Genomic DNA, 61,270 nt, shown 5'->3' with positions numbered 1-61,270 from the left:
CCTTTCAACACTGGTGGTGCGACCGGGATTTGGTCCATGCGGGCGTTTACTTCCCTCATAAATCGTAAGAGTTTGTTTTTTAAAGGATCACTCTCGTTATTGTGACCGAAACCGTTTGCCCCGGCCTTATCGAAGCTGACCTCGCCCCTCGAGGTATTGTTATCGACCCTTTGCGTTGTTTGATTTGTGGGAGCACCGGGAGGAACTGGACCCCGTATATTCGCGTTATTGGAAGCACCCGATAACCCCTGCTTTATTTCTGTCATAACCTTATCTTGTCGTGTAAGATGACCTAAAATGGCTTCCTGTTGCTCCTACAATACCCTTACCGCTTCGACGACGTGCTCTTCTTCAGCATCATCACGAGTCGCTTCCCGAACATGTCATGGGTGCCGCCTATCGTGGACTGGAGTGGCCTCGTTCCCCTCACTGCGGGTATCACTGATTGAATCCTCGTGCCACGGCTGATATCTTTGGGCCTCGAGGTTGTGTGTTATTAACACCATTATCTGCCATTTTCTATGATATTTTGCTAAGAATAAATAATCAAACACGTCAGTAAAAGAGGCAAGGGCTAACTTAATTACACAACCGTCTAAGCCTCACTGAGGGTGCCAAACTGTTTACACGTAAAACGGTACAGTTAAATTTATACATGATTTATAGACGAATGAATTAATTTGATCCTAAAATAATAGATGAATTAGATAAAATATGATACTTATCCTTGAGATGGAGATAAAATAGCAGAAATAATAATTCAGGGAGCAGGGCTTCTGGGTACAATAGCAACGATATCAATAAACAAGAAGATAAAAATTATATTGAGCTTTGAATAAAATATAGCGTGTATTTGACAGAAAAGTCGTGTTTACAATCAATAGAGCTCGCTATTTATAGCTGTACCCAGGTAACACGGTCCTAGGATCAAGATTCTCTTCAATGTCAATTTTGAGGGCCATTGAAGAATATGTAACGGCATGCAGTGAATGCCATATTCCTTGTAACGTGTCGTGTACTTAATGCTATAGAATATTTCTCATTAAATGCATCCATTTCATCTATGTGAGTATCATTCTCCCCGGTAACAGACGGGATCGTCGTTTTTGAATTCAAATATCTTCTGTCATCGGCTCCACGTGTCATTTCCTCATGCGATCATTTAATATAAACATATTTTACCCTATACAAATATATGTGATATGCTTTTAAAATATAGTAATATTTTACCTACATATACAATATAATTTTTCGACGAAAGATGACCAATTGATCACCCTTACTAGAGTATACCTTCGCTCCGGGGTACTATTACCTCTAAAATGTAACATTTCCTATCTAAAATCTCCATGTAGTGCCAACGTGGCATGGAGAGTGGCTTCATTATTTTTTATAGTGTGTTAAAGCGAGAAATTAGGCAAAATATCCATAGACATTTTTTTCATTCATTTTTAAATTGTTATTTTTATTTCTTGTCTTGTGTATTTTTCTTTTTCTTTCTTATTCGATTTTTTTCTTATTAAATTATTTTTTTTCAAATCTTTTGCCTAATCCAACATTGAACTTTCAGCATCGAAAATCTATATATATATAATAAAATTGGGAAAATGAAAGATGATGTGGCATATTTCTTTGGCCAAGAATCACATTTATCTTTTTTCTTAGATTTTACACCCTTTTCCTTATTTTTGCATTTAAAATTTGCTAACAATTAAGTATTCCTTACTTATTTATTTCATAATTTATATACTATTCATCTCTTTTCCTAAAACGTTTCTATACTTTTTTACCGTTACATGTTTTCCTTCACTTAAACCTCATCATTATTGCTATTTATTTCTTTCCTTTAAATCTTTTTATTTTCTTTCTATGCATTGGTTTTTTTCCCATAACTCAAAAATATTTTCAATGCTCAAGGACTGCTCCAATAGAAGTATTTTGCTCTCGAGACATCTAATTCTAATCCTATATTATTTTGTAACTTTATTTGTTTTACTTGATATCATCCGAAATTATAGTTTGTGTAACATTTTTATTCATGTTTGATTTCCTCAATTGTATTTGAATTTGGAAATGGTAGCTTCAGTCTTTCTTTGTTTTCCTGCCTCCCAATAAAAATAGAGATCAAAGGACTATGGTTAGCCAGAAATTGGTAGAAAAATAAAAGATATATCACTATTTTTTTTATAAATAAAAGAATATTACCCTATTAAAATGGAGTCATGATTATGCACCAATAAATTGACTTCTTTACCATTCTCCTATTCTGATTTTTGATTCTCACTTCTCCCAAATTCTTTTCACATAATTCTTGAAGTTTATTGGAAGGATTAAAAGTTTTTATAACACTTTATTTTTATATATTTTTTCTTTTGATTTACTTTTAATTGTTATACTGTAAGAAAATTATTACATTAATATGGTCTACAAATTTCCTGAATAAATTTAATGAAATGTAGTAAACTAAAGAATTCACATTTTTAAAAAATCAGCTGATTATTATTTATAGATGTAAATGTTATGGGAATGTTGTATTTGCTAATACTTTTGGTTTCCTGGTCATACCTTCGAGCCATGTTTACGAGCATCCCGACGAACTATTTACTTTTTGGTCCGTTCAAAAAAAAATGACGTGAGAAGTTTCTATAACCACACAAATACTTTGAGCGCGTCTTTTGATTTATTTAGGATTTTTTCTTAAACTCCGTGTCCAGTCAAACATTCAAACACGCAGAGTATAAGATTAGAATCTAGTATGTAAATGCCTTAATGGAAGCCAAAAAAAAACATTAAAATTGGTGTTTGGATTAGGAAAAGCTTTATTTTGAGTCTTGTACGGTGTTGTAAGAATTACTCCAATACGACGACAACAATAATAACAAACCAGTATAATCCCACTTAGTAAATGGTCTGGAGAGGTTAGTGTGTACGACTTAGGTTAGAGAGACTGTTTCCAAATAGACCCCGGCATCCTTCCCTCCTCCAATAACTTTGGTAGACTCGAACTCGCAACCTGTCGTTTGTGTCACACCAACCTCCAACGTGAAAACAACAGAATTGGTTTTAATTGATTTATTTTTTCCTGAAAAACGAGAAAGGTGTTCGACCCATCCGTCAATTCAATCTCCTTCGGCTGCGAACTCATCGGCATTCTCTTTCTCCGAACGCAATCGACTTGTAAGTTTGGTTGTAATACTTTTAAATGTATAAAAAAGACTTCAATCCTACTTTCTGTAGTTCAAATTTGCACTTCCATTTATGGGTTGAATCAAACTTCTATTACAGCAAGGGATGATGCTGAACCTAGGTGAGCTTTCACGTTTGCTACCGAGGATCAGTGCTTGAATGTGTTATATTTGATGAAAGCTCTCACGGGTTACTTAGAAAATATCATCAGGAAAATGCTGAGTTATAGTCTTAACTGTTTATTGAAGTGCTTGTTGTTGGATTTTGACCAAATGCCATTCAATTTATGATTATTTTTTTTGATTTTGCACCGGGTGTCCGAGTCTCTTCGAGACCCGACTATTCCCGGGGGTGCACAGGCCCTCGGAAAGGAGTTTCCCGCAAGTGCACCACGGTTAATTCAGGTTTTACCCAGTCCGATGGCCCTCAAAAATTGTTTGCACCCAGTGAGTTTCGAACTTGAGACCTTGAAAGGGAGCAAACCCCAAGGCTCAAGTCAATTGCCACCAGGCCAACCCCTGAGGGTTCATTCAATTTATGATTATGCCACCTACAGTTTGAGCTATCTAGAATTTAATGTTATATACATTTAGACCTAGAACATGCTTAAACATTGAGCTGTGGCTAACACTAAACACCCTTAGAAAATACCTTCTAGCCATAAACCTAGTATATGAGTAACAAAAAAGGCTATGTGACTTCTTTCCATTTGGTTAAGCCTTGGTAGATAGAATTAATCGATGTATGTATTGGTAAGAGGTAGCAGGCTATGTTGCTCGGACTCTTCGAAAATGTTGCAGAGTGCGTGCCGGATCCTCCAAAAATAGTGCATTTTTGGAGGATCTGACATTGGTACGACACCATTTTGAAGAGTCCGTGCAACATAGGTAGCAGGTACCTGGTGAATTGGTTGATGGGACATCCAAGTCTAAGTATAGAGCATATCAATTGAGGAACTTTCTTGAAAAGTAGGTTTAGAAATGTAGTTCCATGACGTAGATAAGTATAAAGAGCTCTGTTATAGGTAGAAGTTAAAGTGCCTATGGTTGGGGAGTGATGGAGGAACCACAGAGAGAGTACCATTATGCTTATGGTTCAAACGGGGGTAAGAATACAAAGTTCTTCAAACATGCTTCGGAGGTTTAATTACATTGACAAGTTGATTGGACAACAATGTTTTAAAATGTGGAGGGGTAATAATACAAAGTTTTTCAAACATCCAAGTCTAGAGCGATGGGACTGTTGTATTTGCTAATACTTTGGTTTCCTGGTCATTTACTAGTGCAGATGCATTCTTCCGATGTCAAACCTTATTTTTACACCTTCCAGCCATGTTTATGAACTTCCTGACCGTTGGCATGGGACGATTGCATAAGTTGTGAAGTGGCAAGTTGGTTTTCTAGAATCTGTCACCTTGAGGACTAATCCTGGCCAGTAAAAGATGGTTGAAGATGATGGTGCCATAAAAATAGGCATAAGCATGGGAGAATGAATCTGTCAGTAGTGGCTGTTTAGGTGTTATAAATTGCTTATCAAAGGTTCCACACTAGGGTATCACTGCACCTGTGCACCATAAGGATGGGATTTTTTTTTGTTTTGACAGAGAGAAGCCAAAAAATAATAAAAATTAATAATAATCTTTTTGAGAGAAAGGATGAGAAGCTTGTTTGTTCGCCTTTTTAATTGTTGGTAAAACTTCCGATCTAGTTGGATTTTACCCTTTCATTCCTTATTCTTATTTATGAATATTCCACAATGTATCCCTCTGATAAGCTTCATGTTCCTTTCTGCTGGGCTGGTTCTTACACATGCAGTCAGGAACTGCTGTGGTGTCAGTTTCACTCAGTTTCACTTGCTTTCTGTAGTACTTTGGATTGTTTCTAACAGGATCTCTGTGCTTGATTTGTGCATGGATTTTTATTTTCTGTTAATCGGGCATGAAGCTATTGTTGGACTTGCTGTTCTGCTGATAAACTTTCTCCTGCATTATTCCTAATTTGGTCGGATACACGTGCGGGTATCCGATACGGGTGCAAATCTAGAGGCCGGATCCTTCATGGTCTAAATTTTACGATTCGGAGATACGAATTCAGGTATGAATACCGGTGTGGGAATTCGTCTATATCTAAAAATAGATCTATAATAATATGCCTAAATTATGAGATATCTTGTGGAAAACTTACATGTAGCTTGTAGAGTGTAGTAACTCAATCTTTTATTAGGTTGCTATCTAGAAATCTATAGTAGCTTTTGTCTTGAGAAATCGATGCCAAATCTTATTTGAATGATGAAGAATCCATTTTAGACGTTATAGAATCCTTGTAAGAAGAACAAGGATACGTTTTTGCTTCTTTTGGAATCTGTAAATGGTTACTAGTACAACCTTGTGCTGGGCTTTTTAACACATTAATGTTACCTTTGTCAAAAAGAAAAATCAATGCCAAATCTTATTTTTAATTTCCCTGTAATTTGTGGTCAAAATACCCAATGTTAATTGACCAAATCCGGTACGTATTGCACACCCATACTAGTGTTGAAGTGGTGTCGACACGGATGCAGCACAACAAATGAAGAGTCCACGGAACTTAGTTATTTTCCCTCTTACAACAACAACAACATAAACAACATACCCAGTATTATCCCACACCGTGGGGTCTGGGAAGGGTAGTGTGTACGCAGACCTTACCGCTACCTTGTGAGGATAGAGAGGTTGTTTCCAATAGAGCCTCGGCTCCGGATAGTTTCCCTCTCTTATTGTGCTTAAATATTTACTCATCAGTGCGCAGACTCTGTTCTCTTTTAAATTCTGATGTAGATACTGAAGCATTATGCAATCAAGAATGGCTGAACTCGAAGAGAAATAGGTAGACATAAAAACAGTCTCAGGACTAGTGCAACAGCAGTCTCTAAGGTGTAGTGCTCATGGCTACTCATCGCTAAGGCTGTTTTTTGGTACTAAAACTTTGGCGGATACCTGTTAACTTAGTTAGAGGTAGTAAATGCTCATTTTTTGTTCGTATTGCACAAGATTATTTTCTTAAGGTTTGCCCAAAACTGGAATGCAGGCCATTTATTTGTATGTTATTTTGTACAGGTTATTAGAGTGTTTCAAACTGCTCCTGCATTCATGTCCTGCTATTCTCTTTAGTGGTGATGGATCGACAAGCTCATGATTATGCTGCTATGGCTTTTTCTCAGCAGCAGCACCAAGCAGCTAGCATGCAACAGCAACAACAGTTTGGTTTTCATCCCCAGCATCAACAATTTCCTCGTTCAGTTCATGGTCCTCCATTTCTGCCTCCACATTCTTCTCTTCAACAGTTCCCTTACCCTCGCCCCATTCAGCAACCACAACTCCATCCACATACACTGCCTCCTCAACTTCAGCATCAACAGCAGCCACCTCCTGCGTTTCCTCTACATATGCCTCCTCATCATGCACCATCACCTTTCCACAATCCCTATGATTCTCCACCGCCTCCAGCTCCTCCACCATCTGATCCTGAACTCCAAAAGCGTATTGATAAATTAATAGAGTATGCTGTCAAAAATGGTCCCGAGTTTGAAGCAATGATCCGCGAAAAACAGCAAGATAATCCAGCTTACAGTTTCCTCTTTGGTGGTGAAGGCCATTACTACTACCGCTATAAGCTTTGGATGTCTACTCGCCCACCTGGTGGACCTTTTAATGCTCCTTTTCCATCCTCTTCTTTGCCCATGATGCATCCACCAAATCCTATGATCAGTCCATCACCTTTAAGTCCCACATATAGTGGCTCCAATACCGCTGCTGGGGCTTCTGCTGCAGTGTTGGGTCCACCTCATTTACATCAACCTCCTTTCCCACCATTCTTTGCACAGCAGTCCTCTCAGGCTTTCGGCTGCCCAGATTATGATAATTCATATAGGTCTTTCAAAGGTTTATCAAGGCCTCTTCCATCAGATGTTGAAATGGAATTGAATAATGTACTAAACACTCTTAGTGGTACCAAAGAGTCAATTAAAGGTGCAAAGAGTTGGTTCATGCAGAGGTCTCCATTTATACCTGCTTTGGCTGAGGCAATCAGAGATAGGGTATTTTCTGTAGATGACCCTGAGAGACAGCTGCATATAGTCTATCTTGCCAATGACATCCTATTCGAGAGGTAATATATCATTTAGTTACCTGATAATTTACTGCACAAGTAGATACCTCTGCCTGAATGAATTCTCTATCTTGCCCGAAATATGAACTAGACTTCCTTTATTTCCTTTTCACACACACAAAAAAAGAGAAGCTTTTTTCAGTTTAGCCTTTTTCTAGAAGGAAAAAAATGTCATCTTTTCCTAAAAAGTTGTGTCACTTTGGTGCATCTTATTGATTTCTTGTTACAGCTAAGCAGTATTAAACATGCCCTTATAATCATAAAGAATTAAAGAAACTGAGTACCTGAAACACTCTTAGGCATCTGAAGGCAGCTTTATATCACAGATCTTTCTCTGTCTTTCGATTCCCCCGTCCTCCCAAAGTCCGGCAGTTTGATAAGGTTATACTTGATGAATGTGAATTTGAGTTATATGAACTTTAATATCAGCCCCACCATCACAAGCTGATGCCAGCTTTGAATTAAGCAAGGAAAATGGGTGTACTCCTAAAAATGGTAGGAGGTATAGAACTTGGAAGAAAACTATTTTATCAAAGTGGAAGGTAATCCTAGCTATGATGCTCATCTTATGATTTTATGGTCTTTTCTTTAATTTGGGGGAAGAGCAATGCCGAAATGTGGAGATGGTACACCCTTAGATAGTGGCCAGATAGACACCTCTACTTGACGAAGATGTGTCTCGTAAACTTCCATATCTTGCCTGGCATATAGTGTGTCTCACACTCAATATTAAGCGAGTAAAGTTTTGATTGTACTGACAAAGTTTAAAGATATTAATTAAAAAAAAATCCCCCCCCCAACCACCAAAAAAAAACTCTATTCATTGCAGATTACCCATTGCCGCCATCAACAACATAAAGAATCATTGGAACATCGATCTCTTGAAGAAACTTAGGGTTGCAGGAATACAACCAAAAGCAAAATGAACTAATAAAGCAGTAAAAAAGTAATACGGAAAGACAAATAAGAGAAACCAAGAGAGGCCGCAAATGAGAAGAAGAAAAAACATATGGGTGAGCAGTAAGGATTACAGATGGACATTATCCAAGCAAAATTTGTAGTATCTAGTTGAGTTTTGAGGAAGAAAAAAAAAAGGATCCAGCGGTTATTCCAAGTTCATCATTGTTTGTGCTTGAATTAGAAGACAATATTGTTATTTGAGAGAAGCTTCAGTTTGATGAATTGCTGATAGGAGGGGGCTGATGGAGGAGAACAGAGTACTCCATTTGTTCCATTTTATGTAGCAACATTTCTTTTTTAGTTCGTCCGGAAAAGAATGACAACTTTCTAAATTTGAAAATAATTTCATTTAAACTTACCTTTTTATCCTTAATGAGAAGCTTTTATAGATGCACAAATGTTATGGAACATTTTTAAGACCACAAGTTTCGAAAGTCTTATTACCACACAAATGTTATGGCATGTTTATGACCACAAGTTTCAAAGTCTTCTTTTATTTCAAACTTTGCCATATAAATTGGAATAGAGAGAGTATTTGATAGCTTACATGTGAATTTGCAGAAGAAAAATGGAGGGTAAAGTTTGCCTATTTTTTTCTTCTGGGAAGAAGGAGATGGGGTTGGGTGTGGAGAGGGGTTTTTATTTTTCATTTTTGCATTTTTTCTTCTAATGACACGTTTCTATTTTTTGATGTGTCTCTTTATCTCATTCGTCCATTGACACATCATCGGCATTTAATTTTTACGCGCTTGATTTTGCTGGCCAGTGTATTTAAGAAAGACACTTCTGTCAAATATAGGTGTCTATCTGGTTACTAGCTAAGTTAGAGTGTCTAATTGAGAAAATCGTGCCAAGTTTGAGGGGCTATCTGTGTATATTTTTTTGGCAATTAATTTCCTTTTGTATTAATCACCGAAGATCAAGCTTTACTATTCCATAGTCCAGCATAATACTCCGCTGACTATCTCAAGTTGTGAAACGTACTGCTAAGTTACAGAGAAATTAACTAAATTACTCTTCTAACAAAAACTGCTGCATTTGATTCCTAGCTCTAGGAACTACTCTTAACATTACAAATGTAAGCTATTTCTCTTGCTAACACATCACTGTTACAATATCTTTGGTCAAAAATACGTGTGTTCCTTTCAATCCATAATGCATATGAAGTTTCAGCATATACCATTCTGAAGATACTGGCCTTGTTTACTTCCCTTTGCCTTTCTTGATAACCCATTGGAGATGCTGATCCCAGTTGTGATTGGTCATTTGATCCTCTTGAATCCATCTCGGTACTTTCTTCCACAAAGCTGCTAACGAACATAGTATAAACAAGTGATCTCTTGTTTCCATATGTCCTTGGCACAGAATACATTGCTGATTGATATTCGATCCCCAGCTAGCTAACCTGTCCTTGGTAGGCAATCTTCCTTGAAGCATTAACCATAAGTTGAAAACAGCCTTTGGTCGAGCAGAATTCTGAAACAGTATACACTTCCAACTTATTTTTGGTAAGTCACCTAATAACTGTAAGTATAGTTGTCTTATACTGCCAATGTGACCATTTGATTTCTGAGCATGCTGTAAAAAACTTCTTGAACCAATTATTTTCCTTACCATCCAACTAGCCTGTTGTGGGATTGGCATGTGCTGTAATTGCTGCTGCTTGATGTAATAAGCATTAATCCACCGGATCCACAATTTATCTTCTTTATGGGCTATATCCCAGTATACCTTAGCAATTGCTGCCTTGTTCCACAGAGATAAGTTAATGAGGTTCAAGCCACCAACAGATTTAGGAGTACACATCTTCTCCCAAGCCACAAATGCCTTCTTAGTAATAGTGTTACTGCCAGACCACACGTAACTTCTGCAAAGAGCCTCAGTCATCTTTAGAACTATAACAGGTAGGATGAACAACTGAGCCCAATAGGCTTGGATGCCAAATATAACTGATTATACTAGTTGCACACTACCAGCATAGGATAGCTTCCTGGCAGTCCATGAGGAGATCTTGGTTGTGATTCTTTCAATCAAAGGCTGCCATTGGATCAGTGCTATTTTCTTAGTGGACAATGGGATGCCTAAATATTTGAAGGGTAAGGTTCCTTGCTTAAATCCTAGATGATCCAGGATCTGCTTCCTGAGTTCTAGCTTCACTCCACCAAAGTAAACTGAGCTTTTACCTAAGTTAGCTTGTAATCCTGAAGCCTCAGAAAATTGGGAGAAATATTTGTACATTGTGACTATAGAAGGCAGATCACCTCTGGCAAACAAGAGTAGGTCATCAGCAAAACTCATATGAGTTATGTCTAGTTTCTTGCATCTGGGGTGGTATTGAAAATTGGTTTCCTTTTTCAATTCATTGAGAGATCTACTCAGGTATTCCATCACAATAGCAAATAGGAAAGGAGATATAGGGTCTCCTTGTCTAAGCCCCTTAGCAGCATTAAAATGTTCAGTTGTTTTTCCATTCACAAGGACAGTATAGCTAACTGTTTTGATACACTCCACGATCCATTTGATGAATCTATCAGGGAAGCCAATCTCCTCCATCACCTACTGTAAGAAGATCCACTCAACTGAATCATAAGCTTTTTGGAGGTCAATCTTCACCATGCACCTAGGGGATATTTGGGCTCTAATATAAGACTTGACTAGTTCATGAGCCAAAATTATATTGTCTGCTATCTTTCTGCCAGGGATAAAACCAGCTTGGGCTTCACAGATTATACTTGGCCTTTCTGTAGTCTGGCAGCTAAGATTTTGGAAATTATTTTGTATAAAACTGTACAACAGGCTATTGGTCTGTACTCCTTGACTGTGGTGGGCTTATGTACTTTAGGTACTAGAGTAATGGTAGAACAATTCACTGGTTTATACATCTTACCAGTGGAGAAGAATTCTTTGACAGCTCTTTTAATTTGATTGCTGATGATGCCCCAAGCCTTCTTGAAGAATACTGCATTAAAACCATCAATCCCTGGTGCTTTGTCATCCCCAATAGTTTTAAGACTCTCCATAATTTCTTGATCTGTTACTTCTGCACATAACTCCATTCTTTGCTGATGAGACAGAACAGGACCATTTTTCATGTACAGTCTATTTATGGCAGTAAGTGAATTGGCTGCTGAACCCATTAGTATCTTGTAAAACTCCATAATCTCCTTTCCAATAGCTGTAGGATCAGTCACCTTATCCCCTAAACGTTCTTGTAAAACTCCATAATTTCCTTTTCAATAGCTGTAGGATCAGTCACCTTATCCCCTAAACCTGCTGTAATATCTGTAATCTGCTTTCTTTGAGCTCTATCTTTCATAACTGCAGTAAAATACTTAGTGTTAGAGTCACCCACTTGAATCCACTTTGCTCTTGCCTTCTGCTGCAATGCACTCTCCTCTATTAGAGACCACTTCTCAAGGTTGAGTAGTGTTTCTTTTTCCCTATGCAGCAAGCCATCAGTATAGGAGTTTGTAAGCTGCTCCTGGATATCCTTCAATTCTAGCCTAGCCCTTTCAATTCTCTGAGTAATGCCCTTGAATTCCTTAGCATTCAAAGCCTTTAAAGGAGCTTTCAATGCTTTTAATTTTATCCAAACTGATTTCAACGATCCATAAGTACTTGAAGAGTTCCAGATGTTTTCCACAATCTGATAGAAATCTGCATGAGTAGTCCATATGTTGAAAAATCTGAAAGGCACTCTTCCTGTCCAAGATGAAGCTGCTAATGTTAGTAACATAGGAGTATGATCTGAGATTTGGGGTAGATCATAGATAGTCTCCACATGTCTCCAAGACATCATCCACTCATAGTTGCCAAATACTCTGTCTAATCTGCTACTCACCCTATCTACACCCTACACCAGGTTGTTTATTAGTCCATGTATAATATTCTCCCTTCCAAGATAATTCTGTTAATCCTGCTTGTTGAAGACAGTGACCAAACTCTTGAATCTCTGAATAGCTAACAGGGTTACGAGAAAGTCTGTCATTAGGATATAATACTGCATTGAAATCCCCTGCAATTAACCATGGGCTTATAATGCTTGTTGATAGTTGCTGCAGATTATCCCATAAAGTTCCTTCTTTGCTCTATCCCATTAAAACCATAGACAACAGTAAGATAACAGTCTATATCCTCCCTTCTACTTCTTACTTGACAATGAATCATTTGGGGATCATCTTTAAGTCCAGTCACAATGAGATGGTTAGCATCCCACAGCAGCCATTACCTACCATTCCTAGCATCTTTGTAATTAGCCAGCATACTCCATCCAGGAACAAGTGCTTTTGAAATTCTTTGAGCATTTCCTTCTTTGACCTTGGTTTCTACAAGTCCTACTAACTTTATTTTATTGCTTCTAATATACTCCCTAACCTCCTTCTGTTTATATCTTTTATTTACACCTCTAATACTCCAGAATAACCAATTCATTATTGATTACTGGTTCCACCTCTATCCCCAAGTGGTATGTGAATCTCATACTTACTATTAGACACTGCTTCAAATCTGTTTCTCACTGGAATGGGAGAAAGAGGAGGAAAGTGTCTAATAGTAAGTATGAGATTCACATACCACTTGGGGATAGAGGTGGAACCAGTAATCAATAATGAATTGGTTATTCTGGAGTATTAGAGGTGTAAATAAAAGATATAAACAGAAGGAGGTTAGGGAGTATATTAGAAGCAATAAAATAAAGTTAGTAGGACTTGTAGAAACCAAGGTCAAAGAAGGAAATGCTCAAAGAATTTCAAAAGCACTTGTTCCTGGATGGAGTATGCTGGCTAATTACAAAGATGCTAGGAATGGTAGGTAACTGGACTTAAAGATGATCCCCAAATGATTCATTGTCAAGTAAGAAGTAGAAGGGAGGATATAGACTGTTATCTTACTGTTGTCTATGGTTTTAATGGGATAGAGCAAAGAAGGAACTTTATGGGATAATCTGCAGCAACTTCCCACAGCAGCCATTACCTACCATTCCTAGCATCTTTGTAATTAGCCAGCATACTCCATCCAGGAACAAGTGCTTTTGAAATTCTTTGAGCATTTCCTTCTTTGACCTTGGTTTCTACAAGTCCTACTAACTTTATTTTATTGCTTCTAATATACTCCCTAACCTCCTTCTGTTTATATCTTTTATTTACACCTCTAATACTCCAGAATAACCAATTCATTATTGATTACTGGTTCCACCTCTATCCCCAAGTGGTATGTGAATCTCATACTTACTATTAGACACTGCTTCAAATCTGTTTCTCACTGGAATGGGAGAAAGAGGAGGAAAGTTGATGAGATTCAGTTCTAGACTTTGCACTGCTTTGCCTTTATCCTCTTGTCTTTCAGCTATAGTCACCACACTAGGCTGAACATTGCTTTCCTTAGGACCCTGGATATCATTTACTATGTTGATAGTAGCTTGTTGTGGCTCAGCTGGGGCTATTTCACTCTGCACAGGGCACTGTAGGCATTGGAGCCTTGGTCTCCATTCCTGTGTGATGATCTTATTGGCTTTTGGTTTCTTAGTTTGAACAGGCTGTTGTGTCCCAGGTTTCATTTGGTTTGAGCATTTGTGTCCCACCACTAAACACTTCTCACAATAAGTAGGTCTCCAATCATATGTGACATTCTGTAAGAACTTCTTCCCAGTTGGATCCATCACCCAAATTTCACTTGGCAAATCTGTGGAAACATTAACCTCAATGAGCATCCAAGCAAATGATACTCTAGTCTTCTTAGTGGTGCGCTCATCAGCAAATATAGGTCTCCTAATCACACTAGCAATCCTGCTCAATGAACCTACTCCCCAACAAGACATAGGTAACTTGGGAAATTTAACCCATAATGGAATAACAGTAGGAAATTCCTTAGTGAAATCAAAATCAGGTGTCCATGGTATTAGGATTATAGGCTTATTAGCTATTGAATAGGGACCAACACACAGAATTTCATGGGCATCTTCAATGGTTTTGAATCTGATTATGTAGTAACCTTCATCATGATAGAATAAATCTGGCTCAGGTACAACCAATGCAAATTGATGTATCTCTTCATCGCATTGTACCCTGAGCCATCTCCTAAAATATAAGCAATCAAAGCACATTTCCATTTGTTTTCTTCCGCTTCCACTTCTAATTTGTCTAATTGAACCATAGGTTGCCCATCTACAATTGCCCATAGATTACCATTTGTAGCAAATCTGTTCTTCTGAAATAGTGTTGCCCATGAAGCTTTGGATTCTTCTACCTTTTCACTGACTTTCGCTGCTGAGCTTACTTGATTCTGAGCTGGTTTGTGCAAGTTCACTATTCCATTGGTTGGAACTATCATCGCAGCTGATATGGACCCAATCCAGCTTCTTAGAGACATTAGAATGGCTATCTGTGTATTTGCTCAAACCTAAACCAATTGTTTGAACAACTAGCAACAAGATTACACAATGTACGTTAATAGAGTAGTGAAGATAGGAGAAGCAAGATATAAGTTTGAGAAACAATCATAAGCAGAGGCGTATGTAGTGTTATAATACCGGGTTGATCTGAACCCAGTACTTTTGACGCGAAACATAAATTTAGTTAAAAAATTCACTAAAATTGCAACTTATAGTGTGTCTGAACCCATAACTTTATAAATACAATAGGTTCAATATTCAGAACTTTAAAGTTGAACTCATAGTATTTAAATCCTGGATCCACATCTGATCATAAGAAACAACAAAAAACAAAAACCTCCAAAGATAGATGGCCTTGTGTTGAAAAAACATATAAATTAGGTTATATAGTGTTTGTTAAGGCTCACCTAAGGTGTGAATAAGCCTCTCGGTCTAGCATGGGTTGGAAACTAGCCTCACTCAAGCGCACTTACTGCAAGCACTAAGATGCTAAGACATGCATATGATCACCATTGGGTTCCGTCTTGATGATGGCAATAATGAAAAATAAACTTAGTTGACAAAGTAATTTGTTAATTGGAAAGAGAACGTCAAGAATATGTGTGATAAAATAGGAATTGGAAATTAGAAATTTGGTATGAGTAAACAATTGTTGTATCAAAATTAGAAATTTAAAAGCATGTGAATCAACACTTTAACATGGTTTTTCTATTTGATTTACATCAAATTTATTTTACATGTCTCACTTAATTGCAATTTCTTCATTCGTTTTTCCATATAGCCATTGTTGGAGTTAACCGTATTCTTTTCTTTCTATTACCCACACGTATATACATTATATTGTATTCTAAAACGAGATCAGTATTTCAATTTTTTAAATTAAATGCAAAAACAATCTACACTAAATTAAACCGGTACTTTGGGTGCAATATGATTTGGATTGGTTAGTAAGCGGTTTTTAGAATTTTTGCTCAGCCCTACTTGCCTCTACTTGCTGTTGCTTTGGTGGTATTCACATGACAGCTGTGCTCAACTTCTGTTTGTGTATCACCTACATGAGGGTTTTAGGCTTTGTGGTCTTAGGCGCTTATTGACATGCACCAGTTGCATGTGCCCTTGACTTTCTCAAAAATAGCGAATCAAGTGAATGGATTAACAGCAATTTGGTTGGCTTAAAAAAATGTATATATTATTTCTCCTTAGTTTTAATGCATTTCCGCTTCCACAAAACTCCGACATATAAGTACTGTGTATGTGTGTGACTGCGTGTAAAAGTGTGTGTGTGTGAGAGGGAGAGACACATAGTTACTCATGTTGTTTTTGATATTTGCAGCTTGCAACGGCGAATCAATCCGCATGAGCTTGACAATGAGGCACTTGTTTTTAAGCCTGTTTTGGGTCCCATGCTTGCGAGGATATATCACAATCCTCAAAACAAGGAAGAAAATCAGTCTCGGCTACAGAAAATTTTACAGTTTTGGGGCTCCAAGGAAGTCTATGATCAGGATACAATTCGTGCACTTGAAAATGAGATGATGAGTAGGCTGCCTGCAAATTTTACTGGTCCTCAAAGGGAACTACTGGCGACAGATCCTCCTTCTGCTGCAGGTAGTTGTGCTGCTAATCTAGCTGTAATAACTGAAAGACTGTTTTTCGATTGTTATCTATTTCTTTCGGCCAATCTGAACATTTACTCATGGTTGATTTTCTTATTATTCTTTTCTGTACGGGTTTTTAGGATTGTCACACCAGGTAGCTAACCAGAGTGCTTTACAGTGGAAGCCTGACGAGCAGGTGCCTCCTATTCCTAATTTAGCCAATCAAGATAAAGCAGTTCCTCCAATGCCATCTGTGGCACCACATCAATTTCATCCTGGTGTAGTTCCACCCACTAGGTTTCCTGGGTTGATGCCTGTGCCGTCCTCTGTTCCACAAGGAAATCTACAAGCTGCAGCTCATCCCATGCCAGCATCAACTGCAAATGTAGGCGGAAAGTTGCCTCCGTACCCATTGTTTCCTCCTGGTCTTATTCCTAGTATGGTCAGGAAGATGCAGATTGGTAGTGGGGTGCCTTACTCTCCCATGAGCCCTTTGGATATCCCCACCATTATACCACCCTCCACCGTGTCAGAGTCTGAGATTCTGGAAAGAGTGTCCAAATTTTTTAGGGAGATTGGAGAAGTTAATCCATCAGAAGGTCCTGTTAAACCATCTGATTCAGCCAATAATTATGACGACTATGAGAGAGAGCCTCCTGTTCGTAAGGGAGGAGCGTGCATCCCTCCACCTCAGAATCTCCAAGTTGACCCTGAAACTGGGACTTACCCTGATGGAAGTGTGGAGCAAAAACCTGGATTGAATAATTCCGTCCGGTTAGGACTTGGAGCCACTATTAATCCAAATGAGTCAAGTCAATACGGTGATGTTTACTATTCCTACAGAAATGAAAGAAGCACCAACTACCATTCGTCGATGAGTGCAAGAGCTACGAGGTAAATTCCTCATCATTTTGACTAGTCTATAGACAGCAGATAGCATTCGTGACCAATATCTTTGCCCTTTTTTGTTGCTGTTGACAGGACTCAACAGTTCTTGTCTCTGTAATTTTTAAGTTGAGGCAGATTTTGAAAGACAGATTTGCTAACGTGCAATAGAATGAATTAGATCTTGCCATGTTCTTCCAATGAATAAATAACTAATTAGCTGTAATGGTTGGAGAAAACCAACGTAAAAGTTGAACAGATGATCTTTGAGACATCAAGTTCTCAACATCTTATGCTCACTTAAATGGGAAGTGGAGAAAAACTATCCTTATGCGTCGTAGGGAATGATGGCTATACTTTTGGCCAAAGCCAAATGGATACAGAGATCATTCCCAGGAAAACAATGTCCTGGATAAATTTTTTTAAATGGGCACAACTTCAAGTAATTATTGTTGTTGCATGTGCATTACCTATTTACTCTTTTGAAGTTTGTGGTTTTGGATGTCAAAAGCAATATAGCCTATTTGAAGCATCTTAGTAGGTGTTTGGACATAAAAATTTGTAATTTCTGAAGAAAAAAAAGTAGTAATTGGAGTTAAGTTGAAAAATGATATTTGGAATTTGAAATTATGTTTGGACATGCATTACACTTGAAAAAATATTGTAGTTTTATGAGTGGGGAAGTAAAATTTCTGAAAAAGTGATTTTGGAAAACTCATTTTGGATTTTTTTTTTCAAAAACTTGCAAAATTTCATGGACAAATACGTTTTTGAAAAAAAAAAATCTATGGACAAACTGGTCCGTAGTTCCTAGCATTTTTTCAGAGGATGGAGATGTCGTTCATGTCGGGTTCTAGACTCTCTTCCTTATACATATTCAGTTTTATTTTGAGAAGTATCACTAAAGTATGGACCTAGAATAAACGTTGGGTTTATTCGTTTAGAAGTATAGGCTTAGGTTTAGAGGCATAATGCATTGTGATACATGGAAGATACTACTCGCTCTTGGAGGAACTATTGCCATTAGCGGTGTTCATAAAAACCTGAAAAACCGAACCAAACCGAAAGCCAAATCAAATCGACCAAAAAGCCGATACTTTTTGGTTAAGTTTGGTTTTGGTTTTGAATTTTAAAAACCGATCAAATTTGATAAAAATTGAACCAAATTGACTACAGGAGTAGCTATTTCACATTTATTATTACACCTATATATATGTATATTTTTATACAAAATTTTAAAAATTTTTATAGTAAATATTAATCGTTTGCACTTTTAGTACATTTCTTTACCTTTACATTCTAATTTGATGGTAGTTTTCTTTTGTTAAGTGTAAGAATTCATTTTATGTTAAAAATAATATATATTTTTAATTGAGTCCTTAAATTATTCATCACTATTTGATTCAATTATCATCAATATATCTTGGAAGATAATATATTTCTCAAGGGCAATCGATTTGACGGTGCATGTTACGTTGAAAATGTGATCGCCGGAATATTTAGTTAGTAGTGTATGTCTTATATTTAAGAAAAAACCGATAAATAATCAAAAAATCGAAAAATTGACAAAACCCGACATAAACCGAATCGAGAAAAAACCGACTTAATTGGTTCAGCTTGGTTCTAATATTTGAAAAATCGACTTACTTGGTTTGGTTTCTTTTTATGGGAAAACTGATCCAAACCGAACCATGAACACCCCTAATTGCCATGATTCATGTATTATGATTCTCTTTAAAGCATTATTAGTACTATGACTTCAGAATTTCCTTTTTGTAGAATTTCTCTTTTCTCATTTCCTTTTAGGGATTCCCTTCTTCATCTCTCTTCTCAGCGACACGAGTCATTACAACAAGTTAACAACTATGTCACTAAATTATATAACAAGTTATACCCACAGTATTTATTATCCATTTTAAATTATTTTCTCAAATCTAATAAAATATGTACTATCAATTAATATGAATATCATGATAAATTATATAATTCATTTATTATTTCTTTAAGGAGCATGAAAAGTAAAAACGTATCAAGTAAAAGTGAACGGAGGGAGTACAACGGTGTAATTGAGTCAAAAGTGAGTGAACAACAGAATTTTCAGTAAAGTTACACCTTTGCCTAAGCGTTTCAAAGACCGATGTTTAACTCACACATTTGTGTAAATTTCAATTGAGATGTCATTAAATTGAATGCCTAGTTAGATTCCAAAACACAAAGATTTGCCCATTTAAGATTAGATTGTGTACTTGAGGTCTATCTTGTAGCCTGCACTAACAACAACAACAACATCCCAGTATAATTTCACAAGTGGGACTGGGGAGAGTAATATGTACGCAGACTTTACCTCTACCCTGAGGGGCAGAGAGGCTGTTTCCAGGAGATCCTCAGCTCAAGAGAGGAACAAGAGACAGTATATTAGTACTATCAATAGACTCATAGTAAATAACATAAAATACATAACATAAAATAACAAAATAACAACAATACAAGAAATATAGGAAATACGAAAATGATGTAAGGTGAATATCCAAAAGATATAGCCTTGCATCAGTAGCCGATCAGTAGCATCCTAAGTCTAACTCCTAAATGGCTAGTCTCTCTCTAATGCGCTGTAGCCTGCAACAAGCAGTAACAAATTCATCAATCAATTTATTTAAATAAATGAAAAAGGAAGATATCTAGACATAAATATTGGGGGAAATCAATTTGTTATTTTTAGCCCATTTTTGTCCCTGCGCAATCACACTTACCAAACGGGGTCAGCCATCAACAAAAGAATATCAAACTCTACTCGTGTGAGGCTTCGTAGCCAAGAAGAATCATAGAATCTAAATTGAATTTATTTTTCACTCGAACAACAACAACCCAGTATAATCCCACTAATGGGGTCTGAGGAGGGTAGTGTGTACGCAGACCTTACCCCTACCTTGGGGTAGACAGACTGTTTCCAAATAGACCCTCGGCATCCTTCCCTCCCAGAACTCCCCCATCTTGCTCTTGGGATGACTCGAACTCACAACCTCTTGATTGGAAGTGGAGGGTGCTTACCATCAAACCAACCCCTCTTGTCTGAACAATATATACATATAGAACAAAAGAAAAAAGAAAACGTAGGACATACTCGTTTTGAACTTACTGACTCTATCTTTCTTTGAGCTTAGATCATGGGGTAAAAGTCAATCTCAAGTCCTGCTTACAGTTGTACCCAGTGCAAATTAAATGGTTCCTTTTGTGAAAAATCACAGAAATGGAAGAACAACGTAACTTGCATCTGGTGCAACTATAGGTTGGGCTTGAGAAAGGAAACTACTGACTGCTCTAGCATTTCTAACCCCTTTATAATGTGTCTCCTGAAAAAAAAAAACCCTAGCTAGGGGCATTATTGGGTTTTCAAGATTTTAAAGTATTTTGACTAAAGAGACAAATTGAGCCGTCCACTCAAATTTTAAGTACTGTATTTAATTATTAACCGAGAGGTTGTGAGTTCGAGTCTCCCCAAGAGCAAGGTGGGAAGTTCTTGGAGGGAAGGATGCCGGGGGTCTATTTGGAAACAGTCTCTCTACCCCAGGGTAGGGGTAAGGTCTGCGTACACACTACCCTCCCCAAACCCCACTAAGTAGGATTATACTGGGTTGTTATTGTATTTAATTATTAAGAATAGATTTGAATTTTGAAGAGTTCAATTTAAAGTAGAGGTTAATGATGTATTTTTAATTATATTTTTAAATATTAAATGGAGTGTTGTTAATTTGAAAACAAAGTTAATGTTAAAAGTGTAGTCTAGTGTGATGAGGTTTTCATTTCACAAAAGCATTGTAATTCCTCTGTTCCAGTTTATGTGAACCTATTTCCTTTTTGGTCCATTCCAAAAAGAATGAACCATTTCTAAATTTGGTAACAATTTAGCTTAAAGTTACAACTTTACCCTTAATGAGAAACTTTTATAACCACACAAATACTCTGGGCCCCATTTGGACTTGTTTAGAACCACAAATGCTAAAAGTCTTCATTTTTTTCTTAAACTCCGTGCCCAGTCAAACAAGTTCACATAAATTGGAACGGAGGGAGTAGTTACTATCTCAACCACTTCAAACTAATTGCTAATTCAAGAAAAAGGTTAATGTTAATTGTTAAAGCATACCAACAAGGTTCTACGTACTTATTTTATTCTTAATTAGAGGTGTCGGGTTCGAATTCTAGATATGATCGCCTCTGTTAGAGAACATTTAATGTGGCACTTCTTGGCACGAATCCGAATTTTGTCGGGCCTCCATGCGAATATCGAATACCAAGTGGGAAGCAAAAAACAAGATTGTTAAAGCATAGAGTAGTGTGATGAGATCCTGTTCGATCTCAACCATTTCAATTTTACTGTAAAGTCCGTGAAAAATTGGAGAAAAAATCGACATCAACATTATTTAAGTATTATGAATGTTATTACATAATTTTTTTTTAATAATAACTAGAATCAATGGACTACCTAAATATAACAAAAAGTCAGTAGAGAAAAAATATACGAGACATTGCGTCACAAAAAATAGTTTATTTACTTGGTGCAATAAAGTAGTAGTAATAGAGTAATAATTAGCAATTCATAAAATTATCCCTTATTTCCATATTATTCATTTGAATTTTCTAAGACTTAAAGAAAATTATTTATAATCAATAATCATGATGGTAGCCAAATTGTATTACTACTCGTTGTTTCTTTAGTTTCGACTATCTTATTTTCTTGTTGTTATATTTTTTTTTTATAGCTTTACTGCTATTGTATTTTTTTCCGAAACAACTATAATTATGCTCTCTTGAGCCGGAAGTTTATTAGAAATAATCTCTCTATTTTTACAAGATATGAGTAAAATCTACGTACATACTATTTTTCCTAAATTTAACTTGTAAAATTATACTGTGCATGCTATTATTATTATTATTATTATTATTATTATTATTATTATTATTATTATTATTATTATTATTATTATTATTATTATTATTATTATTAGTTGTGTTTAATCTGTGTTAGCTTAGTCGTTCGTAGTTACTAATTACTGATATTTAGTTATTCAATAAGTCTTTGTTTCTTGAACCTTCTTTTCCCCAACTTTAAATATTACTTTCTCCGTTGTATATTAACAATTTGTTATTAAAAATAATTGTTTTAAATTATTTGTTATTTTAGAAGTTCAAGATAAAATTAATTTTTTTTCTTTTTTACCTTTAATAATAGTTGTTCTTGAAGATGGAAATAATACATAAATAGAATAAATATTCAATCAAGAGAGATTACTTAAGACATAAATAAGGATAATTGTTCTTCCATCTTTTTCGTACTTCCTATATTTCTTATGTTGCTGGTATTTTTATTTTATGTTATGCTATGTTATTTTATGTTATTTTATTATGAGTCTATTGATAGTACTAATATACCGTCTTTTGTCGCTGTGTTAAGCCGAGGGTCTCCTGAAAACAAACTCTCTGTCCCTCGGTGTAGGGGTAAGGTCTGCGTACATATTACCCTCCCCAGACCCCACTTGTGAGATTATACTGGGCTGTTGTTCAATCCCTTTCATAATTAAAATTTATTAAGGGGCATATAAAAAAGAAACACGACAGATGATACGAGACGGGAGTAAAATCTTTATAGTCTTTTGGAACGGTTTCAAATTTCAAAAGTTTCTTTTATCTTCTTTCAATAAATAGGCCCCTACTGATTTCAAAAGACAATCCTAACCCAAATGAAAAATCAGTATGAAAAGGAGAGAGAAGTTCATCCATGGTGTCAAGAGAAGAGATTGAGCTTTCAACCATGGATTTTTGTGGAGGATAGCTAATAGATCTATCTTACAGTTATACCCAGTGCAATTTATTTCTTATATGATGTGTTCTGATCTGCAAATTATTTTAAAATTTTTACCATTCTATCAGTCAATATGTGAGAATTTTTAAATTAATCCTTCGCTTATTGAAACTTGTAGTCTTGTTTTGATAGTCATTTCTTATGAAAGGCTACAAAGAAGACAAAGAGAGCGAGGGATTTGATATCAAATGTAAATTTGATGTGCGGCTGCATTTGTCGATGAAGAAGATAATTCCTGGGGAGTTATACATTTGTGTATTGATAAGACCGTTTACTATTTCTTGAAGTTCCTTATCGGGTAAGTTCCGACCCGCACGAAAGGCGTAACGATCTGGGCAATGTCTCGGAGAGAGGCTCGGTGAAATAGACATGTCTGTGAAGATGCGGACTACCTGCACCTGGACAGAAAGACCCTATGAAGCTTAACCCTACAAATGAAATAGGGATTGAAAGAGTCAATATTCGCCCGCGAAAACTTTTTTAACATCGACATAAGAAAAAGTGGTTATTTCATCAAAAAATGTAGTAAATTGTTTGTGTATTGTATCCTACTTTAGAACCTAAGTACTCAAAATCGTATAATTGAGTTTTATAATACAGTTGTATCCAGTGCAATTTTCTATTTTGGAAGATACAGTTTATGAAGATCTTTTTTTTTTTTTCCTATTGTTATCCTTTTGTCATGATATTATCTATCCCAATGATGTCAATAGCTAGTATTATTCTCTTGACGTGATTAATAAATGTAATTTTATCTCTCAAATCTTGAGTTGGAAAAAAAATATTTGGTTCATCTTTTAAATGAGATACTAAAACCTTAATCTGAAATTAAACGGTTAAAATAGGTTATAATATACAACAATAACAACATACCCAGTAAAATAGGTTATAATATATATTCTATATAACAACACTTCACTGTAACATCCAAAAATATTCGGAACAAACGAGGTTGTTATAGAGATGTTTGACTATAGCATTATTTAGCGATGTTTAAGTTCCGAGTAGCTCTCTTAAGTATTACACTAAGCCAATAAAAATATGATCTGCTATGGTACATAGAGTTTTGCCACTCAATCCTGGAGAATGCACAATCGGGTTACAACAAACTGAACTTTGCCCATCAGGTGTTTGGTGGAAAGCCCGAAAGAAAAACTGATGTTGTAGATGTTGAAATAATGTTACCATCACCAGATGCATGAGACCAGAGGGTTGTATCGAGAATACTAATTGAAAATGACGGTGCTGAAATTTTTGCAACTCAAACGTAAGAGGAGATTTGTCACTCAGTTTTGGATGAGACTACAGAGGAGGCAGGCTTCCCCTTGCCGCAATACTTTGTTGAGCCATCTGTTTACAACAGCAACAATGAGGCGCATAAGGTGTTCGATGAAATATCGGATTGGTCTAAAGATGCTATTCTAGAACCACACAGGGAGTGTACGCTGACAACTGTGATGCTATTGAGGCATAATTCCCTACTAAACATGCGTATCCAGTCGCTCCGAGTGATGCGGTGAAGGACTATGCTATTGCTATTGCAAATGAAGACAAGAACACGGATGAGGAAATTGTTACCACTGGAAAAGAATTACTGCAATTTGTTCCTGCAATTGTAGAGAAACCTCCATTATGGATTGGTTCTACATTTTTTAGTTCCAGTGACCTTTTCATGCCTAATATTCAACATGTACTTGGGCTAGCCTAATGCTTGAAAGAGATTTCAGCTTGCAGTTACAACCAACTCATAAATAGAGGTACAAGTAATTGTATATTCTATTCTGCTTCGAGTGACAAGAAAGTGCCACCGTTACTAAAAGGTAAGTTTTATAGAGCAGTGGTTAGGTCTGCTATGTTATATGGAACTGAATGTTGGCCGGTAAAGAACTCACACATCCCAGAAGATGAAAGTAGCAGAGACGAGGATGTTGAGGTGAATGTGCGGGCATACAAGGATGGATAAGATTAGGAATGAAGATATTCGAGAGAAGGTGGACGTGGCCCCCATGGAGGACAAGATGCGGGAAGTAAGACTCAGATGGTTCGGGCACATTCAGAGAAGGAGCACTGATGCACCGGTGAGGAGGTGTGAGCGACTGACTGTAGTGGGCACGCGGAGAGGTAGATGACGACCTAAGAAGTATTGGGGAGAGGTGATCAGACAGGACATGACGCGACTTAGGATTACTGAGGACATGGCCCTTGACAGGGAATTATGGAGGTCGAGCATTAAGGTTGTAGGTTAAGGGAAAGTTGTGAATAGTTCTACAGCACAATAGAGTGAGACTAGCTAGTTAGGAGTTAGACTAAGAATATAATTGGTCGTCTATTGATGCAGGGCTTTACCTGCTAGTTTTACTATACCAGCCATTTATTTCGTATTTCGTATTCTGTATTTCATATCTCTTATATTGCTGTTATTGTATTATGCATTTTTTATGGTACTAGTATATCGGCTCCTGTTGCTTTTTTTGAGCCGAGGGTCTCCTGGAAACAGCCTCTCTACCCTTCGGGGTAGTGGTAAGGTCTGCGTACATATTACCCTCCCCAGACCCCACTTGTGGGATTATACTGGGTCGTTGTTGTAGTTGTTGTTGTTATTCTGCTTCGAGTGACTTGGATTCTGATAAGTTCATCATGCCAACATTGAGGAATTCTTGCATTAAACCCTCAGAAACTTATGTTGCGAAATACTAGTGATGGGAAGTCAGCGTCATGTGTTGCTTCAATTCTTGCAATGTGTAAGGACGCAGGACTATGGTCATGTATGTAGGAAGGGAGTTGATGTCGATGTTTTACTTTCTTTACAGAGTAATGGTATTGGATGTACCTATGATTTTGAGTTACTATCTCGATGAATTGATAAGTGCACCTGTTGTGGAATTGTTGACATACATGTTGCTCCGTGCTCGGACTCTCTGAAGATATTGATGAGTGCGTGTCGGATCCTCCAAAAATAGTGTATTTTTGGAGGGTCCGACATGGTGCGGCAACTGTTTTGGAGAGTCCGCGCAACATAGGTTGACGTCCCTGAAGATGCTAATTGTATTGATGTGCATATTGCAATTGGTTTTCTGGTTCCTTTTGCTAGCCGGGAAGATTACTTGGTGACAGACCACTGTTATTTCTTAATGAAAACGTTTAAGTTAAGAGGAACAATATAATGTTGAAGTTGGACTTAGCCTTTTAATTAAAACTAGTAGTCGTACCCGCGCGATGCGCGGTTAATATTAAAGAAATATTAATTAAATTAAATTATGATCAGGCTTGTTTGATCCTATTAGATCGTATTGCTTTAATAAAATTCAATTGTCATCTTGTTTGTCAATACGATATACCTAATAATGAAATCTCTATTAAATCAAACGTACTTATATAGTCAGTGAATAACTTTTTTGTTCTATTTTTCTTTATTATATTAAACAATATTTAGTAGCCGCTTTCTTTTTGTAATATATGAGAAGATATATAATTTATTACTATTGAATTTTTTTTTTAAATTTTATTATGTTGTTCTTAATAATATTATCTAAATTTTAGTGAATAAAATCTATGTTAAACTAACGGGACTTATACAGGCAGCACATCGAATAACGTTTTTATTATGTATTTTTCTTTATTATATCTTTCATTATTTAATACTATTACTTTGTTAATAGAAAGTTTCATTAGCATATTACGTTATTTAATATTTTTCTCTGAAGTTTTTTTTATTACTTTATTTTTGTTTTTTTTTATTTTTAAATAATTTTAAAACTCCAACTTAAAACTACTCCCCAATTTGAATTGGTAATTTATTATTTTTTTAATTTTGTTTTTTATATTAAAATTATATTAAAATTCCAACTTGAACTACTCCCCAATTTGAATGAGTAGTTTTTTTTCTCTTTTTTTCGTTTTTTATAGCTTTTTTATTTTAAAATAATTTAAAAACTCCAACTTGAAACTACTCCCACCCAATTTGAACGGGTAGTTACTTTTTTATTTTATACCTTTATTTTTTTTTTGCTTTTTGATTTTAAAATAATTTAAAAATTTCAACTTGAAACTACTCCGACCCAATTTGAATGGGTAGTTATTTTTTTATATATTTATTTTTTAATTTTTTATTATAGTTAATTATTAATATAGATATAGATAAGAAATCTATATTTATTAATTAAATTAAAGTAACCAATTAATATATATATATATATATATATATATATATATATATATATAACCAATTATATATATATACACACACATACATATATATGGTAGTTTTTTTTAATTATTTTTATTTTTAGATATATTTAAATTAAAAAGAATAACCAATAACTAATTTAATAACTAATTATGTCATGTGTCATTCTATTGTTCCGCCATTTGGCTTCATGAGCTGCTTTTGTCTTCTGCTTTTAATTATAGATAGATGCTTCAGATATTTCAGTATGTTTTATGCTTATCAAGCAGCTATTGCTATGTTTCCTTCAAAAGATTGACCAGGAAGACAAGGATGATTCATCTATAATACAGCTTTTGTCTCCTACAGGGAAGAATATTGCCAACATATCTGTAGAAGTTGCTGTAATTATATATAGACCGAGGCGGACCTAGAATTTTTATTTTTATGAGTTCTGGACCGTAATCTTTTTTACTTATTGGGTTCTATATAGACTATCTATACATATTCCGTAAAATTTTTGGCATAAATATAAGGTTTGAGCCAAAGTTACTTACTGGGTTCTGTCCTTGATTATAGATTACAGAGAAGTCCTTCAAATACTCTTCAGGGTAAATTTTACAAATGCTTATATAACTATGACTTTTTTTCACCAAAGCCATGTAACGTTATTTTCTCACACAAAAATCATATAACTATGACTTTTTTTCACTAAAATCATCGAACTTTGTTTTCTCACACAAAAATCATTACGAAACAAGGGATAAAGCGATACTAAATTTTTATTCCACGGTTATTTTTGCTTATCCATCATACCAAACGACCCCTAAAAGATGAAAAGGATTAATGTGAAGTACATTATTTTTCATTGTGATTTTTAAATATTTTTTAAAGACAAAATTAAACTAGTATTTTTTATTGTTGAATCTCTAATTCATTCAGGCACCTTTTTCATAATATTGAAAGTAACACTTGTTTTGTTTATATCTTTTCTATACATAATTTTTTTTTTTAAAAAATCGTTATGATGCTAAAGACTTGAATTCTTTATTTTATAGTTAAATAATACTAATATTTTTATAAATTAAGTTATTAATATAAAAACGGTGAAAGTAGAGTGGTGGAAGGACAAATATTCCTAGTTTCCTATAATTTCTCCAATTGGAAAAGGGACAAGAAAAATAATTAATATAGTTTCTAAAAAAAAAAACGCGTCAAACTCTTATATATAGTTATGGCAATTGTACTCTCAGAAAACATATTGCTAATTTGAAGTTTGTATTAATCCCAGTATAATCTTACAAGTGGGGTCTGAGAGGGTAATATGTACGCAGACCTTACTCCTACTCCGGAAGGTAGAGAAGCTGTTTCCAGGAGACCCTCGACTCAAAAAAGCAACAGGAGCCGATATATTAGTACCATAAAAGTACATAATAAAATAACAGCAAGAGATATGAAATACAAAATACGAAATACGACATAGATGACTGGTATAGTAAAACTAGCAAGTAAAGCCCTGCATCAATAGACGACCAATGACATTCTTAGTCTAACTCCTAACTGGCTAGTCTCACTCTATTGTGCTGTAGAAATATTCACAACTTTCCACTAACCTACAACCTTAATGCTCGACCTCCATAATTCTTTGTCAAGGGCCATGTCCTCAGTAATTCATGTTCTTGAAATTATGTAATAGTAGACGTTCTTGAAGTTTAAATATAGTTCTCAATTTGAAGTTTGTATTAATTCTCAAATTCTATTGTGTTTCTTCCCCCAATGAATTTTATGTGTTTTGGATTAATTGGAGATTATTTCTTTAAATTATAATATTAAGGAATAAAGTTCTAATTCATTGTGCTGAAAATTTAATCATTGCTGATTTTTGTGAATTCTAACATTTATAATTACCAGAAAGCAGCAACCAATCTTCACAAAAATGTAGAAAATATATGATATAAAACCCTTTGTTAATTTACTTTTTGGTGTTTTAGTTCTATTTAATTATATATGTATGTTTTCTTGAACAGGCAAATTAAAATGGGAAGATCAAAAATCAAGATGGAACTTATTCAAGATGAGAAGACAAGGAAATCCACTTTCCAAAAAAGGAAAGCTTGCTTAATCAAGAAAATCTCAGAGCTCTCAATACTTTGTGATATCAAAGCATGCATGATCATAAACGAAGGAAATAATTATGAAGTTATTTCTCCTCAAATCTGGCCAAATGATCCAAACGAAGTTCAAGAGCTAATAAATTTCTACAAAAACCAACCAAAAAGAGAAAACAGTTTGTGTAGCTTCTTGGAAAATGAAAAGAAAAAGGCTGAGATTAAAATGGAAAAGTTGAAGACAAAAATCAAGACAGAAAAATACCCAACTTGGGATTCAAGATTCAACTATTTATCTGAAAAAGAATTAAGAAATCTTGCTGGGGTTCTTGAGAAAAAGATGGAGAATGCAAAGGGAAAATCTGAATTCTTGAAAAGTAGTAGGAATATTAATCAAGATTCAAATCAAGAAATTTGGGACTATCCTGAATTAATGGACAATTTCAACCAAAGTAATATACAGCCTATTTCTTATATGGATAACCAGTTTTTTCAAGAATTGACAGCTGATAATGTGAATTCAATGGGAATTTTGGATAATATTGATCTTAATGTTGGTGATTATGAATTTGGAAATTCAGATTATATGAAAATTAGACAAGAGGGGTTGCTCTGAGGGTAAGCAACCCCCACTTCCAACCGAGAGGTTGTGAGTTCGAGTCTCCTCAAGAGCAAGGTGGAAAGTTCTTGGAAGGAAGGATGCCGGAGGTCTATTTGGAAACAGTCTCTCTACCCTAGGGTAGGGGTAAGGTTTGCGTACACACTAACCTCCCCAGACCCCACTAAGTGGGATTATAATGAGTTGTTGTTGTTGTCGTTGTCGTTGTAGATTATATGAAAATTGAGGCAGAAAATTGGTTGGTGAATAATGGTATTATTGGTTCAAGTTCAAGAATGCAGCCTATGGAGTTAAATCAGTACTATCCTTTCATATGCAATGGCTCTACTCAAATGCCTTATGGATAATTTCAGTAGATTTTGATTAGATTGTTATATGACAAACAATTGAAATGATATTTTTGTATATATTTAGTAGTTTCTCCTTTGTTTGCTTTTTTTTTTGGTCAGAAAGATAACATATATTACTAGTAAATACATACAGAGAGTCGGGCCTAACTGGCTCCCTATTACAAGCCGTAATGTTAGATTCAAGCCATAAGCTACTACAACTATTTACTTTAAAAGCAGTTGGAGCAAAGGAACTTCTTTTGTTAGATTAAATATATCATGTAATATTATAGCTTTAGTGCTCCTACTTGCAATCTCTTTTGTAATGATACGTATTAGTTATACATAATATTTCCTTTTTAATCAAAAAAAAAAAAAACTCCCCCCGTCTCAGATTATCTGGTCGTGATTTTAAAAATTAATTGTCTGAAATTATATGTTATTTTAGAAGTTCAAAACAAAATTGATTATTATTTTTTCATTTTATCCTTAATAAATATTCAATGAAGAGGAATTATATTTATAAGACATAAACAAGAGTAAAATAATATAAAATCCCTTTTAATTAATATTTTTTTAAAGACATGTAAAAGAGAAATACGACAGACAATTTGAGACGTAATGAGCAAGTAATCTTCAATGCCCGAAACTTGAGTCTCATTTTCTTTTAGTGTAATATTAGGAATTACGACAAGATTTTTGAAAGTTTCGTATTGGGAAACCCAAAAGTTTGAGATTGAATATTTTTAATTAGAATAGCAGAGATTAATTTTGATTCTAGAGATTAATTTAGATTGAATATAAGCTAAATTCTAGAGGCTTCCTTCTGTGATTTTCTTCCTCTATTCGATATTACTAGTCTTATGGTACGCGCTTTGCGCGTATATTTATATCAAGGGGTACACAAAAAGATCACATAATATAAAAATAAAATTTTAAAAAGGGTAAGTTCTTCAAAATAATGAATGTTAATTTCATTTAGCTAATTCAATGGAAAAAAGCCAGAAAAGTCCTTTTACAAATAAATTATTTTAAAATTATTTTCTTTTACCTAATACTAAAAACAAATAAATCACAAAAATAATTTTCAATAAAATAAATAAAAAAATTAAATATTTTGGTATTTTAGAGATTTGGAAATAAAGAGGTTGCCTGTAGCTCATAGAAAAAATTTACAGGTAATGATGCAAAGTTTAAATTTGACTAATGTTGCATTATATTTTATCAAAATAATTTAATATATAAAAAATATAGGGGGCTACCATATGTTGAATGAATGTGAAAAGAAACAAAAAATTAATACCAATAATTCATTTTAAAGTAATAGATATTAGATGTTTGCAAAACAAAAACAATGAAATAGGTAATTAACCTATCAATTTAGATTTCCAATAAGGATGGGATAATAAAAATTAGCGCTTCAAATAGTGGACTTTTTAACTATTTATTTAAGGTAAAATTAATTGATTTAAACTCCTAAATTTTAATTATAGAATTCAAATTAGTAAAAATTTAATAACAAAATTTCAATGAACTTTCAAGTCCTAAATATTAATAAAATAATTAAATAGTTATTTAGTCTAATGTAAAATATATTTTTGAAGGGAGAATCATAAAGGATCCCTTTAAAATATATTTTGACATTAAAGGTGAAGAAAGAGAAAGAAAAAACAACAAAAGTGATTTAACAAAACGCTTAGATTAATTTATTGATATAGCCACAAAAAGTTTTTGTGCTTCTGCTTTTTTTGGTTTTCGTTGGTCTCTTTGCTTTTTATAAAATTATATTTTTGTTCGTGAATATTATGAGAATCAAATTTTTTATTTATCTGTAACGTAACGTGAAAGAAGCTTAAAAGTGAGATGTTATTACTTGGCCTAATTTATAGAAAATTTCGAGGTAAAAATCTTACTCAATCTCAAATTCCTAAATATTAGGAGTTTTACATAGATCAAATAAGGAAAAATTTATTTGATTTCAAAATCCTAAATATTAGAAAAATAATTAATTACAATTTTGTCCAATGTGAACTCTATTTTAAAGGGTAAAAAAGACGAACGATATTTCGCTAACGACTTTCGTGCTTTTAATTAGGGGTGTGCATTCGAATCGGTTTATCGATAAATCGAATCGATTATTTGTTATCGGTTTATCGATTTCGATTTTTCGGTCTATCGATTTCGATTTCGATTTCAAAATTTTCCTTATCGATTTATCGATTTCGATTTCGATTTTGTCCTCTTCGATTATCGGTTTATCGATAAACCGATAAGCTACAGTAAATTGTTTTTAATTTTTTTTAATTTTTTTTTTAATTTTTTTTATTTTTTTTACCCTTATTCTATAATACCCTTTCCTTTACCCTAAGTCTCTAACCCTATTATTTCCTCTACCACATTTAAGGAATGATCATATTTAAAGCTCAAGGGAATGAAGTTCAAATTAATGGAAAACAGAATTAGCCGTGATAATGTATTTTGATTTTTTATTTGTTTATACCGTTGGAGTGTTGGTGACATACATTTGATCCCTTACTTTAGTTTCGTTGCATGTGCTTGTTGACACAATTTTTATGTTATAAACGGTGCTCTTCTTATTTTAGCTTCCTTTTGTCCATATTAGTTAGGTGTGTTTGCAGCAATATACTTTCCGTGGAATCCCGTAAATTTTCTTATTGGTGTAATCGATAACCGAATCGATAAGCCCCAAAAATCGATAAATCGAAATCGAAAAAATCGAAACCTTATTGAAACGATAACGATATGCATATGTACAAATCGATAATCGATAAGTAATTATCGATAAGGGTCAAAATCGAATCGATAAATCGAATGCACGCCCCTACTCCTAAACACTCATGTTACCTTGCCGAAGGGTCAAGAACCTATCAACTCTGAATAGCACCAAATCACATAAGAAATTAAAGGGGTCGGGGGAGGGGCAAATACTATCTTTTATAAAACTAACTTATATACTGCACCAACTCAACTGAATACAACCTCTGTTTTAAAAGCCAGAATTAGAACTCGCTCGGATCTCGCCCCAAGACGGTGCACTCATAAAACGTCTCTGGGCTTATGTGTGGGCCGGGCTTAGTTTCATGAAACTTACTCTTCGACCGTCGGGACACACCCGTCTTTTAGAACTTTATGCAATTGTATGTAACTAACCTTGTAAACCTCGAATTTTCTTAATAAATCGTTGACTATTCAAAGTTACTTTTTTTAATCATAAATCATTAAGTTTAGAGTATTTTATGTCATAACTAAAATAAAATTTATTGCACGTTATCCACTAAGGCTGCTATGATAGTAAATTTTAAATAAATATTTATTTATTAACTTTTGTTACGTCTTTATTATATAATAGTCCATAATTTTTTTATAATTATTTTCCTAAATATTATTTTTTTCACGTTTACGAGATACAATACTTATTAATTTAATAGCTCAGTATTAGCTAGTAACTATTTACAAACAATTAGTTATCATGGTATTGCATGGTGAATTATGTGACACTTTATTAACTTGTTGAAACTTAAAAATAAATGATGCTAGTGAATCATATTTAAATTGTTAATTATATTTTTATATAAGTTCTCTTTCAAATAGAAAGTATATTAAATAATATGAGTATTTTAAAAAAAATATCAAATATATCGAAATTCTTTCAAGATTCATTGTTCCTTAAGAGATACGTATAAGATTTCGTATTGAATACATTACTTTTGATGTTTGAGTTGTAATGACGTTGCACCTAATTTGCATATTATGATATATGTCATACTTTTCGTATTATTCATAGTTGAATTATAATTTATAAATATTTTAAATAGATTATTTGTTATAATTTTGTGATTTTAATGTAATTTTTATAATTATTTATGATTTTATACTATCTTAAAATTAATAAAATTTAAAGATCTGTGGGACTTACGCCCCATGTCTCAGGGCTTACGCCTTGCCTCACGCCCCCGTCTTTTAAAATATTGAATACGACATCCTACTTGATCAAACTGGACCAAAATAACATCTTTTTTTAAGGATGAAATACAAGAGAATAATCCACTTCATATTTCTCTGGAAAAAAAAAAAAAAAAGAGATTGGTAACAAGAAAATAAAATGACCAAAGAATCTACATAATCAGTTTTGAAAACTTTTTCTTTCCGTAAACAAGTTACCAAAAGTGAAAAAAGAATCTACATAATAAATTGAGTAAGTTAATTGAAACCATTATATAAATTTACAACAATATACCATATATTGGCATAGTGTATATTGATACTTAGTTACTTATCTTCTATATATACAATCTAGGCAGCATTTTAATTTACATTTAAAAATTTAAAACTCCTATCCTATAGATTCGATTCCTTTTTTTATTTAGATAGCTTCTTAAATTACTTTTCCTCCTTTTTAGGTAAATGCTTAAATAATATATATATTACTATTCTTTTCAGAGACTATAAATACATGCAGAAAATAAAATTTCAATACAAGAAAAATAATATACTCATACTCATATACTTTCATTGTTGAGATGACAAAGGCAACATTGACTTTGTTATGTTTTGCTTAGTTTTTTGCAAATTTAGCCATATTGGGGAATCCTTTGAATTGGAAAAACAAAATCATTTGAATGATGTTAAGATAAATAAGGCTCAATGCCATAATGATGATGATTGTGTGAAATATTGTAAAGATCATCTTGGTTTCCCAGGTTGTGGATGTGAGATCAGTGGAATGTGTCGTTGTTGCGTTCCTTCACCGCCTAATGTTCAGATATAATGTACTTTGGATAATTTTATTTTGAGTAAAATGAAGATTTATAAGCTCTGACCATTTTGAGAACTTCTACTTGTTTTTTTATCGAAGAAGAAATCTAGGTTCATTGACAGTGTCAAAGTAGAACTTCTACTTCTACTTAGGATAAATAACCTGTTGTGGTGGTGGCTCATTGTCACGCTCCAAAACCTAGGAGCCCGATCGGCGCTTAACCGAGTAAACCCAACTGAGCAAGCCTGTTAGATTTCATTCTATCCAAATCAATTTATAAATAACGAGGAGACATACTCCATTAATCAAACACTAAGTAGTTTTATTTAGCAACCTCCATTTCATTTCCGTTAGTAGATTCATTCATAATCTCCAAAATATTATAAGTTTATAGATTTAATGAAAATCATGTTTGTTAAATTCCCCACATTAAGCACTACCCACAATCTGTCTACGGAGCCTCTAAGTACGACTGAAGAGTAATAAGGAAATGCCGGCAGCAAAGCTCCGGCTATACCTCAAAACATGATAAGAAAATGAATAAAAGATACATGACATGTGTCACGACCCAAAATTCGACTAGCCGTGATGGCACTTAACCTCACCCGCTAGGTAAACCAAATAACAAAAATCCGATTCAATTAATATATAACTGTCTCTAATACACTCCCCAAGGACTGATAGTACAAATCATAAGCTTCTAAGATTAGAATTTAAAAGCCGGTGTGAAATAAAATACATCATCTGTTTGACATATACATGAACAAATTAATAATTCTAAAGCTACCAAGAACAAGAGGCAGTTGAGTCTGGATCGCAGGTACATCATCAATGCTTGTTCCCGCCATGCACAATAACATCGATATCCGAGATCTGCACGCAATGTGCAGAAGTGTAGTATGAGTACAACCAACCCCATGTACTTAATGAGTAACAAACTTAACCATAGGTTGAAAGTAGTGATGAGATGGAACATGTTCGGATCCAACACTAGTATCCAACAACAATTCATAACAACGTAGAGCATATAAATAAGGAAGTAACTCAAAGATAAAATGCTCTGCGTTTTCATAGTTTTCTGAAATAGCTTCGCTTTTCAAGAATATCAGTAAAAACCCAAATTCGTCCGAAATCATCGAAAAATATGAGATAGTTTGAAAATTATAATTTTAATAGAAACTCCTTTCCATAATAAATAAGATGTTTCATTTTCTTTCCAAATAGCAAGTGTGAAATACCTCTCTATGCCCACATATCAATGTATGTAAAAAGTCATGAATGACGTTATACCGTACATCACGAGGAAAAATGCATCTCTATGCATGTATGTCATATGTGCATGCCAATGCCATGTATCTTAGAGACAAATCATGTACTCACACTCTCAGAGTACTCAATCTCACTGGCTCACACTTTCCACTCATCATGCTTAAGCACTTAATACTGTATATGACCAATTCGGCCCAGGGAAGATCCATCTCGGAATATATACATCAAATAACTATCATACACTCAGTACCGAGGAAGGCCAATCCGGCCCATGGAGAAGATCCATCTCCTGGTATATATAAATACTCAACCACTCGGTACTGTATATGGACCATACGGCCCAAGGAAGATCGATCCCGAAATATATATACATCACTGACCATCAGTTTCCAGTACCGAGAAAGGCCAATCTAGCCCCATGAAGAAGATCCATCTCCAAGTATATAAATGCTTCGGACAAGATCCATCCCTCAATATAATCAACCGCGTTCACTGGGGGTGTGTACAGACTCCGGAGGGCTCCTTCAACCCAAGCGCTATCATAAATCAGTATATCCATTGCGGTGTGCAGCCCGATCCTATAACTATCACTCATAATCAGGATCTCGACCTCACTAAGTCATCAATCTCTCCAGTCTCACTCACAGGCTCACAATGTCATGAAGCTAGCCCGACAACAATGATATGATATATCAATAAATAACAACTTAGAATGAGATATGATATGAATGCATGAATATGACTGAGTACGAAATATCAATGAAATCAGTGAGATGACAGCAAGAAACGACCACTTTGGGTCCAAACAATATCGGCTTAAAGCATATGCATGATTGATAGCTTAATTACTTTATCACATGGTGAAAATAATGATATCAACAAAATAGGACCACTATACAATGCCATGGAAACAATAGAGTCACAATTCACAGGGCGCACGCCCATCAACTAGCATGTGCGTCACCTCAAAACCAATCACTCGGCACGTAAGCACTAAGTTTAGAAGAGTTACTTATCTCAAATCGCGTAATTCTTTTACTCCGCTATGCCCTTGCCTCGAGAATTGGCCTCCGAACGCCTCGAATCTAGCCACAATTAATTCGATTCAGTCAATACAAGTTATAGGAATTAATTCCATATGAAAATACTAATTTTCCACAAAAAATCCGAATTTAACTCAAAAATCGCCCATGGGGCCCACGTCTCAGAATCCGACGAAAGTTACGAAATATGAATACCCATTCCAATATGAGTTTAACCATACCAATTTTATCAAATTCCGACAATGAATCAACCTCCAAATCTAAAATTTTCGTTTTTGAAAAGTTTTACAAATTTCTCCAATTTCTTCCATTTGATTCATTAATAAAAGATGAAAATAATCATGGAATCAAGAAATATAATAAAACCAAGTATGGAACACTTACCCCAATCCATTTGGAGAAAATTCTCTCAAAAATCGCCCAAATCCGAGTTCCCTAGCTCCAAAAATGTTGAAATGAGCTAAAAGATGAAACTGCTCAATAAAAATACGATTTTAGTCGCTAAAAGCCCACGTCCGTCGCTAAAAGTGCTAAATTTGGTCGCTAAAGGTGTGCACCAGATCATGTTGCACTAGCAATATTTGTTTTCACTAAAAAGTCTCTAACTCCATCATACGAACTCGGAATTTGACGATTCTTATTCCTAAGAGTCACAAATAATAATACGAACCTAGTCCTTTAATCGAAACTCAATTCGAAGCTCATTTGCTCAATGCGATACCCATTTCGCTCGTTAAACAATTAACTCATATTTCGCGCTAAAAACCCAATCGCGACTTGATGAAATTAGACCAAACTTTCCAGATCATTCCTATAATTCATTATCAAACTCCCGGAAGTCTCAAAATAGAATTTAGATCTCTAGAACTAAAAATGGACCTTTGGATCATTACATGCTTATGCTTAAAATACCAAACTCTTCCAAAACTCATCCGAACCCTAGGAGACCCCAACCAAGTATACTAGCAAGTCCCATAATATGACACGAATTTAGTTGATACCTCAAATTACATTGAACAATACTAAAACACGAATCGCACCCCAATTCAAGCTTATTCAAAACTAACAAATTCCAAATTATACATTCGATGTCGAAATCTGTCAAATCAATTCCGATTGACCTCAAATTTTGCACCCAAGTTATAAATGACATAACAAAGCTGTTTCAATTTCCAGAATCAAATTTCGATCCCAATATCAAAAAATTAACTCCCCGGTCAAACTTCGAAACTTAAATTTCCTATTTTAGCCATTTCAAGCCTAATTTAGCTACGGACCTCAAAATAAATATTCGAACACACTCCTAAGTCCAAAATCGCCATACGGAGCTATTGGAACTATCAGAATTCCATTCCGGAGTCATTTACACATAATTCACTATCCGATCAATTATTTCAACTTTAGCTCCCAAAACATGAATTGTTCTTTCAATCAAATCACGAATTATTAGAAAACCAAACTTGACCACCCTCGCAAGTCATAATACACATTTCAAAGCTTCCCGAAACCTTAAGCCACCGAACAGAATGCTAATTCTCAAAACAACAAGTCGGGTCGTTACATTCTCCCCAATTTAAACATACGTTCGTCTTCGAACGTGCCAAGAGTTGTTCCTAAACCTTCCAATCATTATTCCACCTTACCACGCATATACCCGGGGGTGATACCACGTCACCCTTTGTTATAGATGCCTGACAACACAACATATCTCAAAGTCATTAATTTAGACTTAGCCCATAACCTTGGAATCCAATTTCCAACATCCAAAATTTCTTTTAAAGACCCGAATCTCACAGCTACACACTATATGGGTCTTACCAAGCTGTATTAAGCCTTAGTCATAACTCCAGATATAATCACATAACATGCTGCACAACTCACAGCATCATTCCCAATCACAATAACTACTCAAAACCAACTAAGTGCTAGTATTAAATCCCACATTCCACAAAACCTCGTTCCAAAACCTTCATGCATTGCCGATAGTGAAAGAAACATACCGGAATTCACAACCACTTATCAGATCAACAATTCATGGAGCTTTCTCTCGTTCAACAAGTACCATAGCTAATTATTTAAGTCGAATTCTAAATTGTTCTTCCAACACGCTGTAATCAAACCTGATAGTATCCATTCTAGGTCCAATGAACTTATATCACCAAACATAAATACTCTAGCTATTCCGGTGTAATCTTGCCTTTTCGGCACATAAACATTATTTAAAACCAACTCATCAAACTCCGTGAGAAGAACATATTTGTGTTCATATGCACAATTTCCTCAATTTTCCCTGTAGAGGAAGGAAACAATTAATAAGATAAACAATCGAGGAATCACAAATTCCACACGCTGCATGGAAAACTCATGTGCTAACAATAATACCCGCACCGAGTATTCACGTGCCAATAATATCAATATATGGATCTGCACGGACAACTCACGTGCTAATAATAGTACCCGCACGGATAACTCACGTGCCAATAATATCAACATATGGATCTACACAGACAACTCACGTGCTAATAACATAATCCGCCCGGTATAGTCCCAGGCCTCCAGTCCAAATATATTATACGGGGACATTTCAACAGGTATACATGTATATGTATATGATGAGTAAGATAAGATTCTCATGCTCCTAGACTGGTATAAATGACATGCTAAAGTGTAGGCATGTACAAAGTGTGCTATTGTAGCTTAAATCGAAAATCTTTCATTACTGAGGCATTTATCAAGTTCATTCAGGGATTTTAACTCCTATGTAGACTCAATCACGACTCAAATAGCTCATGCAATGTTATAGATATGAGAAACATCATAGCTTAAAGCTCAATAGTTGATTCCAGGCTTATTATAGCCCAAATGCAATCTGAGCATGGATAAATAGACCTCTAGAAAGTCCTCAATGACTTAACCATAACAATACTATTATGTAGTTAACTTGGCCACACTTTCATAGTCTACGACCCCGAAACAATTTGCTTTTGAGAACTCCCAGTCCCAAATTCATAGAACATATGAACCACCATAACTAATCACAACTCCAACACTCGAATGACTAAAACATCCCTCATGCACGATCATCCCACTAGGAATACTTCCATAATTCTTCCTTTCCATATAACAATAATTCGAATATCAGCAGTCTATCAACCAGGTGAGTACTGCAATACCAATGAACATCCGTAAGTCAAAACACAACGCGCCTTATGAGATACACATCATTCTCAGGAATTACAGGGAATTTAATAATATTCATCTAAATATCTGAAACTGGACATGATGTCCAAAATTCATGATCTTCCATTCAAGATTGAACTACCACCTTGTACATGCAATTCTTAATCCTGCCTGACATACCACCTCTATTAGACCACCATACAAAAAGTACGAGAATTTCATATCAACTCTGAGTCACCAGTAGAATGCATACCCAGTTAGTTAGAAATCTTCCATCTGCTCCCTTCTAGAAGGAAATCACAATACACAACAAATTCCTCACACCAGTAGAAAATATCTGTAACCATAGTAAAAACCATCAAGAACACTTTGAAATCTGTTTGCACATAACCAAGCTATCAAAACTGAATTCCTCTAACTCGACCAAGCCACGTAGGTTACCAAACCCAAGAATATTGCTGCCAAAATATCTGTAGATCCTCACCATATCATAACTACCCTCATAAATACAACAACTGAGACACCCACTCTAAAAAGACCTTCTGTGGACTTAAAATTGTTCTTTTACCTTTCTTATACTGGAATATAGAATTCATAATCATACAGAATTATTGCAAGTCCTGTCACCATCAAATGCAAATCTCAGATTCTATCCATACACAAGTCCGGAAAAATTCTCAATTGTCATATATAAATATTGGACCCATTAGAACCTTCTCGAGAGTCACCTACTCTGCTCAAACCTGAATTGCACTGCCCAAATGGGACAAAAGACACATGCCCCATTAGCACAACAACACTCAAAGAAGTAACCCTGCCTTAACACCACCGGTCAAATTCATATTCCATGTGAGCTACATTCTTCGCAATTAACAACTTAAGCCTTCCATGATTTTTTTCCATACTTTTATAAGTGCATTATATCCCATATTCAGGAATTTCCTTACTCGAGTCATCATCAATCTCAGCCTATGCAGTCATAATTGTTCCACAAGTTTTTTTCCGGACCAAAACCTAAATTTAACCAATAACCATGAAATCGAATTGTCAATAGTAGGCTCCCCCACTTGGCTCAAAGCCATAGATCAAAACATTCAATAATTTACAATACCCATACTCAATTACTGTCATAATACCGTAGTGCGATTTGATTAAATTCTTCACAAGCTCATGCAACACAAACCATTTAGTGCTTCAATTAATTTGCTAAGCCCGCCTTCATTCTCGTGACAGTCAAGTCAACTTTCTCAACTAATTCAAATTCAAATCTTGACACATATAACTCGCATGTTTAGCCTCAAACTAGCATCTTTCTATACCCTTTCACATCGACAATTACTACACAATCATTTAATCTCTTTGAGTTTGAACTCATTTACAATTCATGAGAATTTAATTTGTCCCACAATTTAACCACGTGATAGATCATTCAACACACTTATAACTCAAGACTATAAGTCACATCAAGACATTTCAAGCAAACTCCTTTCATCACAATCAAACCATCCGAACACATCACGCAGTCGCCACATACTCATCATATAGCCATTCTACCGCTCATCAAGCCACATATTTCAACTCATAAGGACACTACCGGATACATAAGTCCAACTCACAAGTTTTCACAACTAAAACTACTGAGCCCAAGCTATGGTCTACACCTGGCCTCAAGTCCTCCAGATAGGCCTATTACCGAAACACAGAATACACATCTCGAATATCGTTCATGGAATCACATGTCAGCGATGGACAACTGATACTGAGCGCTCACATACGCATACAAGTGAGTGAAACAAATTCAAAGAAGTACGCTTCAAGATAAATCAATGCTGCACGATAGGAAAAGAAAGATAGGAAGTTTTATCCTAAATGCCCTGTAGCCTCTCGAAAATTAGTATGGACGTCATCATACCGATCTGCAACACTCTGCTAGACACTTGTTCATGACTTGTAGAACCTATGAACCTAGAACTCTGATACCAATTTGTCATAACCCAAAATCCGACTAGTTGTGATGGCACCTAAACTCACACGCTAGGTAATCCAAATAACAAAAATCTGATTCAATTAATATGTAACTGTGTCTAATACACTCCCCAAGAACTGGTAGTACAAAACATGGGCTTCTAAGATTAGAATTTACAAAGCTGGTGTGAAATAAAATACATCATCTATTTGAAATATACATGAATAGATTAATAATTCTAAAGCTACCAAGAACAAGAGGCAGCTGAGTCTGGATCGCTGGTATTATCAATTCTCGCTCCCGCCATGCACAACAACATCGGCATTCGAGATCTGCATGCAATGTGCAGAAGTATAGTATGAGTACAACCAATCCCATATACTTAATAAGTAACAAAATAGATGATGTATTTTATTTCACACATTACCTTAGGTTGAAAGTAGTGACGAGCTGGAACATGGTTGGATCCAACACCAGTAGCCAACATAATTCATAACAACGTAGAACATATAAATAATGAAGTAACTCAGAGATAAAATGCTCAGCATTTTCATACTTTTTCAAAAATAGTTTCGATTTTCAAGAATATTAGTGAAAACCCAAATCCTTTACCGAAATCGTTGAAAAATATGAGATAATTTGAAAACTATAATTTTAATTGAAAATCCTTTCCACAATAAATAAAATATTTCATTTTCTTTCCAAATAGCAAGTGTGAAATACCTCTCTATGCCCACATATCAATGTGTGTAAAAAGTCATGAATGACATGATACCGTACATCACGAGAAAAAATGCATCTCTATGCATGATTTATCTATGCATCTCAGAGATAAATCATGTACTCATACTATTGGAGTACTCAATCTCACTGTCTCACACTTTCCACTCATCATGCTCAACCACTCAATACTGTATATGGCCCATATGGCCCAGGGAAGATCTATCCCAAAATATATACATCAACTGACCATCATACACTCAGTACCAAGGAAGGACAATCCGGCCCATGGAGAAGATCCATCTCCTGGTATATATAAATGCTCAATCACTCGGTAATATATATGGACCATACGGCCCAGGGAAGATCCATCCTGAAATATATATACATCATTGACCATCAGTTGCCAATACCAAGGAAGGCCAATCCAACCCCATGAAGAAGATCCATCTCCAAGTATATAAATGCTTCAGACAAGATCTATGTCCAGGGAAGATCCATCCCTCAATATAATCAACCACGCTCACTGGGGGTGTGTACAGACTCTGGAGGGGCTCTTTCAACCCAAGCACTATCATATATTAGTATATCCGCTGCGGCGTGCAACCCGATCCCATAACTGTCACTCATAATCAGGATCTCGGCCTTACTCACTCATCAATATCTCCAGTCTCACTCACGGGCTCACAATGTCATGAAACTAACCCGACAACAATGATATGATATATCAATAAATAACAACTGAGATTGAGATATGATATGAATGTATGAATGTGATTGAGTACGAAATATCAATGAAATCAGTGAAATGACAGCAAGAAATGACTACTTTGGGTCCAAACAATATCGGCATAAAGCTAAGTATGATTGACAGCTCAATTACTTTATCACATGGTGAAAATAATGATATCAACATAATAGGACCACTATACAATGCCATGAAAATAACAGAGTCACAATTCACAGGGCGCACGCCCGTCAGCTAGCATGTGCGTCACCTTAAAACCAATCATATGGCACATAATTCGGGGTTTCATACCCTCAGCACTAAGTTTAGAAGAGTTACTTATCTCAAATCGCGTAATTCTTTTACTCCGCTATGCCCTTGCCTCGCGAATCGGCCTCTAAACACCTCGAATCTAGCCATAATTAATTCGATTCAGTCAATACAAGTTATAGGAATTAATTCCATATGAAAATACTAATTTTCCACAAAAAATCCGAATTTAACTCAAAAATTGCCAGTGGGGACCACGTCTCAAAATCTGACGAAAGTTACAAAATATGAACACCCATTCCAATACGAGTTCAACCATACCAATTTTATCAAATTCCGATAATGAATCGACCTTCAAATCTAAAATTTTCATTGTTGAAAAGTTTTACAAATTTCTCCAATTTCTTCTATTTGATTCACTAATAAAAGATTAAAATAATCATGGAATCATGAAATATAATGAAAACAGAGTAGGAAACACTTACCCCAATCCATTTGGAGAAAATCCTCTCAAAAATCGCACAAATCCGAGTTCCTTAGCTTCAAATATAATGAAAACCGAGTAGGAAACACTTACCCCAATCCATTTGGAGAAAATCCTCTCAAAAATCGCGCAAATCCGAGTTCCTTAGCTTCAAAAATGTGGAAATGACCTAAAAGACAAAACTGCTCAATAAAAATACAATTTTGGTCGCTAAAAGCCCACTTTCGTCGCTAAAAGTACCAAATTTGATCGCTAAAGGTGTGCACCAGATCATGTTGCACCAACAATATTTATTTTCACTAAAATGGCTCTAACTCCATCATACGAACTCAAAATTCGACGAATCTTGTTCCAACGAGTCACAAATAATAATACGAACCTAGTCCTTTAATCGAAACTCAATTCAGAGCTCATTTGCTCAATACGACACTCATTTTGCTGGTTAAACAATTAACTCATGTTTCGCGCTAAAAACCCAATCGCGACTTGATAAAATTAGACCAAACTTTCCAGATCATTCCTATATTTCATTATCAAACTCCCGGAAGTATCGAAATAGAATTTCGATCTCTAGAACTAAAAATGAACCTTTTGATCAGTACATGTTTATGCTCAAAACACCAAACTCTTCCAAAACGTATCCGAGCCCTAGGAGACCCCAACCAAGTATACTAACAAGTCCCATAATATGACACAAATTTTGTTGATGCCTCAAATTACATTGAACAACACTAAAACACGATCGTACCCCAATTCAAGCTTATTCAAAACTGACAAATTCCAGATTCTACATTCGATGTCGAAACCTGTCAAATCAATTCCGGTTGACCTCAAATTTTGCACACAAGTTGTAAATGACATAATGGAGCTGTTCCAATTTCCAGAATTGGGTTTTGATCCCGATATTAAAAAGTCATCTCCCCGGTCAAACTTCCAAACTTAAATTCCCTATTTTCACCATTTCAAGCCTAATTTAGCTACGGACCTCAAAATATATATATCCCGACACACTCCTAAGTTCAAAATTTCCATATGGAGCTATTGGAACTATTTGAATTCCATTTTGGGGTCATTTACACATAATTCATCATCCGGTCAATTATTTCAACTTAAGCTTCCAAAACAAGAAATTGTTCTTTCAATTAAATCCCAAATCATTCGAAAACCAAACTTGACCACCCTCGCAAGTCATAATACACTTTTCAAAGCTGCCCGAGATCTTAAGCCATCGAACGGAATGCTAATTCTTAAAACGACAAGTCGGATCGTTACAACATGACCCCACGATGAAGTGGGGCTCACCAAGTCTGTTGGCAAGAGAATACCACTATCACTGATCGATGCCACCTGCTGTGGGACCACCTGTATCATTTAAAGATACAGCGCCCCCGATAAAAAGGATGTTAGTGCTGTCGAATAGAGCTAGCATGTATAGCTAAATGTCCTCTTTCAAAATAGAATAACCATACAAGAAAAGAAACCATAGAAACAACAAGTCACAATTAACAATATCCAAATGGCCAATTGAAAAATAATGATTTTTAAAGTAAGAAAGTAATATCTATATTTTTGGTTGGGAGATCATTAGCACCAATATACCATCATCTTGTTAGCACAGAGTCCGTTCACGACCCGATCGGCTAGGTCGTCTCCTTGGAGACATTCACCACAATCACAATCCTAGTTTAAATTTCCAGTTCTAATTTCCAGCACAGTACCACAATGTGCACAACATGGCATCTGATCTCCACTCGATCAGCTAGGACGCCTTCCCACGTATGCCGTGTAGGTTGACTTTTCCAATTCACAGTTGTTATTAATTTCATCCAAATTAAGAGGAATAATTACAATTTCAGCAGTATTTCAATTTCATCCCAAATGAGGGGAATAACTACAATTTCAGTAGTATTTCAATTTCATTCCAAATGAGGGAAATAATCACAATCCACCCCTACACCGGTACATGTAGTTTCAGGAATGGGCCTTATGACCTACCCTTTTTCGGTTTTTGCTAATGATACTCCAATAACATTTTTAATTTGGTTTGCACACAAATATAACATAAGCAGAAATGTATTGATCTCACCATCTTTCACATTGTATACATCTTTATTAGTATTTTCAACCTCTCATAATAACAATATTTCCTTGGCTCTTTGGGCCTTTCACAAGATTCATTGTTCATGGTACGATGACTGCATTTTATATTCTATACTTTCACTTAATTTAATTTCAAGGATCATCACCAATTACCAGCATATAGAGTATTTCAGAAATCATACACCTCAAGTTCATTAGTAATGGAACTTAAAACACAAAGGATTATTCCCGAAGAAGGGGACATACCAACCAACAATAGAAATACACATCAAAGTCATACACAAGCAGTACACCAATTATCCTTGAATACTCTTTTTCAATCACGATAAGGTACAATTTCAACACTGGAGTATGTGAGAACTCAGATCATATTGGATGTATTTATCAGGCAAAGCATTATCTAAAATAGCCACTTATAAGCATAAATTGAGTATAAAGCCTTTAGCCCATTCTATTTTTGAAGTCATTATGAATAGTAAAGTCGGGGCTCATTTCATAATCCGTTTCATATTTTCTCATTTCATAGGCATCACTAGGCACAATTATAACTTAAGTTCTCAGCACATTGGCCACACTCTATTTTCCAAATTCATTTAATTCATTTCAAATATCTTTATTGATTATCAACAACTGGACACAATCAATCAGGGCATTTAGTACACACAAGAGCAATTAGGAGTATTAAGCATATCGAGTTTTTCTCACCCAATTAGTATACTAGTTTTCATTTAAAATACGATTCAAAGCCATACATTTTAATAAGCAACCCATACTTTGAACATCTATCCTTCAATATAAGGCTCATTCTAAATAATCAAGTTTATAGGGGATAACCTGGAATATAGAATTTAGGGATTTGAGCCGACCATACCTAAACTTACGGAAATATTATGGGATTCAATTCCGAGAGAGAAAGTTTAGCCAACATACCTTGTTTGAGCTTTCCTTAAGTTACTACAACACACCAACACTTTTAGAAATAACAATTTATAGGAAGATAACAAAAATTGATTAATAATTAGAAAGACCCCCATGGTGCAACTCTCTTAGGGATTTCATCAAGTACCTAACATGTGAAATAGACTACAAAGTTCTATAATGGAAACCCCTTCTCCCCTCAAACAATTTCAACAAAAAACTACCTAAAATAGTTCATTAATCCCACATACTATAACCTAGTGCACATGCATGGCTTATTTCTAACCATACAATATATTTGAACTCTTAACCTCTTACATAAAAGCTTTAGAAGTAGGAATTACCCGGGTAGATGATAATCTAGTGGCTAGCTTCCTTGATTCTTGAAGATGTGAGTAAGATGGATGATTAGAATGATAGGTTCTCATTATCTCTCTAAAGTGCTCCTACCACTCTCTAAACTCTCCAGAAAATCATCCCAAATGAAGCCCCAAATGATATTTATCGAAATGGGCTCAGGTTAAAAGAATAGAAAAATGGACCCTCTGACTCGGGTATGCGATCGCAGAAATGGCTGCATAACAGATGTGCGGCCCGCAAAATGGTCACACAATTGATGATCAGAACTGGGGGATTCCGGGTTAGGTCTGCGGTAGGTCTGCGGTCCGCAGACCTATTCTGCAACCGTAGAATGCACCGCAGACCTGATCTGCAATCGCATAATGTGCCGCATAATGGTCCTCAACTAAGCTCGACTTCTGCTTCGCTTTGCGATGGGAATACGGTCCGCTTATCGATTTTGTGGCCGCAATTCGGACCGCAGAATTGCATTATTCTGCCAAAAAGTTTCATCCACTAACCAGAAATTTTAAAACATAAAATACTGAAGTGTACTTCTTATCTTGGGTCCACCTCGGATAGTGCATGTGTAAGCCATCTCCTTTGCAATAATTTCCCAGTTCCTACTCCTTTCCTAAAAGATTCTTTGATTCCACTCCATCCAAATTGCATGGACATATTCCGCAAATATCATCCTAAATACTTGAGAATATTGAGATCGTTCCTTGGAACATGTGGGGTATTGTTCCCATATTGCAACAGTCACATGGTATTTTCGTAGCCATTGAAGCACTCTTGCCCATAGACTCTGTGCAAACATACAGTTTACAAACATGTGGTCTTTGGATTCATCCTTGGCTTGACATAGGACACAGGTTGGATTAGCAGGTATTCCCCTTTATATCAACCTGTCATTTGTCAATAATTTACCTTGCAAATATAGACACATGCATGGGCGAAGCTACATGTTTTAAAGGGTGGTCAACCGACCACCCTTTGCCGGAAAATTACATTGTATATATAGGTAAAATATTAGGTTTTAGAGGTATATAACATATATTGAACACTCTTTGTCGGAGAATTTTTTTCACTTCTTTCAAGTTTGAATACCCTTAAGTAAATTCCTGGCTTTGCCGCTGGACACATGGTAAAATTGGCCTTAGGTTGAAAATCATTTTTGAACACCAAGCACTTCCATGGGAATCTTGTAAAGTCAGGTAATAGTTGCATGTAAACGTTCCTAATTATACTCTACTTATGTGAATGTGAAAATTGAACTTGTTCAAGTGTACTTCTAGCTCCTATAATCTGTCTAACCATCCTTGATGCTTGTTATGGCATAGTGATCTCATTAAGTTGTTTGCCTTTGATATAATAAGTATGGATCCATCTAATACATAGTTTATCCTCTTTGTGAGATAAATCCCACCAGGTCTTGGCAATAGCAGCTTTATTCCAAAGTTGCACATTAATCAGATTCAAACCACCCACAGACCTAGGAGTATAAATTTTATCTCAAGATACTAATGCTTTTTCTTTTATAATCATATTAGTCCCAGTCCACAACACTTTTTCCCATGTTAGCTTGAAATCCTGAGACCTCAGAGAACAATATAAAACACTTGTGTAATGTAGTAATAGAAAGAAGGTCTCCTCTGTTAAACAAAAGGAGATCATTTGCAAAACTCAAATGTGTAATTTTTAGTTTAGCACCTAAGATGGAACTTGAACTCCTTTCTTCTTTTGAGTTCATTTAAGCTTCTGCTAAGATACTCTATGGATTTAGCAAATAAGAAAGGTAAGATATGATCTCCTTTTCGAACCCCTTTTGCATCATTAAACGGTTTAGAAGAGTACGATGTAATTGACAGCCTGAACATATTCCATTATCCATGTCCTAAATATGGCAGGAAATCCCAGTTCTAGCATAACTTGTTCTAGGTAAGGCCATTCCATAAAGTCATATGCTTTCTATAAATCAATTTTATCATGTATCTGGCAGAAATATGTTTTCTAATATATGATTTAACCAATTCATGTGCCAAAATAATATTGTCAGCAATTTTTCTTCCAAGTATGAACCTATCTTGAGCATCACATATAACTGCAGATATTACTTTTTGAAGTCTTGCGGCCAAAGTCTTGGATATCATCTTATAAATAAGAGAGCAACATGCATATGGCCTGAAATCTTTCACTGTAGTAGGATTAGTAGTTTTAGGCACCAAAGTAATAATAGTGCAATTTATGGCCTTACACAACTTCCATGTTATAAAAAATTCTGAACAACTTCAATCACCTCTTCCTTTATGATATGCCAAGATTTCCTAAAGAAAACTGCATTAAACCCATCTACCCCTGGCGCCTTGTCATCTCCAATGGAGCATAGTGTGCCGCCATGCCAAGTTGCCTGCTAATTTTTTCGCCTAATGTGCCACAATTCAATTCAATCTTAGCTACCAAAGGTCATGGAGTCTTTCCAAACAACATGCCAACATTTGGGAGGGTCAAAGACAATCATGGAGGCTGATTAATGCAAATTGGTACTTGTTCTCAATAACTGGGCATGGTCCATGCTGCAAAGCCTATCAGTGAAAGGGACAACTCTGAAAGTCAAGGCAAAACATGCATGTTTTAGGCAATAGTGGATTGGCACCCCCAAGAAGCCCTTTCCTCTTTTAGTTAGGTACATTTAGGGTGTATTCCTTTATAATTCAGGACAATTAGTGGCTGGTTCAATTATATATACATGCATAGGCTTTAATAGAAGACATCTCATACTTTTACCCTTGTATCAAGTACATCTGAAATTGGCTATGGCCTCCCAAACATTGTGTGTCTTTTCCTTCATTATCTTTACTGTCTTTTTGTGTATGTGTGTGTATATATGTGTATTTTCCTTATATTAAGCACAACTTGGTTCTTAGCTTCTTGGCTAGGACTGAAGCTTTGGAGAGCATATAGGATGCCAAGCTGTCTGCACTCGCTTACTTGAGTTAAGCTCGTGACAGTTGGTATCAGAACAAGGCATTGGGCATGACAAATGAGGGAGATGATGTTGTTCTAGGCAAAATTCATGGGAGAAATAAGTCACCAAGAAGGATGCAAAATTAGAAGAAGAGGGGGACGAGAAAGGTGCGAGATCCTACCATGGGCGTAACGAGTGAGAGGCTAACTTATGAGTGTAAGGCCCCAAAAAAATTTCGTTGAGTAATTTAAGGTTTTGTGGTGCCACTCTTCCATTCATTCTTCAACCCAAAAAATACGAAAATAAATTTTACTACTTCTCAACACTTTAGCTCAATTTGGTACCACAAAACCTTAAATTAGTCAGCAAAATTTTTCCGAGGCCTTACACTCATAAGTTAGCCCCTCACTCGTTACACCCATGGCAGGATCTCACACCTTTCTTGTTCCTCTTTTCTTCTGCTTTTTCTTCTTTGTTGGTGACTCATCTCTCCCATGAATGTTGCCTAGAACAACACCATCTCCCTCATTTGTCATGCCCAATGCCTTTGTAACGACCCGATCGATCGTTTTGAGCTCTAGTGCATTGTTCAATAGTTTGAGGCCATGAGGAGCTTCACTTGAGGTATTATGACTTATATGCATAGTCGGAATTAAGATTCATGGAGTTCGGAGTTGATTTAGAAAGAGAATTCTCATTCCAGAAGCTTAAAGTTGGAAGAATCTGACTAAGGGTTGCTTTTGAGTAAACGACCTTGGAATCAGGATTTGAAGGTTCCAACAGGTTCGTATGATGATTTTGGACTTGGGTGTATGTTCGGATTGTGTTTTGGATGACCCGAGAGCGTTTCAATGCATATTGTGGAAGTTAGCATTTTGGAAGATTTTCATAAATTTAGGTTAAAGTGAATTTCAATATTTTCGATGTCCGTTTGGGATTCCGAGCCTAGGAATAGCTTCGTATGGTGATTCTGGTATTGGGGGCGCATCCGAAAGTGGATTCGGAGGTTCGTATGTCATTTTGGGGGTCATTTAGCTAAAGTTAGAAATTTGAAGGTTTTGAGAAGTTTGACCGGAAGTGGACCTTTTGATATCGGGGTCAGGTTTTGATTTCAGAAGTTGGAGTAGGTTTGTAATTTTAAATACGACTTGTGTGCAAAATTTTAGGTCAATCGGACGTGATTTGATAGGTTTCAGCATCGAACGAAGAACTTTGAAGTTCAAAAGTTCATAAAGCTCGAATTGGGGTGTAATTCATGATTTCGATGTTGTTCGATGTGATTTGAGGCCTCGAGCAGGTCTGCATTATGTTTTGGGACAGGTTGGTATGATTGGATGAGGTTTCGAGGGCCTCGGATGGATTCCGGGTGGTTAACGGATCGAATTTAGAATTTGAAGAAGGATTTAGGAATTTGACATCTGGTGTAACCGCACCTGCGAGGTTTTGGCCGCAGGTGCGGAGCCACAGAAGAGGCCTAGGAACCGCAGAAGCGGGCAGGAGTGCAGGTGCGGGGGAAGATTCGCACCTACGAAGGCGCAGGTGCGGTAGGGAGATTGCAGAAGCAGAAGCGCAATTTCCGCAGGTGCAGAGCTGCAGAAGTGGCTACTGGACCACAGGTGCGAAGGTTGGGGTTGGGCAGTGTCTTCTTTAGAATGAAGGATTTGGATCGATTTCATTTTATTTCGTCCATGGGAGCTAAATTTTGAGCAATGTGGAGTACCATCTTCATCAGCTAGTATTGGGTAAGTGCTTGCTTCCCAATTTTGAGTTAAATACATAATTTTATATGGATTTAATCATGAACAATTAGTGCGAATTTGAGGGTTTTGGTGGAAAAACCAAAAATTTATATTTTATTTTGGACATGGAACTTGGAATAAGTTATATATTTGAGTTCATGCCGTTATGGGTAAAGTTTATCTTCGAAAATTTTGGAATCCGGGCACGTAGGCCCGAGGGTTATTTTTATCGACTTTTTGATCGGGGTTAGAAATTATTATAAATTGGATTATAATGAGTATTTGAGTATATATTAATGGGTTTGCATAATTATTGGCTAGTTTTGGAGCGTTGAGCATCGATTCGAGTTGTTTGAAGGGCTCAGAAGCTGTTTATGGAACTTCAGAGCAAGGTAAGTCTCCTTTCTAATGTTTTAAGAGGGAATTTATCCCATAGGTGAAATAAATCAATATGTGTTCCTATTTTTATGGGCTACATACGCACGAGGTGTCGAGACTCTGTGCGTAGCTACTATTAAGTTCGGGTAATCTAGGACCCAAAAGCATGCTTTACTTGTAATATTTGCAATTTTGTTGTCAATTTAAAATGCTTAAATCATATCAGACTTTGTAAATAAATTTCTAAAAGGCTAGACATCGTTTTCTTGACTTTTAAAAGAGAAATTGTCTTTTCCTTGGATATTGCCCCTTAGTAAATTCTTGATTGTCTGTTTGAATATGTTTATCTTTTGTGGAACGGGCTGAATGCCTCGGTAGATTAAATAGATGCATCTATGGTTCGCGCCATTCGACCATCTGGCAGTGCACAGTTTAAATATTTTGTTGGATCTGGCTGTACGACCTCGAAATGATTTGCGGATGCTTGTATTGCTTACCTTGAAATTTATAAATAATGATATTGCCTTCCTGGTCTGAGATAAATTGATAAATGATAAAATATGAATTTGGAAATCTCTTATTAGCAAAAGGACTGTTTACTTGTTTCATGATTTTCTTGAGTTTACTGTCATTTTTAATAAATCCACGACTAATTATATATTGATGGCCATAGTAAGTGTCGGAGTCGACCTCTCGTCACTACTTCTTCGAGATTAGACTGGATACTTACTAGGTACGCGTTGTTTTCGTACTCATACTACATTTGCTGTACATTTTGTTGTACAACACATGTATGTTCAGTGGTCTTGTGGGCGTAACAACATGATTGATATGAGGACTTAGGTGGGTTGAATCTTATGAGACGATCCGCAACCAGCAAAGTCTCCTTCAGAGTACTTGTATTTTCCTTTCTGTCCAATTTGTATTCCAGACAGTCATTGTATGTTATTTTTACTTCCTAGTAGATGCTCATATACTTGTGACACCGGGTTCTGGGATGATTATGGGATTATTCAGTATTAAAATTTGTTAAAAACACTATTATTTACTCTATGAAGTTTACCATTTATTATTTGACTTAAGGAAATTATGATTTCAAAAATACTAAAATGAGAACCAAATTAATTATTTATTGTTGGCTTGACTGGCAGTGGTGTCCGGCGCCATCACAACTTTTAATAATTTTTTGGTCGTGATAATATGGTATAAGAGAACTAGGTTCACTTAGGTCTCACGAGTCATGAGCAAGTCTAGTAGAGTCTTGCGGATCGGTACGGAGACGTATGTACTTATATTCGAGAGGCTATAGGGCTGTTAGGAGCACTTGCCTTCTTGATTTCCTCATCATGCAATTTTATTCCTTTGAGGCTTATGCCTTTGTTTTTTTCCTATTCAATGTTATGCGATGTGAAGCGCTTGTTATAAATAGGGAATTGAGGAATTGTAATGGTACTGCAGATGTGGTGCAGGATGTTTCTCCCTGCGTATTTGATTGGGCTATTGTCATCACCTTGCGAAAGGCCGTTCTGTCATTTCGGCTCAGTATCAGTACTACTTAAGGATTTGAGATTTGGCATTGATTGTTATGGCAATTCATGCATTGCTATTGCACAACATTGGCGTAATGGTAGGGTACTTGCCTATGCGTCGAAGCAGTGAATAACTTGAAGGGAGGTTTGCTCGGGGCATGATTCAGATATTCAATATTTTATTTCTGGCAAAGTAAAAGCAATCGGCGTACGAATGTCCAGATTTGGGTTGATGGAGTAACGAGACTTGGTATTTTTGAGCGTGGTGGAATTTTTATCTACGATGTGGTATCGTCGTCCTTGATTGAATGTATAAAGTTCGCCGGTGTTATGGTCTTCATCAATTTGCCTTTGGGGTAGGGTATTGTGAAATAAAGTCGGGGAAGTGGCTAGCAGAGATTGCGGTGTGCGGTAATTCAGGATTGAATCAGTGTTTTTGGTGTCTATAGCTCGAGGAAGATGATCTTCGGAGAGGTTTTAAGTCAGTAACGATCTATGGGTTCTGGGGTAGGATGACTACACACCCTGAGAAAAGTCTAGAGTGATTTGGGATTCAGTGTGGACAATGACTAGGTCTACGGACTCAATTTGGAATATTGGCTATTAGGCGGTGAGAGATTTGATGCGACAGAAAGAAGTTGTTTGATATGAAGAAGGATACAACATGACTTAGGATTGGAAGATATTGTCGTACATTTAGTTGATGTCCATGAGGAGTGAATAAACTTGTGCAGCCGGTGAATGAGCACATGCTCAGGATGGGTTACCGACTTTGAAGTGATTGTACCCCATACTGCGACGTTGGAAGATGTAGGCATGTAATCTCCACAGGTGGGTTGTCTCCTATGAGCAGGTCAGCGGTCATGTTGTTGACGAAGCTCTATGAAGAATTCTACTGACTATCCAATAAGAGGTCGAATATATGAATGTGGTTAGTGATTCTGAGTGTTCATGAAAGGTCAAATAGAAGGATTTCGAGGACTTTGGCGAGCTGGTTGTGCAAGATCAGTTCAATGATGAAGAAAGAATCTTGGTGGGTTTTAGAGTTATGTAACAGTAGCTTCAAGCTAAGTGGGAGAGTCCCACCGCCTACGGCGGGATTGCATGGTCATCTATTTGTGAGATTCCTAGTTATCGACATATTGATAGGATATTATGACTAAGGAAAAGGGTCATCAGTGGTGATTTAGGCAAAGAATTTGAGGGATGTGTGCTATAATTGGCCTTAACAATTATGTTCAGGCTTGGAGAAAGTTTAGGATTTATGCTTCGTGTAGATGTGAGTTACAAGGAAAGTGATTCGGCCGGGTGATTCGCTGAGAGGGTGTTCATGTGCCAGAGGAGCCTTGGACTTGATTATATTCGGGACCAAGCCAGAGTGGGTGACTCTCAACAACGGTCCTAGCGAATTCAAAGGTTAAAATGCAGTGCCTAAGGATTTCAAGCCCGCGGTATGGTTAGGAATCGAGCTTTTGCAGCAGATTATGAAAGGAGACTTGGAATGTTCTATGATATCTTCGGATTGCAGTGTAGGATTTTGAGGAATGAGAGGAAATGAATTTGTATTCGTAGAGGAATTATCAGAATGGGTGTATGAATTGAGGATGTGAATATGCGCACAAGGAGAGTATGAGATGGTTCATGGGATTTGAGACAGGCTGGTCTCGTGATACAAGGCTACTCTTTGAGTTTGTTATGTGTTGAATGGAGTTATTATTATTTCAAAGATAGGTTAAAGAAAAGTTAGAGGAAGTCAAATCAGTTAGTCATGGTTGAATTGACATGATGGTGGGAGTAATCTGTTCCTCCAGCATGATTAAATTATGCATGTGATTTGGGGCAGCGCGCGGAAGGCTTGATGGCTATCGTAATTGATTGTATTTAGATTCATTCGAGTATTATGGCCTGTTATGTGTAGGCAGATCCCGAAAGAGTTATGATGGTTCAGACCATTACTTGAGGATTGTGTGTTCTACGGTTAAGAGAATTCGGTCATGTATTGCAATAATCTTTCTGAAATGAATAGAGTGAAAGGTTATACAAAGTAAAGTGTGTATCCTATTAGTGGTTTAGGAGTTATGATGAAATTCTTAGGTTCTCGCATATTGGTAAGATAAGTGGGGTGAGCATCATGAAATTTGAAAGTTAAGGACCAAAGTTGCAGCTCGGTGTTGACGAGGATGTCACGAGCTCGGATGAGCAGGAGAAAATTTATATGCTTAGAGTAAGCTGGTATTGTCTTCAGTGTCACCTGAGATTAGTGCCTGAGGCTTTGTGTATAATACGCAGATCCTTGATTCGCTTTATATCATTAGTGCGGCCGATGGTGTGGATGTGCAGACGTGTTGCCTGGTGTGGAAGCTTGTGGCAGCGTGTCCCACGGGAAGACTGTATAAGAGTGGCATGTAGTCACTTAATTGAGTAAATATTGAAACCAAGTATGAAGATTGTGGTGATATCGCTAATTCGAGAATTTATGCCTAGAGGGCACTCAGTTCATTTGGTTGTGGACTGTGGAAGCTTGTTTCGGTTACGATAGCTAATCTTACGTGTTATGGAAAAAAGGGTTATTATGGATCCTTGAAAGCTTATTAGCCTAGTACGGTGCGATCAGAATCGGCTTGAGATCTGTGGATGGATTTAAATGTGAATATAGGCTCTATGTCAGGCCGAATGTGTTCATTTCAGCATAGCGCTTCTTATGGAGGAGTATTCAGATGTTGGATGTTATTTCGTCGCTGGCTATTTCATGTAATACTATATTTGTGTCATGTGAGTTGTGAAACGGCTTGATAAATTTCTTATGTGTTGAGGTTCCGCGTAGCGATGGTGTTATGTGAGCAGGATGGCTCTCGAGATTCAGATCATATATCGCACCTTAGTTGTGCTTGGGTTTTGTAGCGTATGGCACTGTTTGTCCTCCCAAGGATGGTATTATGCGCTTAGTGTGCTTGTGGCCAATATTCAGATATTTTGTAGTAATGAGTATTCTAGCTCGATAAGTATTTCCTTATAGGTTTTATGTGTGGATCGGGTGGCACACCGCCATGGGTATGTTGTTTGGATCGGATTACACGCCGCAACAGTGTAATGTTGAGTACAGTCCCCTATATTCTATTTTGTGTTTTTTGTTTCCCATTTTTTGAGGAAGGTTCATCACACCTTTTTGGTTGTCTAATTAGTTACATGGGTTGAGTAGTCCCTTCCGGAGTTCGTTTTCCTTATGTACCATGTCAAGCTTGTAGCTTATTGGCACATTGTGACATCACATGAGACTTTTGGCAGCGTATAAGGTGGCTTATTGCCTGAACAACTTATACTGGATGAGACGAGATTATTGGATACGGGATCAGTGCGATCAGATTATATGAAGCATAGTAAAGAGAAAATACCATTATTTGGTTATAATGGGGTGATGATTCTAGTCAGGAGGAGAGACTCAATGATTTGTTGACTCGGCAGTTGGTTATGAATTTCTACACGTCTCTTCCGTCATGGCGGTATTGCAAGAGTTGGAACCAGACTTATATATGTCATGAGGTGTATAGTGAGCATCAGATTCGGGGAATGTCGACTATTATGATCAGAGAACGTTATTATGGTCCTGTAAATGATGTGGTACATGGTGTAAATTCAAGAGAGGTATGTAGTCATGTTCTGGTACATCGTGCAGTGATTGACACAGTGTTCATATGATGGAAACAGGCCTTTCAGAGAATTCTGGATGTTGGAATTGGGCTCTAGGGCTTGTTTGGCTAAGTAAAAAGGGAAAAATTCTTCAAATTTGTTTGAGCAGATGTGCTCAACTGAGTTGTGGTAGCACGGGTAGATGCACAAGGTATTAAACAGTGATTTCAGACAACTCTAGCACAGGTCTTAGCATGTTCGAGGACGAACATATGTTTAAATAGGAGGGAATGTAACGACCCGACCGGTCATTTTGAGCTCTAGTACATTGTTCAGCAGTTTGAGGCCATGAGCAGTTTCACTTCAGGTATTATGACTTATACGCATAGTCGGAATTGAGATTTAGGGAGTTCGGAGTTGATTTGGAAAGAGAATTCTCATTTCGGAAGCTTAAAGTTGGAAGAATCTGATTAAGGGTCGATTTTGAGTAAACAACCTTGGAATAGGGATTTGAAAGTTCCAATAGGTTTGTATGATGATTTCGGTCTTGGATGTATGTATGTATTGGGTTTTGGATGACTCGAGAGCGTTTCGGTGCCTATTGTGGAAGTTAGAATTTTGGAAGAATTTCATTAATTTAGGTTGAAGCATTTCAATGTTTTCGATGTTCGTTTGGGATTCTGAACCTGGGAATAGCTCCGTATGGTGATTAATGTATTGGGGGCATGTAAGTGGATTCGGAGGTCCGTAGGTCATTTTGGAGTCATCTGGCTAAAGTTAGAAATTTGAAGGTTTTGAGAAGTTTGACCGAAAGTGGACATTTTGATATCGGGGTCGGATTCCGATTCTAGAAGTTGGAGTAGGTTTGTAATGTCAAATATGACTACTGTGCAAAATTTGAGGTCAATCGGACGTGATTTGATAGGTTTCGGCATCGAACGAAGAAGTTTGAAGTTCTAAAGTTCATAAAGCTCGAATTGGGGTGTGATTCGTGATTTCAACGTTGTTTGATGTGATTTCAGGACTCGAGCAGGTCCTTGTTATGTTTTAGGACATGTTGGTGTGATTGGATGAGGTCCCGAGGGCATCGAATGGATTCTAGGTGGTTAAGGATCGAATTTAGAATTTGAAGAAGAATTTAGGAAGTTGGCATCTGGTGTAACCGCACCTGCGAGATTTTGGCCGCAGGTGCGGAGCCGCAGAAGCGGCCTAGGAATCATAGAAGTGGGCAGGAGCATAGGTGCGAGGGAAGATCCGCACCTGCGATGGCGCAAATTCGGAAGGGAGATCACAGAAGCGGAAGCTGCTGGGTTGACTTAGAGCCGCACCTGCGATGGATTTCCGCAGGTGCGGAGCCGCAGAAGCGGCTACTGGACTGCATGTGCGAAGGTTGGGGCTGGGCAGTGTCTTTTTTAAAACGAAGGGTTTGGCTCAATTTCTTTTTATTTTGTCCATGGGAGCTGATTTTGGAGCAATGTGGAGTGCCATCTTCATCAACTAGTAAGAGGTAAATGCTTTCTTCCCAATTTTGAGTTAAATACATGATTTTATATGGATTTAATCATGGAAAATTAGTGGGAATTTGGGGTTTTGGTGGAAGAACCTAGAATTTATAATTTTGGATTTTGACCACAATTTTGGACATGGAACTTTGAATAAGTTATATATTTGAGTTCGTGGCGTTATGGGTAAAGTTCATCTTTGAAATTTTTTGGAATCCAGGCACGTGGGCCCGAGGGTGATTTTTATCGACTTTTCGATCGGGGTTTCAAATTATTATAAATTGGATTATAATGAGTATTTAAGTATATATTAATGGGTTTGCATAATTATTGTCTAGTTTTGGAGCGTTGAGCATCGATTCGAGTTGTTTGAAAGGCTCGAAAGCCGGTTATGGAACTTCAGAGTGAGGTAAGTCTCCTTTCTAATGTTGTAAGAGAGAATTTACCCCATAGGTGAAATAAATCATTATGTGCTCCTATTTGTGGAGGATACGTGATAGGACCAAACCTGTTGTTGTATGTGAAAGTAGACAAAACAAAAGAAAGAAAAATAAAAAAGAGATGAAAATATGCTATAAGCGCTTACATTGACATTCTTGTGATGTAAGCGCTTACCTCAGCATTCTTATGATGTAAGCGCTTACATCGGCATTCTTATGATGTAAGCGCTTACCTCGGCAGGGCATTCAAATGCTTATAAATAGGGGTCTACATTTTCATTTGTAGATCATACCAAAACTTCTTATTTCTCTCTTCAATTAATAAAGAGCTATTCATTGTGTGGTCGTGGAGTAGGCAAAAATTCCCGAACCACGTAAATCTTGTCTTGTCTTGTCTTGTGCAATTTATTGTTTCTCTCCTAAATATCCTTTTCCTTCTATTATCTTGACACGCTTCCTCAACAATTGGTATCAGAGCACAGACAGTGTAATCCTGGTAGAAAAGTACAGTATTGGTGCAGGTACTATTCACAAGAATAGTGCGACACTATTGATCATCGTTACTATTCACAAGCACTATTCACATAAATTATTTTTGTGAAAAATGGCATCGGAAGAAGGGAAGGTTAAGATTGACAAGTTCAATGGCAAAGATTTTGGATTCTGGAAAATGCAAATAGAGGACTATTTGTACCAGAAAAAATTACACTTACCTCTGACCGAGGTGAAACCGGAGATTATGTCCAAAGCGGATTGGGATCTATTAGATCGCCAAGCTCTTGGTGTGATTCGTTTGACGCTAACACAAAATGTGGCGTTTAACATCATTGACGAGAAGACCACTGCAGGGCTGATGAAGGCGTTATCAAATATGTATGAGAAGCCATCTGCTTCAAATAAAGTCTATTTGATGCGTCGATTGTTCAACTTAAAAATGACAGAAGGTGGATCAGTCACGGAACATATCAATGAGTTTAATACAATATTAACTCAGTTGAGTTCTGTTAATATAACAATTGATGACGAAATCAGGGCGTTGATTCTACTATCATCT

The 61,270-nt window shown here is 36.1% G+C and overlaps 1 protein-coding gene and 1 long non-coding RNA gene across 12 annotated transcripts; one reads left to right on the top strand and one right to left on the bottom strand.

Annotated features, from left to right (window-relative positions):
• The first annotated feature begins 2,909 nt into the window (after positions 1-2,909).
• LOC107803793 (SUPPRESSOR-OF-WHITE-APRICOT/SURP RNA-binding domain containing protein 1-like) lies at positions 2,910-17,356 on the top strand. Of its 11 annotated transcripts, none has more exons than XM_016627571.2 (7): positions 2,910-3,177; positions 5,130-5,279; positions 6,002-6,178; positions 6,281-7,331; positions 16,013-16,287; positions 16,418-17,171; positions 17,259-17,356. In XM_016627571.2, exons 4-7 carry the CDS (start codon positions 6,340-6,342, stop codon positions 17,281-17,283), a joined length of 2,046 nt encoding a protein of 681 aa, XP_016483057.1. In that variant the 5' UTR covers positions 2,910-3,177; positions 5,130-5,279; positions 6,002-6,178; positions 6,281-6,339; the 3' UTR covers positions 17,284-17,356. The 11 variants fall into 11 exon arrangements, with proteins under 11 accessions (XP_016483057.1, XP_016483058.1, XP_016483056.1 ...); XM_016627572.2 differs by having other exon boundaries at positions 5,973-6,178; XM_016627570.2 differs by adding an exon at positions 3,286-3,307 and having other exon boundaries at positions 5,130-6,178.
• A 2,249-nt stretch (positions 17,357-19,605) lies between these two features.
• LOC107803791 (uncharacterized) lies at positions 19,606-20,458 on the bottom strand. The gene is made up of 2 exons (XR_001652076.2): positions 19,913-20,458; positions 19,606-19,778 (listed from the first exon to the last, which is right to left on the bottom strand). It is a non-coding gene; the product is annotated as an uncharacterized LOC107803791 (long non-coding RNA).
• Between the last annotated feature and the right edge of the window lie 40,812 nt (positions 20,459-61,270).

This window comes from Nicotiana tabacum, chromosome 6 (assembly GCF_000715075.1).
Source record: "Nicotiana tabacum cultivar K326 chromosome 6, ASM71507v2, whole genome shotgun sequence".
In the NCBI taxonomy this organism is placed as follows: domain Eukaryota; kingdom Viridiplantae; phylum Streptophyta; class Magnoliopsida; order Solanales; family Solanaceae; genus Nicotiana; species Nicotiana tabacum.
This window is presented reverse-complemented; position numbering and strand designations above follow the sequence as displayed.

What these genes read in the sequence shown, in the direction of transcription:
- LOC107803793 (XM_016627576.2), top strand. Translation starts at nt 6,340, where the DNA reads ATGGATCGACAAGCTCATGATTATGCTGCTATGGCTTTTTCTCAGCAG. An exon ending in AATGACATCCTATTCGAGAG is followed by an intron (nt 7,332 to 16,012) that starts GTAATATATCAT and finishes TGATATTTGCAG; the next exon opens with CTTGCAACGGCGAATCAATC. An exon ending in ATGAGTGCAAGAGCTACGAG is followed by an intron (nt 17,172 to 17,258) that starts GTAAATTCCTCA and finishes TGCTGTTGACAG; the next exon opens with GACTCAACAGTTCTTGTCTC.